At 42.5% G+C, this 72089-nt stretch overlaps 1 protein-coding gene across 1 annotated transcript; it reads left to right on the top strand.

Moving 5' to 3' along the window:
• Window positions 1–39058: 39058 nt before the first annotated feature.
• PRSS38 (serine protease 38) lies at window positions 39059–48903 on the top strand. Its single transcript, XM_040622742.1, has 5 exons — window positions 39059–39218; window positions 39713–39875; window positions 40404–40675; window positions 47990–48132; window positions 48539–48903. Exons 1-5 carry the CDS (start codon window positions 39059–39061, stop codon window positions 48791–48793), a joined length of 993 nt encoding a protein of 330 aa, XP_040478676.1. The 3' UTR covers window positions 48794–48903.
• The last annotated feature ends 23186 nt before the right edge of the window (window positions 48904–72089 follow it).

The raw sequence follows: 72089 nt of genomic DNA, 5'->3' as shown, positions 1-72089 counted from the left end.
GTCCCTGTCCCCAGCCATGTCCTAGATGCCCCTGTCCGCAAGATCTGTCCTAGATCTCCCTGTCCCCAACCATGTCCTAGATCTCCCTGTCCCCAGCCATGTCTGAGATGTCCCTGCCCCCGAAATCTGTCCTAGATCTCCCTGTCCCCCGGCCTGTCCTAGATCTCCCTATCCTCCTGGCCTGTCCTGGATCTCCCTGTCTTCCCAGCCCTGTCCTAGAGACTCCTGCCTCTCCTTACTCTTCCATAATGCCCTGCTGATCTCATGGGCCCAGGCCATGTAGGTGCAATGTTTTGTTCTGTATATCAGACACAGGAGGAGGCTGTCTCATTGCAGTCACTGATCTCCATTAGTGTGGTCGGGTTTGACAGCAGGACCCTGCTCTGACGACCGATGGAGAGTGGTTGATGGCACCCTTGGTCACTACTGATAGACCCTTGCACAGCTGTGGGCCTTGGACAGCTGGTTTGTCTCCGTACCTTGTGGTGGGAGCTGAAGGTTCCCTTTGTTTTTTTTTTTTTTTTTAAAGATTTTTATTTATTTATGTGACAGAGAGACAGCCAGCGAGAGAGGGAACACAGCAGGGGGAGTGGGAGAGGAAGAAGCAGGCTCATAGCGGAGGAGCCCGATGTGGGACTCGATCCCGGTACGCCGGGATCACGCCCTGAGCCGAAGGCAGACGCTTTAACGACTGCGCTACCCAGGCGCCCCCTGAAGGTTCCCTTTGAATTCAAAGGCTATGCAATTCTTCCAGACTCTAGATTCTGAGATTTGAAGCTGGTTTCTGTCCCCAGAATTTGTGCTCAAGGGTTTGCTGCTCTTTGAGGTCCTGTGGTCCTGTGCTTGGACTGCCTGGAGTCTGCGGGCGGCCCAGGAGGGGAGACTCGCTGATATGAGCTGGTGATCGTGTGGAGGGGCTGCAGCTCGAGCTGAGGGCTGTTTCCAAGTCAGAGTCGGAGATTGTGGCCAATTCTCCAGAGGTTGCAGACAAAAGGCTACGTGCGCCTACCTTTCTGGAAGCCTTTTAAGGTGACTTGCCATGGTCAAGACAGGGCATTGTGGAAGGGCTTGTCCCTTTTTGGCTCAGCTGCAGGCCACCCGCCCATTCCGTACACAAGGCTAGTTGTGCCACGTGGGCTGTGCAGGCAGTGAGGCAGGGCACAGGGTAGAGCCCCGCAGAGCACCTGAGACTCAGCCAGGGTCCCCGTCCACAGCGCAAGGCTCAGTCGCAAACATGAAGCACCCCTGGGACTGCAGAGGCCCCTGCAGCTGATGTGCATGCTTGTACCTGAAACATGGGGGCAGCAAAGGGCAGACCTGGATGGGGACCTGATGGGAAAGGGTCTGAGTCTCTGAGTGAGACCCAGAGTCCCTCAGGGGCGGCATAGCCCAGAGGGGGATGGGAGAGACAAGAGGCCACTTCAGAGAACGTGGTTCGGCCACATGAGGAGAGGGGAGGTGAAGCTGCAGTGGTGCGGGCATTGCCTGGAGCAGATCGGAGTCAGGCCCCGGTGTGGGCTGGGGAGGGGAGGCCAGGGCCAGGAGGCCAGGGTCAGGCTGCAGCGGGAACCTGGTGAGTGGGTGGTAATGCCACTTGCTGAAGATTCCAGAATATCATTTGCAGGGTTTCGTCAGAATTAGGGACTTTGTGCATCAAAGGGCACTATCAAAATTGTGAGAAAACAACCTACACAATAGGAGAAAATATTGTAGGCCACATATCGGATTAGGGATTAATACCCAGAATATAATGAAACTTCTAAAATGCAACAACAAAATACAACAACCTGGTTCAGAAACAGGCAAAGGGCCTGAACAGACATTTCTGCAAAGAAGGCACAGAGGTGGCCAGTAGGCACACGGAGAGACCCGCTCTGCCAAGGACGGTCAGGGATAAGATCTGAAGCAGAACGAGAGGCAGCTCACACCCAGAGCATGGCTTTCGTAAAACATAGAAACAGAAACCGACAAGTGTGGGCAAGGATGCTGGGAACCTGGAGCCCCGTGCGCTGCTGGCGGGAGCGTCCGGTGGCGCCGTTGCTGTGAAAACGTCTGGTGGCTCCCAAAACAGCACGCTTGGAATTATGAGCCCGGCGATTGTACTTCTCGGTACGTACCCAGCAAGCCTGAAAGCAGGCAAACAGACAGGTGCATCCACTCGCGTGTGGCCGCACTACTCCCCCAGCGAAAGCGTGGACGCGCCCCAGTGAAGGCCCACGGCATAGTAAGTACACACAGTAGTGTTACCGAGCCTGAAAGGAGGGAGATCCCCTGTTGGAAACAAATCAGACACAAAGGGACAAACGTTGTCGCGTCCCACCTCCGGCCGCGGTTAGAAGAGCTGGCGCAGAAGAGAGGTTGCTGGGGGCCGGGCAGGGTGGCGGGCACTGGGTGGCGGGCACTGGGTAGCGGGCACATGGTTTCTCTCTGGGCGGGGAAGCAGCTCTGGACACGGGCGGTGGTGACGGACGGTTGCACAGCCCCGCGATGCCGTGCACTCACAAGTGGCTAACATGACACATTCATGTCATGTCTTTTTTACCACAGTGTGCACTTGACCACTAGGCCTAGGACCACAAAATTCACTAAGACATTACCTGCAATAGCGGGATGTTAAAATATCTGTGTCTATCTCCAACTGATATATCAAGCGGCAGGAAAACTCACAATGCCATACGGAATGTTACAGAGGAGGAAGGAGCAGTAAAAGCATCTTTTGCCATTTCTAGATGGCATTTATGGTTTCACATTCTTTTTTTTTTTTTAATTTTATTTATTTATGTGACAGAGAGATAGCCAGCGAGAGAGGGAACACAGCAGGGGGAGTGAGAGAGGAAGAAGCAGGCTCATAGCGGAGGAGCCCGATGTGGGACTCGATCCCGGTACGCCGGGATCACGCCCTGAGCCGAAGGCAGACGCTTTAACGACTGCACTACCCAGGCGCCCCTATGGTTTCACATTCTTTATAAAGATTTCATGGTTTCTGTTCTTACTCGTACCTCATTTTTAATAGTAAGGGTTTTCTAATTTCATGGGATTACTTTAAATTCTTGAAATTAAACACAAGTTTTTATATAATTCAGGTTAACCTCCCCCACTTAGCAATTAGCCTCTATGCTTATGATCCACAGGGGAAAAACCCAAAATCAGAATAAAAACTTCTTATTTTATGTATTTTATGCACACATGTTGGTAACATGAGAGATCATTTTTTTGCTCTGAATTTAACCAAATCTTCTTTTAATCCCACAAATAGCATGCACTTAAACTGATGCCACTTTTTGAACTTTAAATATCTTGCAAATTAAAAAATATTCTCCTTGTTCACTTTTTTACTTTGTTTTCTAACACAGGCATTTTAAAAAAAGGTATGTTCACCTGCTTTGTTTTTTAAATTCTACATAATGAGTGAAGTCATACGGTGTTTGTCTTTCTCTGAATGAATTATTTCTTTTAGCATAATAGCCTCTAGTTCCACCCACGTTCTTGCAAATGGCAAGATTTCATGGTTTTGATCACTGAGTAGTGTTCCATTGTATATATATGCCACATATTCTTTATCCACTCATCTGTCGATGGACATCTGGGCTCTTTCCATATCTTGGCTATTGTAGACCTTGCTACTATAAGCATCAGGGTGCATGTATCCCTTCGAATTAGTAAATACGTAATAGTGCAATTGCTAGATTGTAGGGTAGCGCTATTTTTAACTTTTTGAGGAACCTCTGTACTGTTTTCCACAGTGGCTACACCAGTTTGCATCCAAGGAACATTTAATAAAGAGAAACATGAAAAGGATTATATACCATGGTGAAGTGGGATTTATATCATATCTAAGAAAACATTGCCTAATCTCAAATCATAAAGATTTACCCTTATATTTTCTTCTAAGAGTTTTATAGTTTTAGCTCTTACATTTGGGTTTATGATCCACTTTTTAAAGTTTATTTAAGTAATCTGTACACCCAATGTGGGGCTTGAACTCACGACCCTGAGATCAAGAGTCGCTCGCTCTACCAACTGAGCCAGCCAGGCACCCCTATGATCCATGAATTAATTTTTAAGCATGGAATGAGGTAGGGGTCCAATTCATCTTTTCCAGGTGGATTCAGTGTCCCAGGACCATTTATTGAAAAGATTATTCTGTTCCCACTGAACTGTCTTGACCACAAATAATTGGGTTTGTTTCTGGTTTCTTAATTGTTATCCATCGATCTTTATGTATATCCTTAAGCCAACACCACACTGTCATGGTGTAATTTAGTAGCTTTGAAATCAGGAATACAAGTCTTCCTTGTTCTTTCTCAAGATTGGTTTGGCAGTTCTGGATTCCTTGAATTTCCATATGAATTTTAGGGTCAGTTTGTTTATTTCTGCAAAGAGGGGCAGCTTGCATTTTTATAGGGATTTCATTGACTCTGCAGATCAACTTGCCATCTTAACAATATTAAGTCTCTGATCCATGCACATTGAACGTCTTTCTATTTTTTAGATATTCTTTAATTCTTTCCACAATGCTTTATAGTTCTTAGTGTACAAAGCTTCCACATCTTCTGTTTGATTTATTCCTAAATATCTTATTCTTTTTGGTATTATTGTAAATGGAATTGTTTATTAATTTTATTTTCAAATTGTTCATTGCTAGTAGACAGAAATTTATTAATTTCTACATATCGATGTTGTATCCCACAACTATTACAAATTCTAACCATTTTTAGTGGAATTCCTGAGGGTTTTCTGTACACAAGATCACGTCATCTGCGGGTAGAGATAATCTGACTTCTTACTTTTCAGTCTGGATGCCTTTTATTTATTCTCTCATCTAATTTCTCTGGCTGGAGTCTCCAGCACAATGTTGAGTAGAATAGACCTGGTGAGGTCACGCATCCTTGTCTTGTTCCTCATCTTACAGAAAAAGCACAGTCTTTCACCATTGAGTATGATATTAGCTGTGGGGTTTTTGTAGATCCTCTTTATCGGGTCAAGGAAGTTCCTCCCATTCCTAGTCCATTGAGTATTTTATTGTAAAAGGGTGTTGATTTTTTCAGATGCTTTTTCTGCACATATTGAGATGATCATGTGGATTTTGTCCTTAGTCTATTTAATAAAGTTTATTACACTGATGTTTGCATCTTAACCCAACCTTCCATTCTTAGCACAAATACCGTTTGTTCATGGTGTATAATGCTTTTATTCTATCGCTGGATTCAGTTGGATAGCATCTTATTGAGGACTTTTGTTTCTATATCATAAGAGATAGTGGTCTGTAGGTCTCTGTTCTGTGGTGTCTTTGTGTGGTCTCGGAAATACTAGCCTTAAGGAATGAATTGAAAGCACTCCCTTTTTTTCTATCTTTGGACGAATTTGTGAATGAGTATTACTTCTTTAAATGTTTTGTAGAATTCACCCCCCAAAGCATCTGGTCTTAGGTTTTTCTTTCTGAACGTCTTAAAATTACTAATTCAATCTCTTATAATAGATCAATTCAGACATTCTATTTCTACTGGGGTCAGTTTAGATAGTTCGCACCTTTCTAGGAATCTGTCCATTTCATCTCAATTTCTCATTCATTGGCAACATTTGTCAATAGTATTCCTTCACAAACTTTTTTTTTTGTAAATTACTACCGAGTCTTCTTTTTTTCTTTGTCAGTCTAGCTAAAGTTTTGTCAGTTTTGTTGATCTTGTCAAAGAGCTTTGGCTTTGTTGACTTTTCTCTATTTTATTTTGCATTTCATTGATTTGCTCTCATCTTTATTATCCCCTTACATTTGTTTGCTGTGGGGTTTTTTTCTGCTTCTTCTTGTTACTTAGGGTGGAAGGTTAGGTATTGGTTTGAGAACTCTCTTGTTTTTCATGTGGGCATTTAAAGCTAGACTTATTTTTAAGAGGTGTTTGAGCTACATCTCTCTTTTTTAATATACTTTATGTTTTTTTAAAAATTATTGTGATACGTTAGTCACCATCAGTACATCATCAGTTTTTGAGGTAGTGTTCCTTGATTCGTTGTTTGCATGTAACACCCAGTGCTCCATGCAATATGTACCCCCCTTAATACCCTTCGCCAGGCTAGCCCATTCCCCCACCCCCTCCCCTCTAAAGCCCTCAGTTTGTTTCCCGGAGTCCATAGTCTCTCATGGTTCGCCTCACCCTCTGTTTTCCCCCTTCATTTTTCCCTCCCTTCTCCTAATGATCTCTCTGCTATTCCTTGTGTTCCACAAATAACTGAAACCATATGATAATTGTCTTTCTCTGCTTGACTTATTTTACTTAGCATGATGTCCTCCGGTTCCATCCATGTTGATGCAAATGGTGGGTATTCATCCTTTCTGATGGCTGAGTAATATTCCATTGTATATATGGACCACATCTTCTTAATCCAGTCATCCGTTGAAGGACATCTCGGCTCCTTCCACAGTTTGGCTATTGTGGACATTGCTGCTATGAACATTGGGGTGCATGTGGCCCTTCTTTTCACTACATCTGTATATTCAGGGTAAATACCCAGTAGGACAATTGCTGGGTCATAGGGTAGCTCTATTTCTAACTTTTTGAGGAACCTCCACACTGTTTTCCAACGTGCTGTACCAATCTGCATTCCCACCAGCAGTGTAAGAGTGTTCCCCTTTCTCCACATCCTCTCCAACATTTGTTGTTTCTTGCCTTGTCCATTTTTGCCATTCTAACTGGTGTAAGGTGGTATCTCAATGTGCTTTTGATTTGAATTTCCCTGATGGCTAATGATGTTGAATACTTTTTCATGTGTCTGTTAGCCATTTGTATGTCATCATTGGAAAAGTGTCTGTTCATATCTTCTGCCCCTTTTTTGATGTGATTATTTGTTTCTCGCGTATTGAGTTTGAGAAGTACTTTATGGATCTTGGATACCAGTCTTTTATCTGTAGTGTCATTTGCAAAGATCTTCTCCCATTCTGTGGGTTGTCTCTTTGTTTTGCTGACTGTTTCCTTTGCTGTGCAGAAGCTTTCTATCTTGATGAACCCCCAAAAGTTCATTTTTGCATTTGTTTCTCTTGCCTTTGGAGATGTGTCATGAAAGAAGTTGCTGTGGCTGATGTCAACGAGGTTACAGCCTATGTGCTCCTCTATGATTTTGATGGATTCCTGTCTCACATCGAGGTTTTTCATCCATTTGGAGTTTATCTTTGTGTCTGGTGTGAGAGAGTGGTCAAGTTTCATTCTTCTGTATATAGCTGTCCATATTCCCAGCACCATTTATTGAAGAGACTGTCTTTTTTCCACTGGATGCTTTTTCCTGCTTTGGCAAAGATTAGTTGACTATAGAGTTGAGGGTCTATTTCTGGGTTCTCTGTTCTGTTCCATTGGTCTATGTGTCTGTTTTTGTGCCAGTACCATGCTGTGTTTGTGATCACAGCTTTGTAGTACAGCTTGAAATCTGGCAACGTGATGCCCCCAGCTTTGTTATTCTTTTTCAACATTTCCTTGGTGATTCGGGGTCTTTTCTGATTCCACATGAATTTTAGGATTGTTTGTTCCAGCTCTTTGAATCATGTCATTGGTATTTTGATCGGGATGGCATTGAAAGTATAGATTGCTCTGGGTAGCATGGACATTTTAACTATGTTTATTCTTCTGATCCATGAGCATGGAATGTTTTTTCATCTTTTTGTCTCTTCTTCAATGTTTGCATCAGTGTTCTGTAGTTTCTAGAGTATAGACCCTTTACTTCTCTGGTTAAGTTTATTCTGATATATCTTACGATTTTTGATGCTATTGTAAATGGAATCAATTCCCTAATTTCTCTTTCTTCAGTCTCATTGTTAGTGTAAAGAAATGCAACCAGGAGAGAGAGTTAAGATGGCGGAGGAGTAGGGGACCCCTTTTTCAGCCGGTCCCCTGAGTCGAGCTGGATAGGTACCAGACCAGCCTAAATAACCACGGAATCAGCCTGAGACGCAGGAAGATGCATCTGGATCTCTACAAATGAACATCTCCAGCGCTGAGTAGGGAGGTACGAAGAGGGGAGCCGTGAAACCGCGCACAGATATCAGAAGATAAACGGAAGGGGGAGGGAGCCACTGCGTTCGGGCGCCGGGAAGCAGCAGCCACCTGCACGGGGAAGCGGGCGGACTCACGGACGGCACCCGTGAGAGAGTGGACTGAGACTGGTGAGCCGGGAGCGTGCACCACCAGGCATCTCGCGGAACTCCGGAATCCCGGTGTGCTCACCGGGCATAGACTGAGACCGGGAGATCCGGGAGCGCGCGGGGTGGCTGGCGGCTGGCGGCGTTAGAAACACAAAGGACAGAAAAGTGTCGGCCCTGGAAGTGAGGGCAGGGACGCCGGGTGTGCGGCGCACATCCCGGGACACTGCAGGGTTGAGCAGCACCAACAGTAACGGAGTTAAAGTGGCCAGAACATCAATGGAGAACGGGCCGCAATCCCTCTGTTCTGTGACAATTCAGCCTCTGCTGCTCTGACTCTCAGAGAGGCATAACAGACCGCCAGGGAAAGCCGCCAGAGAACAAAAGCCTGGAAATACCGGCTCACAGGGTGCCCATCCCCATCCCCCCTCGCAGGGGACACGGAGACTCTACCCAAACAGGGCTGCCTGAGTATCGGCGCGGCAGGCCCCTCCCCCAGAACACAGAAGGCAGGCTGAAAAATCAAGAAGCCCACAACCCGGGGCGCCTGGGTGGCGCAGCCATTGAGCGCCTGTATCCGGCTTAGGGCATGATCCCGGCATTCCGGAAAGGAGTCCCTCATCGGGCTCCTCCGCTGGGAGCCTGCTTCTTCCTCTCCCACTCCCCTGCTTCTGTTCCCTCTCTTGCTGGTTGGCTGCCACATAAATAAATAAATAAAATCTTTAAGGAAGAAGCCCACATCCCTAAGATCCCTATAAAACAAGGGGCACGGCCTGGGACCCAGTCAATAATTTGGGCTCTGGACAACCCCGCAACCTCTCCTCACCAGAATGACAAGAAGGAGAATCCCCCCGCCCCCAGCAAAGAAAAGACAGTGAGTCTGTGGCCTCTGCCACAGAACTAATGGATATGGATGTAACCAAGTTATCAGAAATGGAATTCAGAGTAACGACGGTCAAAATGATGAGTAGAATTGAAAAAAGTATTAACGAAAAGGTTACTGAGAATATAGAATCCCTAAGGACAGAACTGAGAGCGAATCTGACAGAAATTAAAAATTCTATGAGCCAAATGCAGGCAAAACTAGAGGCTCTGATGGCCAGGGTCACAGAAGCAGAGGAACGGGTTAGTGAATTGGAGGATGGGTTAATAGAGGAAAAAACCAAAATAGAAGCTGCTCAAAAAAATCCACGCCCACGAATGTGGGTTACGGGATACGATCCAATGTCAGAATCATCGGCATCCCCAAGGGGGTGGAGAAAAACAGAGGTCTAGAAGAGATATGTGAACAAATTGTAGCTGAAAACTTCCCTAATCTAGCGAGGGAAACAAACATTCGTGTCGCCAGTCACTAACCAATTTTGTAACCACGAAACCAGCCCTACAGGAGATATTACGGGGGGTTCTATAAAAGTAAAAAGGCCCCAAGAGTGATACAGAACAGAAAGTCACAGCCAATACAAACAAAGACTTTACTGGCAACAAGGCATCATTAAAATCATATCTCTCAGTAATCAGTCTTAATGTAAATGGTTTGAACCATCCCATAAAACGCCACAGGGTTGCAGATTGGATAAAAAGAAATGACCCATCCATTTGCTGTCTACAAGAGACTCATTTCGAACCCAAAGATGCATTCAGACTGAGAGTAAGGGGATGGAGTACCATCTTTCACGCAAATGGACCTCAAAAGAAAGGTGGGGTAGCAATTCTCATATCAGATAAATTGGATTTTAAACTACAGACTATAGTTAGAGATGCAGAAGGGCACTATATTATTCTTAAGGGAAGTATTCAACAAGTGGATATGACAATTATAAATATATATGCCCCCAACAGGGGAGCAGCAAGATACACAAGCCAACTCTTAACCAGAATAAAGAGACATATAAATAAAAATACATTAATAGTAGGGGACCTCAACACTCCACTCTCAGAAATAGACAGAACACCCTGGCAAAAACTAAGCAAAGAATCAAAGGCTTTGAATGCCATACTCGACGAGTTGGACCTCATAGATATATATAGAACACTACACCCCAGAACCAAAGAATACTCATTCTATTCTAATGCCCATGGAACATTCTCAAGAATAGACCATGTTCTGGGACACAAAACAGGTCTCAACCGATACCAAAAGATTGAAATTATCCCCTGCATATTCTCAGACCACAACGCTCTGAAATTGGAACTCAACCACAAGGAAAAATTTGGAAGAAACTCAAACACTTGGAGACTAAGAACCATCCTGCTCAGGAATGACTCGATAAACCAGGAAATCAAAAATCAAATTAAACAATTTATGGAGACCAATGAGAATGAAAATACAACAGTCCAAAACCTATGGGATACTGCAAAGGCAGTCCTAAGGGGGAAATACATAGCCATCCAAGCCTCACTCAAAAGAATAGAAAAATCTAAAATGCAGTTTTTATATTCTCACCTCAAGAAGCTGGAACAGCAACAGAGGGACAGGCCTAATCCACGCACGAGGAAGCAGTTGACCAAAATTAGAGCTGAAATCAATCAAGCAGAAACCAGAAGTACAGTAGAGCAGATCAACAGGACTAGAAGCTGGTTCTTTGAGAGAATCAATAAAATTGACAGACCACTGGCAAGACTTATCCAAAAGAAAAGAGAAAGGACCCAGATTATTAAAATTATGAATGAAAAAGGAGAGGTCACGACGAGCACCATTGAAATTGGAAGGATTATTAGAAATTTTTATCAACAGCTATATGCCAATAAACTAAGCAATCTGGAAGAGATGGAATCCTTCCTGGAAACCTATAAACTACCAAGATTGAAAAAGGAAGAAATTGATTTCTTAAACAGGCCAATTAATTATGAAGAAATTGAGTCAGTGATAAACAACCTTCCAAATAACAAAACTCCAGGCCCGGACGGTTTTCCTGGGGAATTCTACCAAACATTCAAAGAAGAAATAATACCTATTCTCCTAAAGCTATTTCAAAAAATAGAAACAGAAGGAAAGCTACCAAACTCATTCTACGAGGCCAATATTACCTTGATCCCCAAACCAGGCAAAGACCCCCTAAAAAAGGAGAATTACAGACCGATTACCCTAATGAATATGAATGCCAAAATACTCAACAAGATACTTGCTAATAGAATCGAACAGTACATTAAAAGGATTATCCATCACAATCAAGTGGGATTCATATCTGAGATGCAAGCGTGGTTCAATATTCACAAATCAATCAGCGTGATACATCATATCAACAAGAAAGGTTCAGGAACCATATCATCCTCTCAATCGATGCCGAAAAAGCATTTGACAAAATACAGCATCCTTTCCTGATTAAAACCCTTCAGAGTGTCGGAATAGAAGGTACATTTCTCAATCTCATAAAAACATCTATGAAAAGCCTACTGCAAATATTATTCTCAATGGGGAAAAGCTGGAAGCCTTTCCCTGAAGATCAGGAACTCGACAAGGATGCCCACTCTCGCCACTATTATTCAACATAGTACTAGAAGTCCTTGCAACAGCAATCAGACAACAAAAAGGGATCAAAGGTATTCAAATCGGCAAAGAAGAATTCAAAATGTCTCTCTTCACAGATGACATGATACTCTATATGGAAAACCCAAAAGAATCCACTCCCAAACTATTAGAAGTTATAGAGCAATTCAGTAGTGTGGCAGGATACAAAATCAATGCTCAGAAATCAGTTGCATTTCTATACACGAATAACGAGACCAAAGAAAGAGAAACTAGGGAATCCATCCCATTTACAAGAGCACCAAAAACCATACGTTACCTTGGAATTAACTTAACGAGAGATGTAAAGAACCTATATTCTAGAAACTATAAATCACTCTTGAAAGACATTGAGGAAGACACAAAAAGATGGAAAGATATTCCATGCTCATGGATCAGAAGAATTAACATAGTTAAAATGTCCATGCTACCCAGAGCAATCTACACTTTCAATGCTATCCTGATCAAAATACCAATGACATTTTTCAAAGAACTGGAACAAATAGTCCTTAAATTTGTATGGAAACAGATAAGGCCCTGAATCTCCAAGGAGCTGTTGAAAAGGAAAAACAGAGCTGGGGGCATCACAATGCCGGATTTCGAGCTGTACTACAAAGCTGTGATCACAAAGACAGCATGGTACTGGCACAAAAACAGACACATAGACCAATGGAACAGAATAGAGAGCCCAGAAATGGACCCTCGGCTCTTTGGGCAACTAATATTTGATAAAGCAGGAAAAAACATCCGGTGGGAAAAAGACAGTCTCTTCAATAAATGGTGCTGGGAAAATTGGACAGCTACATGCAAAAGCATGAAACTTGACCACTCTCTCACACCATACACAAAAATAAACTCCAAATGGATGAAAGACCTCGATGTGAGACAGGAATCCATCAAAATTCTAGAGGAGAACATAGGCAGCAACCTCTACGACATCGGCCAATGCAACCTTTTTCATGACACATCCCCAAAGGCAAGAGAAACAAAAGACAAAATGAATTTATGGGACTTCATCAAGATTAAAAGTTTCTGCACAGCCAAGGAAACAGTCAGAAAAACTAAGAGGCAGCCCACGAAATGGGAGAATATATTTGCAAATGACACTACAGATAAAGGACTGGTATCCAAGATCTACAAAGAACTTCTCAAACTCAATACATGAGAAACAAATAAACAAATCAAAAAATGGGCAGAAGATATGAACAGACACTTTTCCAATGAAGACATACAAATGGCTAACAGACACATGAAAAAATGTTCAAAATCATTAGCCATCAAGGAAATTCAAATCAAAACCACACTGAGATACCACCTTACGCCAGTTAGAATGGCAAAAATAGACAAGGCAAGAAACAACAATTGTTGGAGAGGATGTGGAGAAAGGGGATCCCTCCTACATTGTTGGTGGGAATGCAGGTTGGTGCAGCCACTCCGGAAAACAGTGTGGAGGTCCCTTAGAAAGTTAAAAATTGAGCTACCCTATGATCCAGCCATTGCACTACCGGGTGTTTACCCCAAAGATACAGACGTAGTAAAGAGAAGGGCCATATGCACCCCAATGTTCATAGCAGCAATGTCCACAATAGCTAAATCGTGGAAGGAGCCGAGATGCCCTTCAACAGATGACTGGATTAAGAAGATGTGGTCCATATATACAATGGAATATTACTCAACCATCAGAAAGAACGATTATCCAACGTTTGCAGCAACATGGACGGGACTGAAGGAGATAATGCTAAGTGAAATAAGTCAAGCAGAGAAAGACAATTATCATATGGTTTCACTCATTTATGGAACATAAGAAATACCAGGAAGATTGGTAGGAGAAGGAAGGGAAGAATGAAGGGGGGGTAAACAGAAGGGGGAATGAACCACAAGAGACTATGGACTCTGGGAAACAAACTGAGGGCTTCAGAGGGGAGGGCGGTGGGGGAATGGGATAGGCTGGTGATGGGTAGTAAGGAGGGCACATGTTGCATGGTGCACTGGGTGTCATACGCAAGTAATGAATCATGGAACTTTACATCAAAAACTAGGTATGTACTGTATGGTGACTAACATAATATAATAAAAAATTATTATAAAAAAAGAAAATATTTTGAATAAATTAAAATGAAAGCCCAACATCACAGCATGTGAAAGCATAAGAGATGAACTCTCTCTCTTCGCAGATGACATGGCTTATTGGCTTATGGCATTGTTCCAGGCTTGTTCATCATGGCTGATCTTCAGCTTAGTCATTTTATCCACTATTGAAGGTGGGCTGTTAAAGTATCCAGCTTGTTATTGTTTGTTTGTTTCTCCCTTCAGTTCTGTCAGTTCTTGCACCATGAATTTTGGGACTCTGTTGTTAAATGTTTATATATTTATAATTTTTGCATCTTTATGATACATGACAAAATTCATGATGAATTGACCCTTTTAAACTGAAAATGTCATTTTTTACGTCTAGTAATATCTTTTGTTTTGAAGCTCTTGTGATGCCCTGAGCAGGAAATCCAGCCACACCATTCTAGACTTCTGACCTACAGAAGCGTGAGATGATAAATACCTGTTTTTATGCAAGCTGATAGGTTTGTGATCATCTGTTATGCACCAATAGTAAATGAATAAGGATTTTAGTACCAAGTGTGAGCTGTTGCCTTAACATATGCCTAAGTGTGTGGTGGCTTTGGAATCAGGCAGAGGGTGGTGGCTGAAAGGACTCTGGGGATGTGATAGGGAAAGCCTAGATTGGGGTGATGGGAGTGCAGTGGGAATGTGGATGCTGGAGATGCTACAGATGAGGGTGCTGTTGGGAACTGGGGGAAGGAGGCTCCTAGGGGTATAGTGGGAGAAGGCTTAGCAAAGCTTGTTTCACAGGGAGGTTGGATTTCTTCTTGCTCTTACAGGGAAAATGAAAGAGGAAACATAACCAGAGGGAAGATCTGTTGAACAAAAACTCCCAGAGCATGATGATTTGGGAAATTACCCTCCATGCTGCTGTTTTATCAGCAGTGTCCCCTTTACACTACAGTAGTACTCAGTCACATCAATGTGGTGGTTTGTGCACCTCTTCCTGTGTGATTTCCTTACCCACCACATCCTCTGTGCTGTTATCATCAGAAATATTACATTCCTTTGTTACTGACCCCAAATACAAGTAGGTATGTATTGCCTTATGCAACTGATTTTTAAACAAATTAAAGGGACATAAGGGAAGATATAAGCATTATATACTCTCTCCCCCAACAAAGATTTATTTATTTATTTATTTGAGAAAGAGAAAGAGAATGCTAGCAGGAGAGGCAGAGGAAGAGGGAGAGAGAATCTCATGCAGACTCCGTGCTGAGCACAGAGCCTGACATGGGGCTCAATCTCACAACCCTGAGATCTCAACCTGAGCTGAAACCAAGAATCAGACCCTTAACTGCACCACCCAGGCACCCCCATTATGTGGTATTTTATGGTGAGCTATATAAGTACCTGTCCCAGAGTGCTTCATTTCTTCATGGGCACCCTAATTGCCATCTCTTGTCACATGCTTTCAACACAAAGAATTTTCCTTAATAAATCTTGTGAAGCAGGTCTGCTAACACCAAATTCTCTCAGCTCTAGTTTATCTGGGAATGTTTTTATTACACCTTCATTTTTTAAAGGTAGTTTTTCTGGATATAAAATTCTTGGTTGATAGTTTTTTTTCCTCACCAGCACCTTGAATATATTATTTCCTGCCTTCTGGCTACCATTGTTGCATTGTGAATACTGTTTAAAAATATCTGTGGTGATGAAATGCCTCGATTGGTTTTGTCTGAGGCAATCTTCACTTCTTCTTCTTCTTTTTTTTTTTTTAAGATTTTGGGTTTTTTTTTAAAGCAATCTCTACACCCAATGTGGGGCTTGAACTCACGACCCCAAGATCAAGAATTGCATGCTCCACCGGCCAAGCCATCCAGGTGCCTCCTGAGGAAATATTTACTTCCATTTCACTTTTGAAGTATAATTTCACTAAATACAGAATTCTAGGTCCATGGGGATTTTCCCTTCTCAACATTTTAAATATCCCACCGCAGTCTCTTCTTGCATGCATAGTTTCTGAGGTAGAGTCAGATGTTGTTCTTGACATTGCTCCTCTACCAGCAAGAAATTTCCCTCTGATGTCTTTCAAGATTTCCTCTGTCTTTAATTTTCTGTTGCATTGAATATGATATGTCTAGGTGTATATTTTTTGGTATTCATCCTATTTGATGTTCTTTGAGGTTCCTGGATCTGTGGTTTGGTGTCTATCATTAGTTTGGAGAAATTCTTAGTCATTATGGCTTTGAATATTTTTCCTATTCTTTTCTTTCTTTCTTCCCCTCCTGATATTCCCATTATGTGTGTGTCACATTTGTTGTGATTGTCCCATAGTTTGGGGGCATTCTGTTCTTTTTCATTTTTTTTCTCTTTGCCTGTTGGTTTGGACACATCTTTAGCATCTGTGACTGTCCCCTTGGCTGTGTCCAGTCTGCTGATAAGCCCAGCAAAAGCAGTCTTCATTTCTGTGACAGTATTTTGATTTCTAACATTTCCTTTTAATCCCCCTCCTTAGCACTCCCTTCTCCCTGAGCACATTGACCATCGGTTTCTGATGCTGTCTGCTTTATCCCCCAGAGCCCTTGGTGTATGAGTCATAGTTTACATTCCTGGTCTGGTAACTCCAGCACCTTTGTCACCTCCAGGTCTGTTTCTGTTGCTGCTTTTTCTCTTCAAACTGTGTTTGGTCCCTCAGCATGCCTTGTCAAAGCTGACATGATGTGCGGATAAGGGCCTTTAGTGTGAGGCTTCATTTGCCTGGCTGTGTTCACTATTTGCTACAACTATGGGCCTGAGGACAGAATTCTTATGGCATCCCTAATTATTTTATTATAGTAAAATACATATAACATAAAATTTACCACCCTAACCATTTTAAAGTGTACAGTTCAGTGGCATTAATTCCATTCTCATTATTGTGCAACCATCACCACCATGAAACTTGTCATCTTGCAAAATTAAGACTTTTTACCCATTAAATAATACCTTCCCATCCTCCCATCCCCAGCCCCTAGCAACCACCACTGCACTTTTTGTGTCGATTTGACTGCTCTGAGGTCCTCATGTAAGTGGAATCCTACAGTATTTGTCATTTTGTGACTGGCTTATTTCACATAGCACAATGTCTACAAGGTTCATCTAGGTTGTACCATGTGTCAGAAGTACTTTCCTTTTTGATACAGACGTAGTGAAGAGAAGGGCCATATGCACCCTAATGTTCATAGCCGCTCTGTCCATAATAGCTAAATCGTGGAAGGAGCCGAGATGCCCTTCAACAGATGACTGGATTAAGAAGATGTGGTCCATATATACAATGGAATATTACTCAGCTATCAAAAAGAACGATTTCTCAACATTTGCTGCAACACGGACGGCACTGGAGGAGATAATGCTAAGTGAAATAAGTCAAGCAGAGAAAGACAATTATCATATGGTTTCTCTCATCTATGGAACATAAGAACTAGGAAGATCAGTAGGAGAAGAAAGGGATAAAGAAAGGGCGGGTAGTCAGAAGGGGGAATGAAGCATGAGAGACTATGGACTCTGAGAAACAAACTGAGGGCTTCAGGGGGAGAGGGGTGGGGGAATGGGATAGGCTGGTGATGGGTATTAAGGAGGGCACGTATTGCATGGTACACTGGGTGTTATACGCAACTAATGAATCATCGAACTTTACATCAAAAACCAGGGATGTACCGTATGGTGACTAACATAATATAATAAAAAATATTATAATAATAATAAATAAATATTCCAAAAAAAGAAGTACTTTCCTTTTTAAGGCAGAATAACTTTCCATTCTATGTATAGACCATGTTTTGGTAGTCTGTTCATCCACTGATGGACACCTGTGTTGCTTCCATATTTTAACTATTGTGAATAACACTGCTATGAATATAGGTGTACAAACATCTCTTCAGTATCGTGCTTTCAGTTCTTTGGGGTATGTACCTAGCAGTGGTAATTCTATGCGTCATTTTTTAAGAAAAAAATGGCTGCAGCATTTTATATTCCCACTGACAGTTATAAGGGTTCCAATCTTTCCACATCTGCACCAACACTTCTTAGTTTCTGCTTTGATTTTTTTCAAATTCTCCTCATTGTGAGTTGTGTTTTCTCACTTCTTTGCATGCCCAGTGTTCTTTGAGTGGATGCCAGTTACTGTGATTTTTACCTTGTTGGTGCAGGATGTTTTTGTGTTCCCACACAACTTTCTCAGCTCTGATCTGGGATGCACTGAAGTTACTTGAATAGACAGGTCTTTCAGGTCTTGCTTTGGGGATTGTTAGGTGGGTCTGTGTGGTGCTCAGTCTGGGGCTAATTATTCCACATTTCTGCAGTGAGAACTCAAGGAGCACTCTATCCTGTGCTTTGTGATTTATGAACTCTTCATGGCAGGCCAGTAGGACCATTATTCCCAGCCCTATGTGAGCACTGGGTACTGTTCCCTCTCATTCTTCTGGGATTCTTTACCTGGCTTCAGGCAGTTTTTGCATGCATTTGTGCTGATCAGCTCTCAGCTGAGCACCCACAGGGAGTCCTCTTCAATTGTCCACACTTCACCTCTGTGCAGCTCTCATACCTCTGGTTCTCTGTGCGGAGACCTTGGGCCACCATGGCGCACTGTAACTCAGGGAGGTTCTTTTCAGGCCTCATCCAGGATCCTTCTTCCTGTGCTGTTGCCTGGAAGCTGAGACAATCCCAGGGCTACTTCCAATTTTTTCCCATCTCTCAGGGATTACAATCATGCACTGCCTGATGTCCACGTCCTGAAAAATCAGTTTCCTATATTTATTCTTTTTGTAGTTCTTGGTGGTTTCGGATGGAAGGTAAGTCTGTCCCAGTTACTCCATCTTGGCCAGAATCAGAATTTATTATTTTATTCGAACCAAAATCAAAACAAAAATCACACATTTTCCTTAAAAAATATACACACCAATAGCTCTGAAATACATTCATGCTTCTTTTCTGAATTTCCCTTTTCCCTTCCCATTCTGGGTGGTTTCTTCCAACTCACATTCTGGTCCACAGAGTCCCTCTTCACCTGGGTCTAAGCTGTTATTAATTCCATTCAATGAGTTCTGAATCTTGATTTTTGTGGTTTTCATTTCTGGAAGTTCTATTTGGTTCCTTTTCAAACCTACTCTGTCAAATTTATAGTTTCCAGTTGTTACAGAAGTTTACAGGCCTGGTTTTATCCCCTTGAATATAGTAAGCACATTTGTTTTACAGTTTCTGGCTTATAACTCAAGTATCTGGGTTTCTTCAGATCTGTTTTTCTGCTGGTTCTCAGTCATGGCATATCATCTCATGTTTCTTTTCATCTTTGTTTGTATGCTGAAATGATATTTAAATGTCATTTTTAGAAATAATCTCAGGCCCAGGGTGATGTGACTGTTATCCTAAGAAGATTTCTGCTTGCTTCTCTGGGGGCAGGGTGCACCCTTATACCAAGCTCAGGTTTGAGATTTTCCAAGACACCCATGTGATTCAAGGCTGGGCTGCAGTGCATGGGAGAGTTGGCTCACTTACCACTCCCTCCTAGGAGGTATCCCGTCTTGTCTACAGCCCAGGGCAGGTGTGGTTTACCGTGGTCCACACCCTTGGCAAACCCTGGCCTCCTACTGTAGTTTCCCTAACCCGAAAGACTGCCAAAAGTGACACAGCCACAAAGCTGCTGTTTCTGAAAAAGCAGGAGCAGCCTTGACTGCTTGAATCACTTCCTTTACCTCTTTGCTCCCCTGGGTCTGGTGATTCATCACCATGATTTAGATGTTTCCTGCCTCCATGAGGATGACGTCTATGTGTTGTCATCATGGGAAGGCCCTTAAACATCATTTGCCATGATCAGAAAACTGTCCGTGTAGTAAACTAAACGTTTTAAAGTGTTCTCATTGTTTACTTTTGTATAGTGTGAGGTGGCATTCTTAGTTCCTTCCCCCCCCCCCCGGTGGTAGCTACTTTTACAAGAACCTTTTACCAAATACCTCCTCCTCTCCCATTGAACTTCCATGCCACTCGGTTACGTGTCAAACTTCACACAAAGAAGGATCCAATCCTGCACTCGATTCCACCACCAGTTGTCCAACACCAGCCAGCTCCTATGCCTGTATCAGCACCATGGGTTTTAATTACTACGCATCATAATAAGATTTGGTATTTGAAGGGAAAATTTATGTCTTATTCTTATTGGATCTCACCCTTCCACATGAATTATAACTTTTTTATTTATTTATTTTTATTATATTATGTTAGTCACCATACATACACTGGGTGTTATAAGCAACTAATGAATCATCGAACTTTACATCAAAAACCAGGGATGTACTGTATGGTGAATTATAACTTTTAAGACCAGTCTTTAGTGTACATTTAAAAACTACCCCAGACTTGCATATGCGTGTGTGTGTCTGTGTCTTAAAACAACACATGTTTATTCTTTGACAGTTCTGGGGTCAGGGGTCTGAAGTGAGTCTGATGAGGTCATAATCAGCAATTGTGTCTGCAGGGCTGGTTCTTTTTGAAAGCGAACCCCTTCCTTGCTGCTTACAACTTCCAGAGGCTGCCAAATGCCTTGGATGATGACCACATCACTCAACCTCTACTTCATGGTTACATTGCTTTCTCTTACTTGAACCCTCCTGCCTATCTTGTATAAGCACCCTTGCGTTTTCACATAGCATCAATATGGATAATACAGGAAAATCTCCCCATCTCAATGCTTAATCACACCTGCAAAGTCCCTTTTACCATTGGAGGTACATTTTCACAGGACATGGGGATGACGATGTTGACAACTTTGGGGACCCATTTCTGTCTGCCATGCCACTCAAGTAATTGCTATGTCATATTTTGACTAGATTCACATTAGGCTTATAGATTGATTTAGAGACAGGTACATTTATGACATGAACATTGGCTATCTCTCTATTCATTTGACTTTAACACCTCAATAAGCATTTATATTTTTTCTGATCCTTTGTTAGATAATCCTAAATACATAAACATTTGGTTGTATGTAAATGTTGTCAATTTTTAAGCATGTATTCCAGATTTTGTTGCTTACATATACACATATGATGGCTTGTATTTGATCTAAAAACTAAGAAACTTGCTAAATTCTCCTACTACTAGATTAATTTGTAAATTCTTCTGAATTATCCATGTAGACAACCAGATCATTTGTACGACATATTCATTTCCACTCTTCCACTACCAGCATTTGATTTTCTTTTTTCATAATGCAGGAATGTAATGAATCAATAATATTAACACATATGGATAAAATTTACATTAACACAATTAAAAAAGACAAGCTCATTTCAAGAGAGTAGGAAGGCATTTAATAATGGCCATTAAAAATACATGATTAAAATATTACTAAGGCTAAAAGACAAAACTTCCCTTACTTGAAGAAGAGATGCTTGAAAAACTGACAACAGGGGTGCATATTCTCAGACCACAACGCTTTGAAATTGGAACTCAACCACAAGGAAAAATTTGGAAGAAACTCAAACACTTGGAGACTAAGAACCATCCTGCTCAAGAATGATTCAATAAACCAGGAAATCAAAAATCAATTTAAACAATTTATGGAGACCAATGAGAATGAAAACATAACGGGTCAAAACCTAGGGGATACTGCAAAGGCAGACCTAAGGGGCAATACATAGCCATCCAAGCCTCACTCAAAAGAATAGAAAAATCTAAAATGCACTTTTTATATTCTCACCTCAAGAAGCTGGAACAGCAACAGAGGAAAAGGCCTAATCCACGCACGAGAAAGCAGTTGACCAAGATTGGAGCAGAAATCAATGAATTGGAAACCAGGAGCACAGTAGAGCAGATCAACAGAACTAGAAGCTGGTTCTTTGAAAGATTAAATAAGATCGATAAGCCCCTGGGAAGACTTATTCAAAAGAATAGAGAAAGGACCCAAATTAATAAAATTATGAATAAAAAAGGAGAGGTTCCTGGGGAATTCTACCAAACATTCAAAGAAGAAATAATACCTATTCTTCTAAAGCTATTTCAAAAAATAGAAACAGAAGGAAAGCCACGAAACTCATTCTATGAGGCCAATATTACCTCGATCCCCAAACCAGGCAAAGACCCCAGCAAAAAGGAGAATTACAGACAGATTTCCCTGATGAATATGGGCACCAAAATTCTCAACAAGATCCTTGCTAATAGGATCCAACAGTACATTAAAAGGATTATCCATCGTGACCAAGTGGGATTCTTCCCTGGGATGCAAGGGTGGGTCAACATTCGCAAATCTATCAGTATCGTAGATTTTATCGGCAAGGAAAAAGCCAAAAATCAAATGATTCTCTCAATAGATGCAGAAAAAGCATTTGCAGGCCAATTAATTATGAAGAGATTGAGTCTGTGATAAACAAATTTCCAAATAACAAAACTCCAGGACCGGATGGTTTTCCCAGGGAATTCTGCCAAACATTCAAAGAAGAAATAATACCTATTCTTCTAAAGCTATTTCAAAAAATAGAAACAGAAGGAAAGCCACGAAACTCATTCTATGAGGCCAATATTACCTCGATCCCCAAACCAGGCAAAGCCAGCGCAAGATCTGATTCTTTAGCACACACACCCACTAGCTGTAGATCCAATGCCGTGGGCAGAGGTCAGTTCTCCATCTCAAACCCCCGAATCACAGGACTGGCCTGCTGTTTTATGGAATGGGAAGCAGGTGTGTTTGGGGAAGGAATAGCATGCCCACAACCCCTGAGAGGGGTCCACCCCCTTGCCACCCATCATCTCATCCAGGAAGGCTCTCAACCACCTCCTTTCCCCAGTCACTGCAGTCTACCAAGACATTCTGATCTCTGCTCCTCCCAGCCACAGCCCAGTCCCTGGGCATCTCCCTGAGGCAAGCTCCTGATGCGATTTGCTCTAATTCCCTGCCTGTTACAGTCTGTGGATTCTAGATTCTTGACCTTGTCAGTCCTTTAAATAAACATATCCATTCCCCACAAGTCCTAGTGATAGTGTGATTCTTTCCTTCCTACTTCTGTTAATCTCCCACTTCTGTCCTCTCCCTAGAGTGCACCCTCCTTTGCACTTCCTGAGTCCCACCAGGGTATCCAGTAACCCTCTCCTCCATGCAACACGGTGTGCTCAGCACCCATTGAATGCACCACATGAGGATCTGGAGCCCAGGAAAGAACACAGCATGGCACCTGCCCAGAGGCGACCAGGACTGTGGTTCCTGGAGGACAACAAAGGTCCAGGCAGCCACCAGGGCACCTGGACACTGCAGGGGGATAGAGACCAGCCAAGGCAGAGAGAGTGGGGACCAGCCAACACTCTTGAGTAGTTTGGGGGCGGAATTTTAGACTGGGAAATAGACGGGAAGATAAGGCTGCCCCCCTTGTTTCTGAGTCAGGGAACCCAAAGTGACCTTCTCCATTGGTCTTAGATATAATTTTGCTTAAACAACATGGCCCCAAATTGCCAAGGAATTGTTGAAAAGGAAAAACAAAGCTGGGGGCATCACAATGCCGGATTTCGAGCTGCACTACAAAGCTGTGATCACCAAGACAGCATGGTACTGGCACAAAAACAGACACATAGACCAATGGAACAGAATAGAGAACCCAGAAATGGACCCTCAGCTCTTTGGGCAACTAGTTTTTGACAGAGCAGGAAAAAGCATCCAGTGGAAAAAAGGCAGTCTCTTCAATAAATGGAGCTGGGAAAATTGGACAGCTACATGCAAAAGCATGAAACGTGACCACTCTCTCACACCACACACAAAGATAAACTCTAAATGGATTAAAGACCTCCATGTGAGACAGGAGTCCATCAAAATCCTAGAGGAGAGCATAGGTGGCAACCTCTACGACATCGGCCACAGCAACTTTTTCATGACACATCTCTAAAGGCAAGAGAAACAAAAGATAAAATGAATTTGTGGGGCTTCATCAACATAAAAAGCTTCTGCACAGCCAAGGAAACAGTCAAAAAAACTAAAAGGCAGCCCACAGAATGGGAGAAGATATTTGCAAATGATACTACTGATAAAAGACTGGTATCCAAGATCTACAAAGAACTTCTCAAACTCAATACACGAGAAACAAATAAACAAATCATAAAATGGGCAGAAGATATGAACAGACACTTTTCCAATGATGACATACAAATGGCTAACAGACACATGAAAAAGTGTTCAAAATCATTAGCCATCAGGGAAATTCAAATCAAAACCACACTGAGATACCACCTTACGCCAGTTAGAATGGCAAAAATTGACAAGGCAAGAAACAACAATTGTTGGAGAGGATGTGGAGAAAGGGGATCCCTCCTACATTGTTGGTGGGAATGCCAGTTGGTACAATCACTCTGGAAAACAGTGTGGAGGTCCCTTTAAAAGTTAAAAATTGAGCTACCCTATGACCCAGCCATTGCACTACTGGGTATTTACCCCAAAGATACAGACGTAGTGAGGAGAAGGGCCATATGCACCCCAATGTTCATAGCAGCAATGTCCACAATAGCTAAATCGTGGAAGGAGCCGAGATGCCCTTCAACAGATGACTAGATTAAGAAGTTGTGGTCCATTTATACAATGGAATATTACTCATCTATCAAAAAGAATGATTTCTCAACATTTGCTGCCACGTGGACGACACTGGAGGATATAATGGTAAGTGAAATAAGTCAAGCAGAGAAAGACAATTATCATATGGTTTCTCTCATCTATGGAACATAAGAACTAGGAAGATCGGTGGGGGAAGAAAGGGATAAAGAAAGGGGGGTAATCAGAAGGGAGAATGAAGCATGAGAGACTATGGGCTCTGAGAAACAAACTGAGGGTTTCAGAGGGGAGGTGGGTGGGGGAATGGGATAGACTGGTGATGGGTATTAAGGAGGGCACGTATTGCATGGTGCACTGGTGTTATACGCAAGTAATGAATCACAGAACTTTACATCAAAAACCAGGGATGTGCTGTATGGTGACTAATATAATAAAATTTAAAAAACATTTAAAAAACTGAAAACAGGGGTACTTGGGTGGCTCAGTTGGTTAAGCATCTGCCTTTGGCTTGGGTCGTGATCTCAGGGTCCTGGGATTAAGCCGTATGTCGGGCTCTCTTCTCAGTAGAAAGCCTGCTTTTCCCTCTCCCTCTGTCTGCTGCTCCACCTGCTTGTGCTCCCTCCCTCTCTCTCTCTCTCTCTCTGTCAAATAAATTGAAAAAAATCCTGAAAAGAAAGACATGGAAAACATTACCATAAGTGAAGAAAACCTAGGGGTATTCACTGTATAATCAGTACTAAAAGGGGTGTCATAACTGTTCTACATGACCCTGGTGAGAGCCTAGGGTCAATCACTGTACACTCAGGACCAGGACAGCTGCTATCACTGTTCTGTATGACCCTGGGGAGGGAGAATCTAGGGCCAATCACTGTTCACTCAGGACTAGGACAGGTGTTATCACTGTTCTGTATGATCCTGGGGAGAACCTAGGGGCATTCCTATACAACCTGGACTAGGAAAAGTTGCTTAATTGTTCTTGTTGATCCTGTTCTATTGATATGTGTTTCCAGCTTTCTGGGTGAGCACTGTTCCCTGTCTACCTCAGCCCTGACCATTTCCATGCATCCTGGTGCCCTCATATGCAGAAGTGAGAAGGCAAGCTCCTTGAGTTTCTCCACGAAGAGCAGGTGCATGACAAAGCCCTGCTCCATGCTGCATGCTGCCATAGCAGGCTTTACATCCTTTCCCTGTCCATAAGTCATTTTCCTGGCTTGTTGTTCACACCTGATAGTTTCCTTGGGTCTTGATGAGAGAACAGAGGTGCTCCTTTAGCTGTTAGCCCTAAGCTCTTCCTCCAGCAGGCTTAAAGTCAGAGTTTCCACAGGAGACTGATATGCACGTGTGTTCTGGTGCTCATTTTATAGTCTTCCTCTGGAAGAGTTCAAGATGACACTCCATGTGCGAAGAAGACAGAACAAAGGTGTCTGGTGAAGCAGTGCTGCCATGAGTGTGGGTGTTGTGGCAGAAATGAGAAGGGAAAGCTAATGGGTCTGAAATGCTTTAGCTTTTAGGAGACTGTTTTCTCCAACAGGTGTCTGCACTGGAGTCCAAGTATGGAACACTGCACACTCTGGCCTGGATGATGAGGACACAGAGACTCACCCAGAGCAAGGAAAGGCAGGCAGGAAAGGCAGCAACCCCTCTCAGCCAGGGGTGCCCAACGGTGCTGAGAGCAGCCCAGGACCACAAGTTTGTTAGATCAGGATGGCATAAAGGAAGAGGGAATGCGGCCATGGGCACCCATGGCCTGCTGGGGCGTAGGCAGGTGGGAATCCATGTGTCCTCTCTTATCAACTCTCCTTTGTCCTTTGGAGCTTCTGGCTCTGCAGGACAGTGCTGGTGACCCCTGCAGCATTACCTCTGGACTGTGAGCATTCTGTGAGCAGGGCCAGGACCTGTCTCCAGGGCAGAGGGTCTGGGAGTGGCAAGCACAGTGCAACCACACCTGCAGAAGCTGTACAGACCCAGACTTTGGTTGTGTCTAGCATAGCCACTGCACACCTGGGGACCAAGTTGTGACTATAGGAGACAGGAAAATCCAGCTCTTTGCCAACTCAGAGCAAACTTCTTTCCTCCCAGGGTTCTGTACTTACATCCACAAATTGGAATGATGATCTGTCCTAAACTGCCTCAGAATAAATGAAAACATGCTGTTGGTATGTTTCATCAGTGTTGCTAGCCACACGGAATGGGTCAGTGTGCCTCTGGAGAGCTGTTGCCCACCCACTTCTTGCAGCCAACACAAGAGGAATGCAGGCTTCTGCCCTATGGGCACATCCCACACCTGACCACCATGACCTTCCCTTCACCGTGAGCTGAAAGGCTCATCCCCTTCCTCAAGACCTTCCTCCCAGGCCACTTCCCTATCCCCCACCCATGTTTTGCCTTTTCAAATTGGGTGGCTTTCTCCTCCAAGTGCTCTTAACCTTCTGCCAACTGCATAGAAGGTCCAAGGGGCAGGGCTCCAGTCTGAGGTGTGGGGTGAGCTGAGGGAGAGTTAAGGGTGTCAGACCCCCTGAAGGAAGGGTACTGATGTGAAGGGCCTTGAAGGACAGTGGTCCTAAAGGACAACGAATGGGAAGATTTCCAGGGATCAGATGCAAGAGAACGTCTTCACTGAATGGTAATTACCTCTGAGATATTGACAGATTCCTTGGAAGCTTAGGAGATGAGACGATCCATGTGAGGGTTTCTGCATGTGGCCTTGTGCCACCAGGACTCTGGTTCCTTTGCACGAGTAAACAGAGTCTGTACTAGCAGCCCCAGGAACCCCGTGAGAATGGAAACATGGAACTTAAGAGTGAGGAACTATGCATAAGGCTTTTAGATGAGGCCACGATTGTCACAGAATGGTAGCACAGACATCCCTCCTGGTTTGACAAGGGGAACCAGGGAAGCTGTGAAAGAAGAAACACCAACCAAAATTGCATCAGTGTGGGAGTAAGGGCAACAGAGACCCATGTTACACACTCAGTGCATCACACTGGCATTTCTCATAGAAATCCTCAAAAATAAGAGTTTATGCATACATAATATTCATGATGAATAGATATACACATGCTGCAGCCACAGATCACAATTCTTCCCAGATGCATTGCCCATGAAGCAACTAAGCCACTGTGCTCAGTATTGAAATTATTCGACAGAAGAACATAACCTGAGGAATTGACAAAGGCTGGTTTAAAACTGTCCCTTCTTGTATGGTGACTAACATAATGTAATAAAAAAAATTTTTAAAAATTATAAATAAATAAATAAATAAATAAATAAATAAATAAAATAAAACTGTCCCTTCTTGATAATTTATTTTTTAAATAATTTTTATTTTGTTATATTAGTCACCATACAGTACATCCCCAGTTTTTGATGCAATGTTCCATGAGTCATTATTTGCCATGATACATGGCATGATACATGGCATGATACATGATACATTATTTCCATGATACATTATTCATGTATTGGTATAACACCAAATACATGGTCAACCCTAAAGAATCAGTGTAATTTAGCTAAACTGACCAAGGCAAGCAAACTCAGGAAAGAAAGTGGAGCCATCATTAGCAACCCTAACAAAATAAAAAGGAGTATGAGTAAAACCAAGAACAACTACACCAAAGGGAAACCAACTGCTTGTCCACAATGGAGGTAAGGAAGAGTGTGTCTGGAATACAGGAGGCTTCTCAGGGTATCTCTAGCATGACCATGCCCTGTGATTAAATCAATGGAAAACAAAAAACACAATTCAGGTGGGACTAATGGCACAGGTCCCGCAGGAAGGAACACTTGGGCCATCCCACCAGGGCAAGAGCCACAGGTGCTTACTGAGGGCAAAGGGGATATGGAATGAGGAGTGGAGAAGAGTACTGTAGATACCAGCAAGGACCACATGACCATTTACAGAAACTACTTGTTACGAGTATTTTTTCCTCATTTTATTAAGGATGTGTATGTGTGTGTGGGGGGGGTTATAGGGTGTTATGGAGAAGAGCGAGCATTACCCATAGACGTTTCATCCTCTCCTGAGAAAAGGGTTAGTGCATTTTCAATTATGGATTCAAATCCATTTCAAAATGGATTAAAAAGATGTGTATGGGTGTGAAATTGACAAGGAAAGGATTGTCATAGTGAATTTTATGTGTCAACTGGGCTAGGCTATGGTGTCCAGTTGTTTGCTCAGATGTTCTCTAGATGTTGCAGTAAAGGTATTTTGGAAATGTGATCAATATTTACAGTCTAAGTAAAGGAGATTACCCTTGATATGTGAGTGGGCATCATCCAGTCACTTGATGGACTTCACAGCAAAACCTCGAGGTATCCTGGAGGAGTTCTGACTTAGGACTGCCACACACATGAGGCATCCAGGTGGCTCAGTCGGCTAGGCTTCTGCCTTCACCTCAGCTCATGATCTCTGGGTCCCAGGATCAAGTCCCACATCGGGCTCCCTGTTAAGTGGGGAGTCTGCTCTTCTCTCTCTCTCTCCCTCTGACCCTCCCACTGCTTGTTCTCTTTCTCTAAAATAAATAAATAAATAAATAAATAAATAAATAAATAAATAAATAAATAAATAAAATCTTAAAAAAAAAAAAAAACTCCCACATACAAATCCCGCCTGCATTTCCAGCCTGAAAACCTGCCCTGCAGATTTCAGACTCAGGACCTTAACATCAACACTTGCTCGAGTCTTGAGGCTTTCGAACTTGTCAGACCCCAGTCCTGGTACCAAAATCTGTATTAGTTTCCTGGGGCTGCCATAACCAAATAGCATATGTCTGACTTAAAACAATAGAAATTTATTCTTTCACAGTTTTGGAGCCCAGAAGTCCAAAATCAAGGTGTCGGTGGGGCGCATTGTGTCTGAGGGTTCTGAGGGAGTACAGCTCCATGTCCTGGTTTCTTGTGGCTGCTACCAATCTTTGGCATTCCTTTGGTTGTACATGCATCACCCTCTCCAATCTGTGCCTCCAGAGATTGTGTCTCAGCACCTTTGCATGGCCACCTGCTCCCTGTATGCCTCTCTCGCTTCTTCTTATAAGACACCAGTTATTTTGTGTTTTTTTAAATATTTTTTATTATTTTATGTTAGTCACCATACAGTACATCCCTGGTTTTTGATGTAAAGTTCGATGATTCATTAGTTGCATATAACACCCAGTGCATCATGCAATACGTGCCCTCCTTACTACCCATCACCAGCCTATCCCATTCCCCCACCACCCTCCCCTCCGAAGCCCTCAGTTTGCTTCCCAGGTCCATAGTCTCTCATGCTTCATTCCCCCCTCTGACTACCCTGTTCTTTATCCCTTTCCTCTCCTACCGATCTTCCTAGTTCTTATGTTCCATAGATGAGAGAAATCATATGATAATTGTCTTTCTCTGCTTGACTTATTTCACTTAGCATTATATCCTCCAGTGCCGTCCACGTGGCAGCAAATGTTGAGAAATCATTCTTTTTGATAGATGAGTAATATTCCATTGTATATATGGACCACAACTTCTTAATCCAGTCATCTGTTGAAGGGCATCTCGGTTCCTTCCATGATTTACCTATTGTGGACTGAGCGGTTATGAACATTGGGGTGCATAGGGCCCTTCTCTTCACTACGTCTGTATCTTTGGGGTAAATACCCAGTAGTGCAATGGCTGGGTCATAGGGTAGCTCAATTTTTAACTTTTAAAGGGACCTCCACACTGTTTTCCAGAGTGGCTGTACCAACTTGCATTCCCACCAACAATGTAGGAGGGATCCCCTTTCTCCACATCCTCTCCAACAATTGTTGTTTCTTGCCTTGTCAATTTTTGCCATTCTAACTGGCGTAAGGTGGTATCTCAGTGTGGTTTTGATTTGAATTTCCCTGATGGCTAATGATTTTGAACACTTTTTCATGTGTCTGTTAGCCATTTGTATGTCTTCATTGGAAAAGTGTCTGTTCATATCTTCTGCCCATTTTATGATTTGTTTATTTGTTTCTCATGTATTGAGTTTGAGAAGTTCTTTGTAGATCTTGGATACCAGTCTTTTATCTGTAGTGTCATTTGCAAAAATATTCTCCCATTCCGTGGGCTGCCTCTTAGTTTTTCTGACTGTTTCCTTGGCTGTGCAGAAACTTTTAATCTTGATGAAGTCCCATAAATTCATTTTATCTTTTGTTTCTCTTGCCTTTGGGGATGTATCATGAAAAAGGTTGCTTTGGCCGATGTCGTAGAGGTTGCTGCCTATGTTCTCCTCTAGAATTTTGATGGATTCCTGTCTCACATCGAGGTCTTTCATCCATTTGGAGTTTATTTTTGTGTATGGTGTGAGATAGTGGTCAAGTTTCATTCTCTTGCATGTAGCTGTCCAATTTTCCCAGCACCATTTATTGAAGAGACTGTCTGATTCGGGGCCTTTTCTGGTTCCACACAAATTTAAGAGCTGTTTGTTCCAGTTCTTTGAAAAATGTCATTGGTATTTTGATCGGTTTAGCATTGAAAGTGTAAATTGCTCTGGGTAGCATGGACATTTTAACTATGTTAATTCTTACAATCCATGAGCATGGAATATTTTTCCATCTTTTTGTGTCTTCTTCAATGTCTTTCAAGGGTGATTTGTAGTTTCTAGAATATAGATCCTTTATGTCTCCGGTTAAGTTAATTCCAAGGTAACTTATGATTTTTGGTGCTCTTGTAAATAGGATGGATTCCCTAATTTCTCTTTCTTCAGTCCCATTGTTCGTGTATAGAAATGCAACTGATTTCTGAGCATTGATTTTGTATCCCACCACATTATTGAATTGCTCTATAACTTCTAGTACTTTAGGAGTGGACTCTTTTGGGTTTTCCATGTAGCGTATCATGTCATCTGTGAAGAGAGACAGTTTGACTTCTTCTTGCCTATTTGGATACCTTTTATCCCTTTTTGTTGTCTGACTCCTGTTGCAAAGACTTCTAGTACTATGTTGAATAATAATGGCGAGAGTGGGCATCCTTGTTGTGTTCCTGATCTTCAGGGAAAGGCTTCCAGCTTTTCCCCATTGAGAATGATATTTGCTGTAGGCTTTTCATAGATGGTTTTTATGAGATTGAGGAATGTACCCTCTATCCCTACAGTCTGAAGGGTTTTAATCAGGAAAGGATGCTGTATTTTGTCAAATGCTTTTTCTGCATCTATTGAGAGAATCATTTGATTTTTGGTGCTTTTTTTGCTGATAAAGTCTATGAAACTGATAGATTTGTGAATGTTGAACCACCCTTGCATCCCAGGGATGAATCCCACTTGGTCACGATGGATAATCCTTTTAATGGACTATTGTATTCTATTAGCCAGGGTCTTGTTGAGAATTTTGGCGTCCATATTCATCAGGGAAATTGGTCTGTAATTCTCCTTTTTGCTGGGGTCTTTGCTTGGTTTGGGGATCGAGATAATATTGGCCTCATAGAATGAGTTTCGTGGCTTTCCTTCTGTTTCTATTTATTGAAATAGCTTTAGGAGAATAGCTATTATTTTTTCTTTGAATGTTTGGTTGAATTCTCCGGGAAATCCATCCGGTCCTGGTGTTTTGTTTTTTGGAAGGTTGTTTATCACTGACTCAATCTCTTCATAATTAATTGGCCTGTTTAAAAAATCAATTTCTTCCTGTTTCAGTCTTGGTAGTTTATAGGTTTCCAGGAAGGCCTCCATCTCTTCCAGATTGCTTAGTTTATTGGCATAAAGCTGTTGATAAAAGTTTCTAATAATCCTTCCAATTTCATTGGTGTTGGTTGTGACCTCTCCCTTTTCATTCATAATTTTATTAATTTGGGTCCTTTCTCTATTCTTTTGGACAAGTCTTGCCAGTGGTTTGTCAGTTTTATTCACTCTTTCAAAGAACCAGCTTCTAGTTCTGTTGATCTGCTCTACTGTGCTCCTGGTTTCTAATTCATTGATCTCTGCTCCAATCTTGGTCAACTGCTTTCTCGTGCGTGGATTAGGTCTTTTCCTCTGTTGCCGTTCCAGCTTCTTGAGGTGAGAATATAAAAAGTGCATTTTAGATTTTTCTATTCTTTTGAGTGAGGCTTGGATGGCTATGTATTTCCCCTTAGGTCTGCCTTTGCAGTGTCCCATAGGTTTTGAACTGCTGTGTTTTCGTTCTCATTGGTCTCCATAAATTGTTTAAATTGATTTTTGATTTCCTGGTTTATCGAATCATTCTTAAGCAGGATGGTTCTTAGTCTCCAAGTGTTTGAGTTTCTTCCAAATTTTTCCTTGTGGTTGAGTTCCAATTTTGAAGCGTTGTAGTCTGAGAATATGCAGGGAATAATTTCAGTCTTTTGGTATCAGTTGAGACCTGTTTTGTGACCCAGAACATGGTCTATTCTTCAGGATGTTCCATGGGCATTAGAATAGAATGAGTATTCGTTGGTTCTGGGGTGTAGTGTTCTATATAGATCTATGAGGTCCAACTCGTCGAGTATGGCATTTAAAGCCCTTGTTTCTTTGCTGATTTTCCTCTTGGGTCCTCTGTCTATTTCTGATAGTGGAGTGTTGAGGTCCCCTACTATTAATGTATTTTTTATAATGATTTTTTATTATATTATTATTAACGTATTTTTATCTATATGTGTATATATATTCTGGTTAAGAGTTTGCTTGTGTATCTTGCTGCTCCCCTGTTGGGGGCACATATATTTATAATTGTCATATCTACTTGTTGGATACATCCTTTAAGAATATGATAGTGCCCTTCTGTATCTCTAACTATAGTCTTTAGTTTAAAATCCAATCTGTCTGATATTTGAATTGCTACCCCAGCTTTCTTTTGAGGTCCATTGGCATGAAAGATGGTATTCCATCCCTTTACATTCAGTCTGAATGTATCTTTAGTTTCAAAATTAGTCTCTTGTAGACAACAAATGGATGGGTCATGTCTGTTTATCCAATCTGCAAACCTGTTGCACTTTATGGGAGCATTTAGGCCATTTACATTGAGACTGATTATTGAGAGATATGATTTTAATGATGCCATGTTGCCTGTAAAGTCTTTGTTTCTATAGATTGTGACTTTCTGTTCTTTATCACTCTTGGGACTTTTTACTTTTATAGAACCCCCCTTAATATCTCCTGTAGGGCTGGTTTCGTGGTTATGAAATTGGTCAATGACTGGCGATTCTGGAAGGTCTTTATCTCTCCATCAATTCTGAATGACAGCCTTGCTGGATAAAGGATCCTTGGCTGCATGTTTTTCTTGAAAGAGCTTTAAAAAAGCCCCCCAACCCTTTCTCTCATTCCAGGTCTGTGTAGATAGGTCTGACATAATTCTGATAACTTTGCGTTGGTACGTGAGAAATTTCTTTGCCCTGGCTGCTTTCAATGCTGTATCCTTGGATCTAATATTTGCAAATGCACTATGACATGACATGGCATAGGTTTGTCATGGTTGAGCTTGGGAGGGGTCCTCTCTGCCTCTTGGACATGAAAGCTTGTTTCCCTTAGGGAAGTTTTCAGCTACAATTTGTTCAAATATCTCTTCTAGACCTCAGTTTTTCTCCACCCCCTCGGGGATGTTGATGATTCTGACATTGGAACGTTTCATTGAGTCAGTAATCTCCCATAACTTACATTCTTGAGATTGGTTTTTTTTGAGCCAAGTTTCTATTTTAGCTTTCTCTTCTACTAACCCATCCTCCAATTCGCTGATACATTCTTCTGCCTCATTCACCCTGGCTGTTAGAGCCTCTAGTTTTGACAGCATTTGATTCATAGAACTTTTAATTTCTGCCAGATTCACTCTCATTTCCACCCTTAGAGATTCTATATTCTCATTAACATTTTTGTTAATACTTTTTTCAAGTCTACACATCATCTTGACCATTGTTACTCTGAACTCCATTTCTGATAATTTGGTTATATCCATATCCATTAGTTCTGTGGCAGAGGCCACAGACTCATTGTCTTTTCTTTGCTGGGGGGGGGGTGGAGATTTCTCCTTCTCGTCATTCTGATGAGGAGAGGTTGTGAGGTTGTCCAGAGCTCAAATTATTGACCAGGACCCAGGCAGTGCGCACTTGTTTTATAGGGACCTTAGGGATGTAGGCTGCTTGATTTTTCAGCCTGCCTTCTGGGAGAGGGGCCTACCGTGCTGATACTCAGGCAACCCTGTTTGGGTAGATTTTCCGTGTCCTCTGGGAGGGGGGATGGTGATGGGCACACTGTGAGCCGGTATTTCCAGGCTTTTGCTCTCTGGCGGCTTTCCCTAGAGGTTTGCTGTGCCTCTTCTGAGAGTCAGAGCAGCAGTGGCCGAATCTCAGCCTCTGTCTCAGAACAGAGGGATCACAGACCGTTCTCCACTGATGTTCTGGCCACTTTAACTCTGCTTCTGTTGGTGCTGCTAAACCCTACAGTGTCCCGGGATGTGTGCCCCACAGCCTGCATCCCAGCCATCACTTCCAGAGCTGGTGTGTCTCTGTCCTTTGTGTTTCTAACACTGCCAGCCACCAGCCACCAGCCGCCCTGGCACTCTCCGGAGCTCCTGGTCTCAGTCTGGTTCCAGTGAGTGCACCGGAAATCCTTTTCATTCTGGTCCCGAAGATTCCCTGGCTCATGGTCTCAGTCTGCTCTGTTGCAGGTGCTGCTCCGTGAGTCTGCCCGCTCCCCCCCCCCCGTGCAGGTGGCTACCACTTCCCGGCGCCCGAATGCGGCGGCTCCCTCCCCCTTCCGTTTATCTTCTGATATCTGTGCGCTGTTTCACGGCTCCCTGCTTTGTACCTCAATACTCATCGCTGGAGATGTTCATTTGTAGAGATCCAGATGTATCTTCCTGCATCTCAGGCTGATTCCATGGATGTTTCGGATGGTCTGGTACCTATCCAGCTCGACTCAGGGGACCAGCTGAAAAAGGGGAACCCTACTCCTCCACCATCTTAACTTCTCCTCTCAAAGACACCAGTTATTTTGGATTAAGGATTCTCCAGTTTGACCTCATTTTAACTTTAATTACATCTGCAATGACCCTATTTCCAAATAAAGTCACATTCTGAGGTACTGGGAGTAGGACCTCAACATATCTGTTGGGCGGACGCAATTCAAACCACAAAGGATGGTAATACTCTCCAAGTCGATCTACAGATACATTGCAGTCTTTATCAAAATTCCAGCTGGGTCTCCTTAGAAATTTACAAGCTGACCTTAAAATTCATGTGAAAAAGGGCTCTACTGGTGTTATTGCAAATAATGAATCATGGAACACTACGTCAAAAACTAATAATGTACTGTATGGTGACTAACATAATATAATAATAAAGAAGAAAAAGGGCTCAGAATAGACAAAACAATCTTGGAAAAGAAAAACAAAGTTGGAGGGTTTAATTTTGTGAGGACAAACTTACTACAAAACTACAGTAATTGAAGCAGTGTGGAATTTGCTTAAGAATAGAAATACACATCAGTAGAATAGAATCAAGAGCCCAGTAATAAACCCTTACTTTTATGGCCAATTGCTTTTTGACAGGGTTCCAAGACAATCAATGAAAAAATTAGTCTTTTCAACAAATGGTGCTGAGAGAACTGTATACCCACAAGCAAAAGAATGAATCTGGACCCCCACCTCACACCATACTGAAATTTAACTCAAAATGGATTATAGGCCTATATATAAGAGCTAAAATTACAAAACAGTTAGAAGAAAATGTAGGAGTAACGCTTCATGACCTTGGATTAAGCAATGATCTCTTGACACCAAAAGTGCAAATGTCAAAAGCAAATAGATACATTGGGCTTCTTTAAAGTTAAAAATTTTTGTGTGTCATCGAACACATTCAAAAAGATGCAAAGACAATCTACCTACTGTGAGAAAGTATTTGCAAATCATTGATCTGATGATACCTGTATCAGGAATAAATAAAGAGCTCTTATAACTCAATTACTAAAAAAGAATCACTGTGAAACCAGCACAAATGGAAGAAAATTCAGTGAAGTAGCATACAAAGAGACAATGGCCTTCATAAATAAAACTGTAGCTAGTTAGAAGTTACCAGTATCAGAAACAGAAGAGGGTCATTACTACAGGCATTGAAATGATAAGAAGGGAATGTTTTCTTTTTTCTTTTTTTTTTAAAGATTTTATTTATTTATGTGACAGAGAGACAGCCAGAGAGAAAGGGAACACAACAGGGTAGAGGAAGAAGCAGGTTCCCAGCAGAGGAGCCCGATGTGGGACTCGATCCCGGAACTCCAGGATCACGCCCTGAGCCAAAGGCAGACGCTTAACAACTGCGCTACCCAGGCGCCCCAAGAAGGGAATGTTTTCTAACAACCTTACAGCCATAAATTCAACAACTCAAATGAAATGGACAATTTCTTTGAAAGGTACAAAGTACCAAAACTCCCTTAAAAAGAAACCAAAAGCTTAAACAGTTCCATAAGTATTACAGATCTTACATTCATAGTTTAAAACCCTCGGAACAGAAATTTTGAGGCCCAGTTTGTTTTACTGGCCATCACATGGATAGATCTCAAATGTATTATGCTAAGTAAGGGAAGTTAGACTTAAAAGACTGTATCTATGACATTCGGGGAAAGACAAAAGGTGTGGATGGAAATCTAGATTCGTTATTTCAAGGGATTATGGGCAGAAGGACTCTAAAGGGGCTCAAAGGAACTGGGAAGGCAGTGGACTCTTCTATAGCTTGATTGTGGTGGTAACATGACTGCAAGCATTTGTCAAAACTGGCATGATTGGATAAATTTACTGTGTATAAGTGATACCCTAATAAGAACAGTTTTGATCAGGTGGATGGCAGATGTATAAGTAGTAACTGACCTAACAGAATTGAGTATGCCATGGAGAAAGTGGAAAACACCCTGATCTACAAGAAGGAACCCTCAACAAGAACCAATGTATCTAGATATGACTGTGGGAAGGAATGGTCACCCAGGAATGTTGGGCAGAAACTGAGAAGCAGTCATACCCCTAAGTCATACCCACACTCCATACCTCTGGGCTAATGGACCCCGCAGAAATCTGGGGTTCTGTTTTCTTTGAGAGTAACACAGGCTATCCATAATTGAGGGCTGTGGGTGCCAAAATTAGGTTAGGAGATAGTATATATACTTAATGCAGAATGTTAAGACACAACCACCTTCTACCTGAGTTTCCAGAACGTGCAATAAGATCCCTGCCATTCAGGAAGGAGTTTGGGGTCATCTGGAGAAGCTGACAGGCTTACAGGTAGTGACATCGGTAGCTCCCCATGATTCAACCAACACTGTCCACACCCCAGAGTTTCCAATCACTTTTCATTCCAGCAGTCTTAATTTCAAATGCAAGACAAAAGAATAGCAGACATCAAAGGAAAGCCTCTAACACAGAAATCAAACACCAAATCAATCAAGTGAAAATAGCAGTTTGGAAGAAACTAACTCAACTGGGAGAAGTTCCTTCAGGTTTAGACAAGAATGATGAACACATTCCATTTGTTCCTCCGCTAGTCACAACACAAGTCACACATCAGAAGATTGTGAAGGGTAGATACTAGATAGGGGCCACAGGATTTGAAGAACAACTCCGTGGGGAGTTCCCTGGGGTTTTTCATTCCTCCCTTGTGTCCAACTTGGGTGTAGAAGCCTGCAATGCCAACACACACACACACACACACACACACACACAAATAGCCCTAACTAAAGCCACAGAAAAGGGTGGCCCAACATGATGGAAACGTTCTAACCATCCTGCCTATTAAGGCAAACATGAGAAAAGCTGCACCATTCTGTCCCCCAACAGATGGAGGTGGGTGCAGAAGCGGAGTGCATCCCTTGAAGGCCAACTTTCAGCCCCTTTCCCCACAGTAATGTGATCCCTGTGGAGCCTGTTGGCCAAGACGTCTCAACCTCAGCATTACTGACATTTGGGCCTGGAAAATTCTTTGTTCTCAGAAAGCATTCTGTGCATTACAGGATGTTTAGCCACACCCCTGAACAACCCACTAGATGCCAGTATCACAGGCCCCCAATTTTGATCATCCACAATGTATCCAGACATGACCAAGTGTCCGCGGGAATGTCACTCCTGGCTGAGAACCCAGGTGATGTCTCCCACACCCCTCCTGCAGGAAGGACCCTTGGAAAGCTGGACACATGGTGAGGCCCTTCTGTCTCCCCATCTGCAGTATGAGGCAGCACTCCTCCCCATCACAAGTCTGCACCAAGGAGGCCAAGGTGGAGTCCTGTCATCTGGGAAACATGCAAGTGGACAGATCAGAATAGCCCTGGGGAGGGAACAACAGCCCACCCAGATGACCCAGGACTTGCATTCTGAGAGACCACCAAGAGCAGGTGCTCAAGGAGGGAAGGGCGCCCAGAGAGGCTGTCGGGAGGGAAGACCACTGCCAGGGGCCAGAGGCCACCAGGAGACCCCCCAGAGCCAGCTCTTTGATGGGGAACAAGGAGCCTGCAAACTGCCAGGGGTTGGGGGGGTCCCACATAGTGGGACAGAGGGGCAGGGGGGCACTGCCACGTGTCTCAGATGTAGTTGCCCAAATATGTGGTCAGGGTTCCCTCACGTGCTCTTAGGTGCTGTCGCCATTGAGTGCCTGGGGGCTTTCACACCTTGATGCCCTCACGTGTTCCTGGTGTCGCGTGCCCTGCGCAGTCGCGCGTTGATGCCTTCACGTGTTCCTGGTGTCGCGTGCCCTGCGCAGTCGCGCGTTGATGCCCTCACGTGTTCCTGGTGTTGCGTGCCCTGCGCTGTCGCACCTTGGTGCCGTCGCGTGTTCCTGGTGCCGCACTTTGGTGCCGTCACACATTGCGTAGCCACACAGGGGCACAAGGCCAGTGGGCTCGCTCCACAGGACCTCCCACCTCATGGCCGCCCTGCTGTCTGGCCCACGCGTGGTGCTTGGAGCGCCACCGCCTGCGGCCCCCCGCCTGCTCCTGCTCCTGCTCCTCCTGCTCCCCGCCCAGGCTGCAGCCGTGGCCCACAGACGCCCCCGGAGCGAGGGCAGAGCTTTGAACTCCGACGTGGGTAGGACCCCTCAGGGCCCAGGTTGACTGTAGTCCTAGTGGCGAGTCCGGAGCTTTTTCCTGGGGTGGAGACCTGCCCTCCCCTCCCCTGCCCTGCCCTTCCCCAGCCCTCCCCTTCCCTCACCAGCTTTCATTCCCCTTCCCTTCCTTGCCCTTTCTGACCCTCCCCTTCCCTGCTTCTCCCCTCCCCTGCCCTACTTTCCTTTTCCCTCCCCTGCCCTTTCTGGCCCTCTCCTTCATTCTCCTCTCCACCCTTCCCTTCCACTCCCCCTCCATTCCCCAGCCCTCCCCAACTTTCCCCTGCTCTCCCTTCCCTTCTTCCCCTTCCCCCTTCCTATCCCTTCCCCTGGCCTCCCCTTCCCCTACCCTCCCTTCCTTTTCCCCCTCCTGCCCTTTCTGACCCTCCCCTTCCCAAGACCTCCTAACTACTCCATGTCTGCACCCAGCCCACTCTGCCACTGCTGCTACTTGTAGGCTCTGTCCCTTTCTCCTCAGCCTGTGGCCATCGTTACATACAGGGGAAGATTGTGGGGGGCATGGATGCCCTGGAGAGGAAGTGGCCATGGCAAGTCAGCGTGCAGTATAGAGGCTTCCACGTCTGTGGAGGGTCCATCATCAATGAGTACTGGATCCTGTCGGCAGCCCACTGCTTCGATAGGTGAGTGGGCAGTGCCAGAAGCCATTCCCTTGGAGGTCCAGAGCCGCTGGACTGACCAGGGGGCTGCATCCGGCTGGGAATTCTCAGGGATGGGGGAGGGTGGGGCCCAGCACACAGCTCCACCCACAGCAGCTTCTCCTTGCACGGGGCTGAGGGCTCCTTAGGGCCATTGGTTCTTTGAGATAGGTGTGGAGACATATCACAGGAAGAGAGGTGAGGAAAGAACTACCTTCACAGGCAGCTCACTGTACATCTGACAAGTCCACCGTCCTGGGCTGTTGGTGACCAGCAGGTCATGATGAGTCCCTGAATCCTCAATTAGCCTGGGTCGGGGTTTCTTTGGGGGCAATTCTGCCAGACAGCCAGGTTCTCAGTGTGCCAGAAACTTGCTTTTCCATATCCTGGCTGAGAGCCTGGAGACTGAGGCCACCATGCTCCAGGCCTCCCTGGGCCTGTGAACGGAGAGTCCCCTTGCTTCCCAGGTGCAAGATGCTCAAGTCACTGTGCCTTTGTTCTCTGTCCCCACAGGGACAAGAGCATTGAAGCTTTTGATATATATGTGGGCCTGGTGGACCTCAGGTTTGCAGGCAGTCACACCCAGTGGTTTGAGGTGAACAAGGTGATCGTGCACCCTACATATGAAGTGTACCACCCTGTTGGAGGTGACATCGCCCTGGTTCAGCTGAAATCTCGCATTGTGTTTTCTGACTCTGTGCTCCCTGTCTGCATCGCACCCCCAGATGTGAACCTTCATAATGTTACTTGCTGGTCTACAGGATGGGGACTCATCTCTCCACAAGGTAAGAGAACTAAGGGGTCAGTTCCTTTATTGGAGCTTGCATAGGACAACAGCTCTGTGTCACTACAGGAAAGAAAGAATTCTGTCAGTTATGGGGGTGCAGGTATCTGGAGGTCGGCATCCGCACCCATCAGTCACTCTGTTTCTTTGTCAGTATGCACCTGGCTGTCTTTGTTGTATACAGAGAAGCAGTTACGTCTACTCTGTGGAATTAATATTTAGTGTACTGAGAACACAAACTTCAAAAGTTTTCTTTAAGATTCTAAATCCAGGGGCGCCTGGGTGGCACAGCGGTTAAGCGTCTGCCTTCGGCTCAGGGCGTGATCCCAGCGTTATGGGATCGAGCCCCATATCAGGCTCCTCCGCTATGAGCCTGCTTCTTCCTCTCCCACTCCCCCTGCTTGTGTTCCCTCTCTCACTGCCTGTCTCTATCTCTGTCGAATAAATAAATAAAATCTTTAAAAAAAAAAAAAGATTCTAAATCCAACTGGGAAACCATCTTTTTAAGCATATCTAAAAAATCTATTAGTTATTCTGGTTTTCTCCATAATGACCTCATATTTTCTTTCTAGGTTTATACCTCGTACCTTAGAATATTTATAGCTATTGAAAACATTCTTTTTTATTGTATTTGCTGATCAGTCACAGTTGTTAATTTTTACACATTGACCTTTCCAGCCACCTTTTAATAGCTTGTCAGTGGATTACTTGATTTAAAAAATCATATTTCCTTCAAATAAAAAACTGTTTCATCACTTCTTTTCCCATATTTTATCATATATATATATATATATATATATATATATATATATATATATATATATATATATATATATAGTTGCCCAAATATGTGGTCAGGGTTCCCTCACGTGCTCTTAGGTGCTGTCACCATTGAGTGCCTGGGGGCTTTCACACCTTGATGCCCTCACGTGTTCCTGGTGTCGCGTGCCCTGCGCAGTCGCGCGTTGATGCCCTCACGTGTTCCTGGTGTCGCATGCCAGGAATATATATATATATATATTTTGATCTTATTGCAATGGTTGAACATCCAATTAGAAATGATCCTAGGTCTCCTTTTCCTGTTTTTTATTTTAATGAAAATGCTTCTCATGATTTACTATAAGCTTGTGGCCTGGCCTGGAGACTTTAGCTTGATATCTTATACCAGGTTAAGAAAGTTTAATGTCTGATTTATTTAATTAAAGAAATTTATTGAGGTTAGGGTGCTATAAATTCAAATTAGAAAGCTATAACTTTAGGATGTCCAAAGTAATCCTGTGGTAACAAAGAAAATAGCTATAGAATATACACAAAAGGAAATGAAGAAGGAATGTAAACATTTCACTACAAAAAAAAATCTTTTAAACACCAAAGAAGATAGAAATGCAGGAAATGAGGGACAAAAAGCTACAGAGCATAAAGAAAAAGAGCACCATGATGGAAGTAAGTCTCTCCTTATCAGTGATTGCTTTAAATGTAAATGGATTAAACTCTCCAATTGAAAGACAGATTGGAAGAATGGATAAAAATACATGATCCAGGGGCGCCTGGGTGGCACAGCGGTTAAGCGTCTGCCTTCGGCTCAGGGCGTGATCCCGGCGTTATGGGATCGAGCCCCACATCAGGCTCCTCCGCTATGAGCCTGCTTCTTCCTCTCCCACTCCCCCTGCTTGTGTTCCCTCTCTCGCTGGCTGTCTCTATCTCTGTCGAATAAATAAATAAAATCTTTAAAAAAAAATACATGATCCAATTCTATGCTGTCTTTTGAGACTCACTTGAGCTCCAAAGGCACAAACAAGTTGAAAATTAAAGGGCAGAAAAAGATATCCATGCGAATAGTGACCAAAAGAGAACAGAGTAGCTATACTAATAATATCAGATAAAATAGACCCTGAAACAAAAAAAGGTCTACAAGAGACAAAAAAGGACAGTACAGATTAATAAAAGGTTCAATATAGCAAGAAGATACAAAAATTATAAACACTTACACACCTAATGACAAACCATCAAAATTGTGAAGCAACAAATGGCAGAACTGAAGAGAGAAATAAGCAGGTCTACAATAGTGGTTGGGGACTTCAATATGCCTCTCTCAACAATGGACTGAACAACCAGACAGAAGATAAGTAAGGATGGTGCTGGGAAAATTGAACAGCTATATGCAAAAGCATGAAACTTGACCACTCTCTCACACCATACACAAAGATAAACTCCAAATGGTTGAAAGACCTCGATGTGAGACAGGAATCCATCAAAATCATATAGGAGAACATAGGCTGTAACTTCTTTGACATCGGCCACAGCAACCTTTTTCATGACACATCTCCAAAGGCAAGAGAAACAGAAGAAAAAATGAACTTGTGGGACTTCGTCAAGATAAAAAGCTTCTGCACAGCCAAGGAAACAGTCAAAAAAACTAAGAGGCAGCCCATGGAATGGGAGGAGATACTTGCAAATGACACTACAGATAAAAGACTGATATCCAGGATCTACAAAGAGCTTCTCAAACTCAATACACGAGAAACAAATAATCAAATCAAAAAATGGGCAGAAGATATGAACAGACACTTTTCCAATGAAGACATATGAATGGCTAACAGATGCATGAAAAAATGTTCAAAATCATTAGCCATCAGGGAAATTCAAATCAAAACCACATTGACATACCACCTCATGGCAGTTAGAATGGCAAAATTTGACAAGGCAGGAAGCAACAAATGTTGGAGATGATGTGGAGAAAGGGGAACCCTCTTACACTGTTGGTGGAAATGCAAGTTGGTACAGCCACTTTGGAAAACAGTGTGGAGGTACCTTAAAAAGTTAAAAATTGAGCTACTCTATGATCCAGCCATTGCACTACTGGGTATTTACCCCAAAGATACAAACGTAATGAAGAGAAGGGCCATATGCACCCCAATGTTCATAGCAGCAATGTCCACAATAGCTAAATAGCAGAAGATGCCGAGATGCCCTTCAACAGATGACTGGATTAAGAAGATGTGGTCCATATATACAATGGAATATTACTCAGCCATCAGAAAGAATGATTATCCAACGTTTGCAGCAACATGGACGGGACTGAAGGAGATAATGCTAAGTGAAATAAGTCAAGCAGAGAAAGACAATTATCATATGGTTTCACTCATTTATGGAACATAAGAAATACCAGGAAGATTGGTAGGAGAAGGAAGGGAAGAATGAAGGGGGGGTAAACAGAAGGGGGAATGAACCACAAGAGACTATGGACTCTGGGAAACAAACTGAGGGCTTCAGAGGGGAGGGGGATGGGGGACTGGGATAGGCTGGTGATGTGTAGTAAGGAGGGCACGTATTGCATGGAGCACTGGGTGTTATATGCAACTAATGAATCATGGAACACTACATCAAAAACTAAGGATATACTGTATGGTGACTAACATAAAATAATAAAAAATTATTATTAAAAAAGGAAATGAAATAGAAACTCTCTCTTCACAGATGACATAATCATACATATGGAAAATTCCAAGGAAGCCTAAAAACAAATACACAAAACTAACTACTACAGACAAACAATTTCAGCAAAGTTGCAGGGTACAAGATCAACACACACACAGATCAGCTGGGTTTCTGTGTACTTTCAGTGAACAATCACAAGAGGACATTAAGGAAGCTATCCTACATCATCCAAAAGAAAAGCTACCTTTGAGTAAATTAATCCAAGGAGGTGAAAGACCTGTATACCAAACACTACAAAATATTGCCGAGACAGATTTTGAAAGACCTAAATAAATATACATACAGCCCGTGTTTGTAGGCTGGGAGACTTACCAATGCTAGCAGGTCAACACCAGCCAAAGTGACCTGCATGTCCAGGGCAATCTCCATCAGAGTTCCAGCGGCTTTCTGCAGAAATGGAAAAGCTGACCCTCCAGTTACATGGAATTGGAAGGGACCCGGAATAGCCAAAAAAGAAGACCACAGCTGGACAGACTCATGCTAACCACTTTCAAAACATACTGTGAAGTTACAGTAATCAAAACAATGTGATTCTAGCACAAAGACATGTGTGAGCATGGGTGTGTGTGCGCATGGAGGGTGGGGGGTGGCTGTGACCATATGTGTGTGAGTACACAAGTACGTGTGTGCACACACATGTGGGCTGGTAGGTGTGCATGTACATATGTGTATGCACATGAGTGTTGTATGTGTGTGTATAACATGCATGTTTGTGGGGGTAAGTGTGCACACGTGTGGGGCAGGTGGTAGTGAGTGTGCACGTGTGCACATGCGTGTAGGTGGTGGGTGTGCACGCATGTGTGTGTGAGTTCAGGTGTGAGTGTGTGCATGCCTGTATGTCTTTTTTTTTTTTAATGATTTTTTATTATATTATGTTAGTCACCATACAGTACATCCCCGGTTTTCGATGTAAAGCTCGATGATTCATTAGTTGTGTATAACACCCAGTGCACCATGCAATATGTGCCCTCCTTACTACCCATCACCAGCCTATCCCATTCCCCCACCCCCCTCCCCTCTGTAGCCGTCAGTTTGTTTACCAGAGTCCATAGTCTCTCATGTTTCATTCCCCTTCTGATTACCCCCCCTTTCTTTATCCCTTTTTTCCCCTACTGATCATTCTAGTTCTTATGTTCCATAGATGAGAGAAATCATATGATAGTTGTCTTTCTCTGCTTGACTTATTTCACTTAGCATTATCTCCTCCAGTGCCATCCATGTTGTAGCAAATGTTGAGAACTCGTTCTTTCTGATAGCTGAGTAATATTCCATTGTATATATGGACCACAACTTCTTAATCCAGTCATCTGTTGAAGGGCATCTCGGCTCCTTCCACGATTTAGCTATTGTGGACAATGCTGCTATGAACATTGGGGTGCATATGGCCCTTCTCTTCACTACGTCTGTATCTTTGGGGTAAACACCCAGTAGTGCAATGGCTGGATCATAGGGTAGCTCAATTTTTAACTTTTTAAGGGACCTCCACACTGTTTTCCAGAGTGGCTGTACCAACTTGCATTCCCACCAACAATGTAGGAGGGATCCCCTTTCTCCACATCCTCTCCAACAATTGTTGTTTCTTGCCTTGTCTATTTTTGCCATTCTAACTGGCATAAGGTGGTATCTCAGTGTGGTTTTGATTTGAATTTCCTTGATGGCTAATGATTTTGAGCATTTTTTCATGTGTCTGTTAGCCATTTGTATGTTAGCCATGTGTGTGTGAGTTCAGGTGTGAGTGTGTGCATGCCTGTGTGTCTTTTACATTTTTGTTGAATGCCAGACATTACAAGAGAACATTTAGGACTGAAGTCTCTGCACCCCAAATAGACCTGGGGTGGGATGAGTCAGCCTGGTGAAAACTTGAGCTGGGTTGTGGGCCCTGCTGTTGCTGTGGCTGTGTCTGTGCACCAGAGGCTCAGGTCCCCCCGTGGGGGGCTGCTGGCTGAAGGGCTTGGGGAGTTTCTGTGTTCCTGCTACAGCTTTCCCCTCAGCATCTCTGCACACCCATGGCATATTCTTGCCTGCCCTGACACTCGTTGCTAGGCTGGTGTTGGGGGGCAGGAGCCCTGACTTCCCCTGGTCCAACCTTGGTCTCAGGGCATGCTGTAAGCCCCACTAGAAATGGGCCTCTGCACTCTGCTGCTGCATCTGGGGCAGCTACGCTCCACTCTGGGGCAGGAGTGCCTGGGGCAGGAGTATCTGTTGCCCCTAGCAACTGGTGGAAGGCTCACGCTCTGTGGGAGAAAGGAAGCAAGCTGTGTTCTTGCAGCTCTCCGGGGACAGCTGACCATCCAGTGAACACCTGCACTGAGCCCCTCAATGAGGGGCTCTCTCTCCTACCCCTGCCCTGCCTCCACTATTGCCTCGTGGGCTCCCAGTCGAGACTCAGGGGACAGACCTACCCGTGAATGCAAACCTCCATCTGGTTTCCCAGTCCGCTCCTAAGGAAGTCCTTGAAATCATGGCTGACCTCTTCCCACCCACTTGTACGCTCCACCTCGTCTTTTGTGCTCTGATGCAGGCTCATCACTCTGTTCCTCCGTCTGCCTGGCTCCATGGGACCCTGTCGGCCATGTGAGCATGATGGGTAGATCACACCTCCTGTCCTCTGACTCCACCATTGTCCTGGGTGGTCGGCAGGACTGTCCACTCGGCACTGGCTAGAACTCGGCATCCCAGGCCCCTGTGAACTCTGGGGGCTGCGGAGTCCATGCTGCCACCCTCTGCCAGCCCCGTGCTCCCTGTACCCTCTGCATGCATGGCTCAGGGCCCTCTCTGCCCCCTGGGCCACCTCCTTTCTGGAATGCCCATCTTCTGGTGTCTACCTTGTGGTTCCAGTTGTCTGTGGGCCCCGTCCTGTTGCAGCCTGGGAAGTGCTTCTGCGGGGGAATGGGGTCCCCCAGATCTCACGTCACGTGTTGTGCGTTCCTGGGCCCACAGCCCCACCTGCCTGGTGCCCAGTAAGAAAACAGTAGCCCCTTGTGCACCCATGTCAGCAGTACTTCTGGCAGGAGGGAAGCACACTCTCCGTTACGCTGGGTGGCCACGGTGGAGGCCCCGGGCAGGTGGGCCACAGGATTTCCTGAAGCACTTTACCCAGCAGCCTCTTCCAGCACCGCAGACCCTGGGTTTGTAAACTCTGTTGCTCTGAGTTTCCGTCTGCACTGTCTGCCTGTTGCATGGCATGTCTCTGGACACTACCCTGCCAGTGCAGCCAGCAGTAGCCACAAACACACCTAACTTGTGCTTTCTGTCGTCTTCCCTCCAGATACACATTAGTTAGCTCCAAAACTGACTCCCCAGGTACTCCTTGCCTTTCCCCAAACAAGCACCCCACACCCCTTTGACACCAGGGTCATGTGGGTCTGCAACCGGTGCAAACAGCTCCTCTCCAGCTGAAGCAAGACCAGAACCATGAGACCACTCGCACACTGGCCAGGAGAGCACAGGTTTCTGGGACCAATTACTGTGCCCATCAGGGTAGACCTGGGCACACGGGGTGACATGCAAAACCCAGGCCCAGACTCTTTCTTGCATGCACTGTCAGCCCCTCATTCAGGGACGAGGCTCACAGAGGCTTCTCTCCCCAGACCTGCTGCAGTGGGAGGGAATGGCTCCTCCAGCTCCTTTGGGGAGAGTCACATGACATTCGTGTCATGTGTCACACTGACACCCGCTGAGAGTCACACTGACACCCACTGACCAAAGTCTGAGGTCCCCCTGCAGAGAGGGAGCCAGGTGGGGGGCAGGGACAAGAGAAGGAGCCTCAGGGTGAGCCTGCTGGGCCTCTCACTGGGCCTGCACTCCTTTCCAACAGGCCACATCCCAGACAAGCTGCAGGAGGCACAAATACCTCTGATCTCATTACCCCTGTGCCAGCTGCTCTACGGACACCTGTCATACATTATGCTGGACATGCTGTGTGCCGGGGACATCAGGAACATGAGGACCGTGTGCGAGGTGCATCCCACTGAGGGGCAGTGGCCAAGCCTAGGCCTTTCAGATGTTTATTTGCGTTAAGCCAGGGGGCACTTCTGGGTGGGTGGTAGTCCTGGATGGCCATCCCCTGCAGGCCTCGGAAGCACATCACCATGTGGCCTTCAGCTGGGTGGGAGAGCCTGGGGTGGCTTATGCGACCACAGTCCATGCCCAGAGCACCATGGACCCCAGTGCTGCTGGAACAGCCCAGGATTCCACGTCTGCCCGAGGGCCTTGCCTGCTGCTGTCACCCTGTGCCACCCACCGGGTGCAGAGCCTCAGCACTGGCGAGGTGGGGCCGGATGTGAGGCGGTGCCCAGGGCCCCTCTTGTGCAGGAGGCTGAGGCTCTGAACTCCCCACTCATGGGAAACCCCTCTTCTCTTCCAGGGTGACTCTGGGGGTCCGCTCGTCTGTGAATTCAACCATACCTGGTTGCAGGTTGGAGTAGTGAGCTGGGGCCGTGGTTGCACATACCCTTTGTATCCTGCAGTTTATGCACGGGTCTCCTATTTCTCAAAATGGATCCATTATTACATAGAGCACACACCTCTGCCTTCTCAGCCGCTCCCTGCCCTCTCCCTCGTGCTGGGGACCACCATCAGCATCCCTGTGACCATACTGGCTGTCCTGTCAATGTGGTGAGGGCTGAGGCCCCCATCTTGGCCTCCTCATGCTGCATGCGTCTGTCCCTGTCTGCCTCAGCCCCTCAGGTCTCCTCATATCTGAGCAAGGTGAGGGCCACCAGCCAGGCCCAGATGTGGGGCCAAGTCTCACCACAGAAGTGCAGACCACCTTGGCTCAGTGCTCTGGGCTGAGATTTGGTAAGATATTAAATGTTTACCAAGTGAGCATCCCAGAAGTCCTGCGTCATCTGTCCACCCAGAGCACAGGCTCCCTCACGAAGACGGAGTGTGTCCACTAGCTGGTGCTCAGTGGCCTTGTCAGGGTGACGGGCGGCAGGGTGAGAAGCACAGACCCAGCCATCTAGAAAGGACAGCCACACAAGCATCAGGGTCCAGGTGCAACCAAAGCCAGGCAGAGGGAGGGTCATTGATTTACATGCTCAGACCCGTCAATATCAGAGTTTTTAAATACCTAAAATTCCAGTATGAAAATTGGAAGATGTGAGCTGAGAGTAGGCACACAGAAGGAGCAAAAATATAAAAGCAGAAATCAGTGGGCCAAACACAGGAAGAGACTAACATTCTAAAAGTCTGGTTTTTTTTTTAATTAAAAACTAAGAAATCACTAACCTAATAAAGATATAAGATGAGACCAAAAACACACAAAACAAGAGATGGCAAGGGAAAAATATTTATTAAACACAGGCAATTTCAGAAATCATAAGAGATATTGTATAATCCTATGTAAATAAATGTAAAATGAGAAGTTGCACTTTTTAGGAAAACAGTAACTTATCAAAGCTAACCCGCATAGAGATGGAAGGTGTATATAGGCCAGAGTCCAGAGGAGAAATGGAGATATTTCAGAAAGAACCTCCCCTCCCAGTAGAAGCCCTCGGTTCAGATGGTTTCCCTGGGAACCCGTCAAACCTTCAGCTGCAGGGCCATCCCTGTGCTTCCCATGCAGCCCACACACAGCCGAGGGAGGGCCTTCCAGACTCACACTAGCGCCGTGTGCAGGAACACATCTGACCACACACAAGCAGCTTATAGCTCAGAAACCCTGGTGAAGGACTAGCAGACAGAATCCAACTCTGTTTTAGGATGGCACGCCGTAAGCAAGTAGGCACTATTCCAGTAACGTGAGGAAACCCATGGATACAATTCACACAGTAGTTAATTCACTAAGGAGAGTAATATTAATGAAGAGGCTTTTAACAAATTCAAAACGCACTTTCAAAAAAAAAAGAGAAAAGATCGCAATCACTGGAGAGTAAGATACACTCCTGCCTCAGCCTAAACGCATTCCTGCTAAGGCTGGGTCGCCGGACATAGTTCCTGTGTCACAGCTGTCAGAAAAGTAGCTGTCCCAGCCGCACAAGAGAACCACCCAGGGAAGCAGGACAGAGCCCTCGAAGCCATCTTGGAAAACAAGACAACAGTGAGAAACTCCCAGAAGTGGTAAGAACATCCAGCAAAGCCACTTGACAAAACATGACAAAAGCAGAGCATATTCCTGCTAGAAGGCATATAGCAGAAGAGAAGACACCTATTATGATAGCAGCAAAGGAGAGAAGATGCCTATGGCCTTAACTAGAAATGTGAAAATCCATATCAAGAAACCTTTAAAATGCTCCTGGGGGAAAAAAAGAAAAAGTAGATTTGAACGAATGTTAACATAGTCTATTTCTTGGGCAGATCAACCCAAGTGTGTGCTCGTGCGTGTGTGCATGTGTCCCTGAGTGTGCATGTGTGTGATGCATGTGTGTGTGCACGTGTGCATGAATTCAGCATGGCCAAATCGAGTTTGTCATGGATGCAGTACACACCCAGACCAAGTAGACTTCATCCCAGGGACTTAAGAATGACTGAACGCTAGAATTCCTTCACTGGTTCAAAACATAATCTCATTCATCCCACGTAGCATGCGAGAAATGTTTGCTGCATGCCACTGCATCCCCAGCCTTGCTAGGGCGCAGGAGTGACAAGAGGAAGCAAAGTAGTCTGCCACCAGTGGTGCCACGTTCTGGCGAGATGGGACTGCAGACGGGCCAGAGCATCGCTGTGCCCCATTCCCACCCTGCTCCCGCACTACGCCCTTTCACATGCCCTCGACCCCTTGCAAAGAGCTACAGGCTAGCCATCTGGGCAACTGGGGCCTGCACGGTGCTCGGAGGCGCCGGCCAGAAGCCAGGCTGCAAGAGCGGGGTTTAGGTCAAGGTGGGCGCTCCCCGCGGCCTGGAATGCACCTGATGTTGCAGTGTATATGCCATGAACACACCATGCACACACCTGTCCCCATTTAGACAGAATTGCATAAAACAACCTCACCCGAGTGCCTGTGTTAATTGGGCAGAAGACTCAAAGTCTGGAACAGGGTGTCAGTCAGCCTTCCCACCTCAGCTCCTCATCTCCCCAGTCTTGGTGAAGCCACTGGTTCCCGCTTGGTGCAGCCACGCTGCCTGGGGAATTGAGTGAGCCAGGGACACAGCTCCCACACCCAGACCTCACAGAGTAAGTCAGAGAGCACCACACAGGAGAGTCCAACCTCAATGCCTTGTTTTCAGGTTAATCTGTGCATTTTCCCTGTATTCCTGATCCCACTAAAATTCAAATAATGATGCACAGGGAGTAACCTAGTCAAAACAACCACCAAGAAAAAACAAGCCAAAAATGCAAACTGGAAAAAAATACAAAAAGTCTTCAAAAAGACTAAACTTCAGGTGACATCACAATGGAAACGAAACACTGTGACGGTGGAAATCAGGAGCAATTGGGAGAGATGGAAGTGACAACAGAAGAGCCCAGCGGCTGGCGAGATTCTCCAGTCAAGGGTGGAAGACTGAGAGTGGAGGTGACTATGGGTCAGCAGGGTGGCCGCAGCAGGGCCCCTCCCCTGTGCCGGGGCACCTGTCTTCCAGGCACCATCCAGTCACATCCTTGGAGAATCCAACAGAACACACACGGAGTAGCTTCTCCAGCCAGCACTTTAAAGAATTTTCAGTGGCCCAGGTTTTTAAAAAATTATTATTATGTTCCATTAGCTAGCATACAGTACATCATAAGTTTTTGATGTAATGTTCCAAGATTCGTTAGTTACGTATAACACCCAGTGCTCATCACATCACGTGCCCTCCTTAACGCCCATCACCCAGTTACCCCATCTTTCCCCACCTCCCTCCCTTCTGCAACCTTCAGTTTGTTTCCCAGAGTCCATGGTCTCTCATGGTTTGTCTCCCTCTCTGATTTCTTCTCATTCAGTTTTCCCTTCCTTCCCCTGTGGTTCTCTGTGCTATTCCTTATGTTCCACATATGAGTGAAACCATATGATAATCATCTTTCTCTGCTTGACTTTTTTCACTTAACATAATCCCCTCCAGTTCCATCCATGTTGATGCAAATGGTGGGTATTCATCCTTTCTGATGGCTGAGTAATATTCCATTGTATATATGGACCACGTCTTCTTAATCCAGTCATCCGTTGAAGGGCATCTTGGCTCCTTCCACAATTTAGCTATTGTGGACAATGCTGCTATGAACATTGGGGTGCATATGGGGTACATTCTTTTCACTACATCTGTATCTTCAGGGTACATACCTAGTAGTGCAATTGCTGGGTCATAGAGTAGCTCTTTTTTTTTTAACTTCCTGAAGAACCTCCATACTGTTTTCCAAAGTGGCTGTACCAGCTTGCATTCCCACCAACAGTGTAAGAGGGTTCCCCTTTTCCCCACAACTGCACCAACATTTGTTGTTTCCTGTTTTGTTAACTTTAGCCATTCTAACTGGTGTAAGGTGGTATGTCATTGTGGTTTTGATTTGCATGTCCCTGATGACTAGTGATGTGGAGCATTTTTTCATGTGTCTGTTAGCCATTTGGAGAAGTGTCTGCTCATGTCTTCTGCCCATTTCTTGACTGGATTATTTGATTTTTTGGGTGTTGAGTTTGAGAAGTTCTTTATAGATCTTGGATACCAGCCCTTTATCTGAAGTGTCATTTGCAGATATCTTCAATTCTGTAGGTTGCCTTTTCGTTTTGTTGATTGTTTCCCTTGTTGTGCAGACGCTTTATATTTTGGTGAAGTCCCAATAGTTCATTTTTGCTTTTGTTTCCCTTGACTTTTATTTATTTATTGAATTTATTTTTTATCTTTTTTTATTATGTTCAGTTAGTCAACATATTATTATCATTAGTTTTTGATGTAGTGTTCAACAATTCATTAGTGGCGTATAACACCCAGTGCTCATCACAACACATGCTCTCCTTAATATCTATCACCCAATTATGCCATCCCCCCACCCCCTTTGCTTCTGTTACCCTCTGTTTGTCTTTAGAGACATGTCTTGCAAGAAGTTGCTGTGTCCAAGGTCAAAGAGGTTGCTGTCTGTATTCTCCTCTAGGATTTTGATGGATTCCTGTCTCACATTGAGGTCTTTCATCCATTTTGAGTTTATCTTTGTGTATCATGTAAGAGAATGGTCCAGTTTCATTCTTCTGCACGTGGCTGTCTAATTTTCCCAGCACCATTTATTGAGGAGACTATCTTTTTTCCATTGGATATCCTTTCCTGCTTTATTGAAGAGTAGTGGACCATAGAGTTGAGGGTCCGTTTCTGGGGTCTTTATTCTGTTCCATTGGTCTATGTGTTTGTTTTTGTGCAGTACCATGCTATCTGATCACTGCTCTGTAATATAGCTTGAAGTCAGGCATTGTGATGCCCTGCTTTGATTGTTGTTGTTGTTTTTTTTTTTTTCAGCATTACCCTGGCAATTTGGGGTCTTTTCTGGTTCCATACAAATTTTAGGATTGTTTGTTCCAGCTCTGTGAAAAATGTCGACGGTATTTTGATAGGGATAGCATTGAATGTGTGGATTGCTCTGGGCCAATAGGATCCAACAGTACATTAAAAGGATTATTCGCCATGACCAGGTAGGATTTATTCCTGGGATGCAAGGATGGTTCAACATTCACAAATCAATAGAGCACATTAGTAAAAGAACAAGAACCATATAATCTTCTCACTGGATGCAGAAAAAGCATTTGACAAAATACAGAATCCTTTATTGATTAAAACCCTTCAGACTGTAGGGATAGAGGGAACATACCTCAGTATCATAAAAGCCATCTATGAAAAGCCTACAGTGAATATCATTCTCAATGGGGAAAAGCTGAGAGCCTTTCCCTTAAGATCAGGATCACGACAAGGATGCCCGCTCTCACCATTATTGTTCAACATAGTACTAGAAGTCCTTGCAACAGCAATCAGACGACAAAAAAGGGATAAAAGGCATTCAAATTGACAAAGAAGAAGTCAAACTCTCTGTCTTCACAGATGACACGATACTTTATGTGGAAAGCCCTAAAGACTCCACCCCAAAATTGCTAAAACTCATGTAGCCATTCAGCAAAGATTAATGTTTTCACTTACTGTTTTGTCTTAAACTGTTTTGTGTTTTTTTTTTTTTGTCATGGTAAATATACATTACATAACCTTTACCATTTTAACCCTCTCTAAGCACATGGTTAGTTCAGTGGCATTAAGTACATTTACATTTTTGTGCTGTTCATGTCCAGGGTGGTTTCCCCTTCCCACACTGAAACCCTTATCCACTAAACAAGGACTCATGTTGGGTGCTCCCCCAGCCCCTGGCAACCACTACTCCAGTCCTGTGTCCATGAATGGGCCTGTCCTACCCACCTCCTCTAAGTCAGATGATTCTGTGTCTGTCCTTTTGTGTCAGGCTGATTTCACCCAGCAGAATGTGTCCAAGGTTCATGGATGTAATGTCTGTCAGAATCTAATTCCTTTTCAAGAGAAAATAATATTCCAGGATACATACATGCCACACCTCATTTGTCTGTTCATCTGCTGATGGATTTGGTTTGTTGCCAAATGTGGCTACTATGGGTCCTGCTGCTGTTCACATTCATGTTCAGATACCTGTCTGAGTCCTGCTTTTGGTTCTTTTGTGTATACGGCCACAAGAACAATTACTGGGTCACATGATAATTCTGTATTTAATTTTGGGGGGAACCACCAAACTGTTTTCCCGGGCAGCTGGACCATTTCACATTCTCAGCAACAGTACCCAAAGGGTCCAATTTCTCCACACACTTGCTGGAACTTGTTTTTCTGATTATTTTATAAAACCGCTCTAATGTGTGTAGTGGTATCTCATGTTTTGCATTTCTCTGATGATTAGTGATGTTGACATCTTTTCATGTGCTTAACGGCCATGTCTTTGGGAAAATGTCTACTCAAGCCCCATGCCCATTTTTTATTTGGTCACTTAGTTTTTGGTGTAGAGTTGAAGGAGTTTATTATGTATTCTGGATATTAATCCATTGTAAGACATGTAATTTTCAAACATTTTTTCCCATTCTGTAGCCTATCTTTTTTATTATTCTTTTTGCTGTGGAAAAATACATATAACATAAAACTTAACATTTTAACCATGTTTAGTGTACATTTATTTCAGTGGCATTAAGTATATTCACACTCTTATGCAGCCATCACCTCCATCCACCTCCAGAACTCTTTTCATCTTACAAAACTGAAACTCTGTGCCAATTAAACAGTAATTCCTCATTCCCGTCTTCCCCAACTAGAAATACCCATTCTATTGTTCGTTCCTATGAATATGACTGCTCTGTGTTCGTTTAAGTGGAATCCTACAGTATTTGTCCTTTTGTGGCAAGCTTCTTTCACTGAGCATAGTGTCCTCAAGATTCATCCATGTTGTAGTGTGTGTCAGGATTTCCTTCCTTTTCAAGGCTGAATACCATTCCATTGAATGGTTATACTGCACTCTGTTCATTCATCCACTGATGGACATTCGTGTTGCTTCCACCTCTCCAATACTGTGGATATTGCTGCTACAAATGTGAGTGTGCTGACATCGCCTCAGGACTCTGCTTTCAATTGGGGGGGGGGAGTATATACACTGAAGTGGAATTACTGGATCTTCAGGTAGTTCTACTTCTGATTTTTTGAGGAGCCTCTATACTGTTCTCCACAGCAGCTGCACCATTTTACATTCCCACCAACAGTGCACGAGAGTTTCAGTTTCTCCACATCACGGCCAACATTTATTATTTTCTGTTTTTTGATAGTAGCTGTTCTAATGGGTGTGAGGTGACATCTCATTGTCTTTAATTTGTGTTTCTCTAATAACTAATGATGTCGAGTGTTTTTCCATGTCCTTGTTGCTAACTCTGTTGATTATGTCCTTTGATGCAGTTTTTAAGTTTGGTGTAGACCCTCCTTGTCTATTTTTGCTTTTGTTACATGTACTTTTAGTGTAATATCCAAGAAAGCATTGCCAAATGCAATATCACAGCAGATTTTCTCCTATGTGTTCCTCCAGGACTTTAATAATTTTAGGTCTTATGTTTAGGTCTTTATTCCATTTTGAGTTAATTTTTACATATGGTGTAAGATAATGGTCTACCTTCCTTCTTCTGCATGCAGATATGCAATTCTCCCAGCACCATTTGTTGAAGAGACTATCCTTTCCCCATTGAGGGGTCTTGGCTCCCTTTTTGAAGACTACTTGACCAAATACACAAGTGTTAGTTTCTGGACTCTATTTTATTCCATTGGTCTGTTTGTCTATCTTTGCAGTAGTACCAAACCCTTTTGATTATTGTAGCTTTATAATATGTCTTGAACTTAGGAAGTGTGAGACCTCCATCTTTATTATTGTTTTTCAGGATTGTTTTTGGCTTTTCACGGTCACTTGAGATTCAATATGAATTTGGGGATGAATTTTTAATTTCTGTAACAAACATCATTGGGATTTTTATAGGGATTGCATTGAGTCAGCAGATTGCTTTGGGTCATATTGGCAAATTAACCCTATTATGTCATCCAGTGCATGAGCATGGGATGCCTTTTCATTTATTGGTACTTAATTTCTGCCATCAATGTTATGTGCTTCTCAGTGTACAAGTTTTTCGCCCCTTATATCAGTTAATTTGAGGTGGTCTTTTTTTAGCCGTGCCCATGTATCCTTTAATTTCTAATTAATCACCAGAATATACATACATATATTTGAACAATAGCTAAAACAGGGCCCAACCACCAGTCTAAGAAGTATTTTATTCTTGTTGATGCTACTGTAAATGGAATTCTTTTGTTAACTTCCTTTTTGATTATTCATTATTAGTGTATATAAGCATGAATGGTTTTTGTATGTTGGTTTAGTCTCTTGCAACTTTCCTGATTCACTTATTAGTTCTAACAAGTTTTTTTGTGGAATCTTTCCAGTCTAATTTCCCTAGGGCTTCCAGCACAAGGTTAGAAGAGAAGTGGCAAAAGTGGATATCTTTCTCTTGTTCCTGATCTTAGATGAACAGCTTTCAGTCTTTCACCATTAAGTATGATGTTTGTTTGGGTTTATGACATGGCCTTTATTGATGCAGTTCCCTTCTATTCCTAGCTTTTCCATGCCAATTGAGATAATCATGTGGCTTTTGTCCAACATTCTGTTAATGTCATTATTACTTTGATTTATTTTTGTATGCTGAACTATTTTTGCATTCCATGAATAAATTCCTCTTGGTCATGTTATATAACCCTTTTAATATGCTATTGAATTCAGTTTGCTACTATTTTGTTCATGGGGGTATTATTCTGTAGTTTTGAGGGGGAAAAAAACTTTGGGACTGGAATCAGGGTGATGCTGGCCTCAAGAATGATTTGGGAGTGTTCCCTCCTCTTCAATTTTTGGGAAGAGTTTGAGGAGGATTGGTGTTGGTTCTTCTTTAATTGTTTGGTAGAATTCTCCAGTGAAGCCATCTGGTCCTGGGTTTTCTGTGTTGCAAGGTTTTTGATTACTGATTTAATTTCCTTACTAGTAATTGGTCTCTTCTATTCCTTTACTGTCTATTATTCATATGTATGTATGTATCTATCTATCTATCTATCTATCTATCTATCTATCTATCATCTATCTATCATCTATCATCTATCATCTATATATCATCTATCATTGATCTATCCTTTATATATTATATCTGTCTATCTCTATCAATCTATCCTTTCCATCTGTGTCTTTATATTGAAAGAGAACATCCCATAGGCAGTCTATAATTGGGTCCTGGTTTCTAATCCAATCCAATAGTCCCTGTGTCTTAAATGGTATATTTGGACCATACACATTTAAGGTGATTATTCATATAGTTTGATTAATATCTATCATATTTGTAACTGTTTTCTATTCATTGCCCTGTTCTTTACATTTTGTTTGTTTTCTACTTGTCCTCCACTCTTCTGCCTTCTCTGGTTTTAAACAAGCATTTTATATGGTGCCATTTTTCCTCCTCTCTTACTATATCAAGTACAGGATTTTTTAAATGATTTTTAAAGTAGTTGTGCTAGAGTTTGCTATACACCTTTACAGCTAATCTAAGTACACTTTCAAATAACACAATCTTCTTCACAGGTAGTACAGATCTCTTACAACAGAAGATTCTCAATTCCTTTCTCCCATCAAACTTATTACATTTTGGCTCTCCATTTAATTCATCCATAAGCTATAATCACCCAGTACATTTTTGCTATTATTGTGAACAAACTTTTATCTCTTAGATCAATTTAGAACAAGAGAAATAAAAGATCTTATTTTACCTTCATCTATTTTTCCTCTAATGTTCTTCCTTTATTTATGTATATCTGAGTTGCTGACCTATATAATTTTCCTTCTCTCTGAAGAACTTATAAACTTCTTGCAAGGTGGGTGTGATGGCAATGGTTACTTCAATTATTGTTTATATGAGAAAGTCCTTATTGATCCCTTATTTAAAAGGATAATTTTGCTGCAAGCAAAATTCCAGGTTGGTGAATTCTTTTTATTTCATCGCTTTAATGGAATATTACTCAGTCGTAAAAAAGAATGAAATCTTGCCTTTTGTAATGATGTGGATGGAGCTAGAGAGGATTATGCTAAGCAAAAAACGTCTGTCAGAGAAAGACAAACACCATATGATTTCACTCGTATGTGGAATTTAAGGAACACAAAAAATCAGTATAGGAGGAAAAGAGAGAGAGAGAAACAAACCAAGAAACAGACTCTTAACTCTAGAGAACAAACTGATGGTTACCAGAGGGGAGATGGTGGAGGGATGGGTTAAATAGGAGATGGGAATTAAGGAGTGCACTTGTTTTGATGAGTACCCAGTGTTAAATCACTATATTGCACACCTGAAACTAATAGTACATTGTATGTTAATTAACAGGAATTAAAATTTAAACATAAAAAAAGATGCAAGTGTTTGTATACTTATGTACCACATCTTTTTTATCCATTCATCCGTCAGTGGACACAGTCTGTTTCCATAATTTGGCTCTTGTAGATAATTCTGCTATAAACATCAGGGTTCATGTATCCCTTTGAATTCATGTTTTTGTATCATTTGGGTAAATACCTAGTAGTGTAGTTGCTGGATGGTAGGATAGTTCTGTTTTTAACCTCTTGAAGAACCTCCATACTGTTTTCCAGAGTGGCTGCACCAGGTGCATTCCCACCAACAGTGTAACAGTCCACATGCTCACCAATGGTTGTCTCCTGTGTTATTAATTTTAGCCATTCTGACTGGTGTGAGATGGTATCTCATTGTAGTTTTGATTTGTATTTCCCTGATGCCAAGTGATGTTGAGCATCTTTTCATGTGTCTGTTGGCCATCTGTGTGTCTTATTTGAAATATGTCTATTGATGTTTTCTGCCCATTTTTAAATTGGATTATTCATTCTTTGGATGTTGAGTTTGTTAAGTTCTTTGTAGATCTTGGATAGCAGCCCTTTATCATAAATGTCATTTGCAAATATCATCTCCCATGCCATAGGCTTTTTAGTTTGGCTGACTGTTTCCTTCACTGTGCAGAAGCATTTTACTTTGATGAAGTCCCAATAGCTTATTTTTGCTTTTGTTTCCGCTGCCTCAGGACACATATCTAGAAAGAAGTTGCTATGGCCAATGTCAAAGAGGTTACTGCCTGAGTTCTCTACTAGGATTTTCATGGTTTCAGGTCTCACATCTAGGTCTTTAGTCCCTTTTGAATTTATTTTTGAGTGTGGTGTAAAAATGAGGTCCAGTTTCATTCTTTGCATGTAGCTGTCCAATTTTCCCAGCACCATTTATTGAAGATACTGTCTTTTTTCCACTGGATATTCTTTCCTGCTTTGCCAAAGATTAGTTGACTATAGAGTTGTGGGTTCATTTCTGGGTTTTCTATTGTGTTGCATTGATCTATGTGCCTATATTTTTACTAGTACCATACTGTTTTGATCATTACAGCTTTGAAATACAATTTGATGTCTGGAATTACGATACCTCCAGCTTTGCTTTTCTTTTTCAAGATTGCTTTGGCTGTTCAGGTTCTTTTGTGGTTTCATGCAAATTTTAGGATTGTTTGTTCTATTTCTGTGAAAAATGCTGTTGGAATTTTGATAAGGATTGCATTAAACATGTAGATTACTTTGGGTAGTATAGACATTTTAACAATATTTGTTCTTCCAATCTATGAGCATGGAATGTCTTTCCATTTCTTTGTGTCCTTTTCAATTTCTTTCATCAGTGTTTTATAGTTCTCAGAGTACAGATCTTTTATCTCTTTGGTTAGGTTTATTCCTAGCTATCTTATGGTGTTGTGTAATTGCAAATGGGATTGAGTCCTTAATTTCTCTTTCTGCTGCTTCATTATTGGTGTATAGAAATGCTACAGATTGATTTTGTATCCTGTGACTTCACTGAATTCATTTGTCAGTTCTAGCAGTTTTTTGGTGGAGTGTTTGGGTTTTCTATATATAGTATCATGTCATTTGCAAATAGTGAAAGTTTTACTTCTTACTTGTTGATTTGGATGAGTTTTATTTCTTTTTTGTAGTCTGCTGTGGCTAGAAGTTCCAGTACTATGTTACATAAATGGTGAGAGCGGACATTCCTGTCTCATTCCTGACTATAGAGGGAAAGTTTTTGCCCATTTAAGATAATATTAGCTCTGGGTTTTTCATAGATGGCCTTTATTATGTTGAGGTATGTCCCCTCTAACCCTACTTTGTGGGAGGTTTTATCATGAGTGAATGTTGTACTTTGTCAAATGCTTTTTCTTCATCTGTTGAAAGGATCATGTGGCTCTTATCCTTTCTTTTGTTAATATGATGTATCTTGTTGATTGATTTGCACAGGTTGAGCCACCTTTATGACCCAGGAATAGATCTCACTTGATCATGGTGAATGATTCTTTTGATGTACTGTTGGATTTGGTTTGTTAATATTTTATGAAGAACTTTTGTATCTGTGTTCATCAGGGATATTGGCTGGTAGTTCTCTTTATTTATTGGAGTCTGTCTGATTTTGGTATCAGGATAATGCTGGCCTCAGAATGAATTTGGAAGTTTTCCTTCCTTTTCTATGTTTTGGATTAGTTTGAGGAGACTAGGTATTAACTCTTCTTTAAATGTCTGGTAGAATTCGCTTGTGAAGCCATCTGGCCCTGGACTTTTGTTTGTTGGGATTTTTTGATTACCAATTCAATTTCTTTACCAGTTATTGGTCTGTTCAAATTTTCTGTTTCTTCTTGTTTCAGTTTTGGTAATATATATGTTTCTAGGAATTTATCCATTTCTTCCAGATTGTCCAAATCCTTGGCATATAATTTTTCATAATATTCTCTGATAATCATGTTTCTGTAGTGTTGGTTGTGATCTCTTCTCTCTTATTAGGTCTTTTCTCTTTTCTTTTTGATGTGTCTGTCTAGAGGTTTATTAATACTATCGATTTTTTTCAAAGAACCATCTTCTGGTTTCATTGATCTGTTCGATTGCTCTTGTTTTTAGTTTCTGTACCATTTATTTCTGCTCTCATCTTTATTATTTCCCTCCTTCTGCTTGCGTTAGGCTTTGTTTGTTGTTCTTTCTCCAGCTCCTTTAGGTGTCAAGTTAGGTTGTTTGAGATTTTTCTCAATTCTTGAGGTAAGCCTGTATTGATATATATATCCCTCTTAGGACTGCTTTTGCTGCATCCCAAAGGTATTGGACCACTGTGTTTTCATGTTCTTTGTTTCCATGTGGTTTTTTTTATTTCTTTTTTATTATTATTTCTGGTTAGCCCATTCATTGTTTAGTAGCATGTTGTTTAATCTCCATGTACTTGTGGCCTTTCCAGATTTTTTCTTGTGGTTGACTTCAAGTTTCATTGTGTTATGGTCTGAAGATATGCATGGTATGATCTCAATCTTTTTGTATTTGTTGAGGCCTGACTGGTGACCCAGTTTATGATCTACTCTGGAGAATATTCCATGTGCACTTGAAAAGAATGTGTATTCTGCTGCTTTAGGATGGAATGTTCTGAATATAACCATGGAGTCCATCTGGTCCTGTGTATCATTCAAAGCCCTTTTTTCCTTTTGATCTTCTGTTTAAATGATCTATCCATTGCTGTGAGTGGGATGTTAATGTCCCCTACTGTTTTTATATTTTTATCAATGAGTTCCTTTATGTTTGTTATTGTTTTATATATGTGGGTGGTTCCAAGTTGGGAGCATAAATATTTACAATTGTTAGATATTCTTGTTGTATGGTCCCCTTTATTATTATATAATGTCCTTCTTTGCCTTTTGTTGCTGTCTTTATTTTGTCCAATATAAGTATTGTTACCCCAGTTTTCTTTTAACATTCATTTGCATGATAAGTGTTTCTCCATCCCCTCACTTTCAATCTGCAGGTCTCTTTAGGTCTCAAATGAGTCTCTTGTAGGCAGCATATAGATAGGTCATGTTTCTTTTATCCATTCTGATATCCTGTGTCTTTTGATTAGAGCATTTAGTCCATTTACATTCCAAGTACTTATTGATAAATATGTATTTATTACTATTTTATTTCTTGTTTTGTGATTGTTTCTGAAGATTTTCCCTAATCTTGTCTTCCTCTTTCACAATTTGCTGGTTTTCTTTAGAAATATATTTGGATTTCTTTCTCTTTATTCTTCACATATTTATTAGTGGTTTTTTAATTATGGTTATCATTAGGTTTGTGTATAACATCTGCATATAGCAGTCTATATTAAGTTGACAGTCATTTATGTTTGAACCCATTCTTTACTCCTCCACTCCCCATGTTTTAGTTATATGTTATTATATTTTATATCCTTTTTTGTGAGTTCCTTGATTGATTTACAGAAATATATATTTTTACTGCTTTTGTGTTTCCTGCCTTTATATTGTCACTTTTGGTCTCTCCTTTCCACTCAAAGAATACTCTTTAATATTTATTGCAGGGCTGTTTCATGGGAATGAATTCTTTTAGTTTTTTGTGAAACTCTTTATCTCTCCTTGTATTCTGAATGATAGCCTTGCTGGACAGAATATCCTTGGCTTCAGATTTTTACCATTCAGCATGTTGAATAGATAATACCACTCCATTCTGACTTGTCAAGTTTCTGTTGAGAAATTGCCTGATAGTCTTATGGGTTTTCCCTTGTATGTAACTGTCTTCCTTTGTCTTGTTACTTTTTTTATCACTATATTTTGCTAATTTAATTACAATATGTCTTGGTGTGGGTCTGCTTTTGGTGATTTTGCTATGGGTTCTCTATGCCTCCTAGGTCAGGACCTCTGTTTCCCTCCTCAGATTAGGGAAGTTTTCAGCTGTTATTTCTTCAAATAAAATTTCTTCCCCCTTTTCTCTCTTCTTCTTCTGGGACTGCTATAATACAAATGTTACTATGTTTGATGGAGTCACTGAATTCCCTAAGTTTTCCTCATTTTACATAATTCTTTTGCTCTCTTTTGTTCAGCTTGATGACTTTCCATTATTCTGTCTTCTAGGTCTCTAATTTCTTCCTCTGCATTTTCCAGCCTGCTGTTCATTCCATCAAGCATGTTTCTCATTTTATTTATAGAGCCCTTTATCTCTACTATGCTACTTCTTGCTTGTGTTAAGGGTCTCATGGATGTCTTCCACTCTTTTCTCAAGTCCAGCAAGCATCTGTGTGATCACTACTTTAAATTTTCTGTCAGGCATGTTATTTATATCTGGTTCTCTTAGATCTCTGGCAATGGTCTTGTTCTGTTCTTTCATTGGGATAAATTCCTGTCTTCTCATTTTGTCTAAGTCTCTGTGCCTGTTTCTCTGTGTTATACAAGTCACCCATGTCTCCTGTTCTTGAAGGTAATGGCCTCATGAAGAAGAAGTCCTGTAGTGCCCTGCTGTGTAGTGTCCCATTTCCCAGGGCCTGGCACTTCTAGGAGTGTCTCCAGTGTGTGCTGTGTGTGCTCTGTTTTGTCTTGGCTGCTTTATACTTCATTTCAGTCATCAGTAGAGGCTGTCTTTGCCTGTTGTGGGCAGTGTTTCATCCCTGGCCTGAATGTGGTGTGTTTAAACTAGGCGTACTCTGGTCTGTTTGTGAAATGAGACCTGTCAACACCACCATTCAATTAAGGCTCTGCAAAACTTGCCAGGTTAGATGTGGTGTGAGCAGGGGTTTGGGCTGGTCTTCTGGGGGTAGTGGCTGCATGCTGGGACTGAGGCAAGGGAGATTGGGTATGGGGGTTCCACCAGAGTGCTGGGAGCTGGAGCTTGGTGTAAGCAATGTAGGTAGTATGTGTCAGTGCTGTACTCATTCCTACAGGTGGCCTTATGCTTATGCTGGGGGTGAAGGGGGTGGCACTGACCAGTTCCTTTGTTCCTGGAAGGGTCTTTCTGTAAACACTGTCTCTCTGAGACATGCTCCAGGATAAGAAAATAACCTCCCCACTTAGTGCCCCATATGCTCTTCAGATCACTGGTTCCACACTGTCTGCCCCTGGGTTGTTTGCCTGCCTTCTCTCCAGAAGCAGGGCAATGCCCTCCAGCCTCCATTTCAGCCAAGCCTACTGACCTTTAAAACTCTAGGCTTTAAGCCCCACTATTGAAAAAACACAAAATTTGGGCCCTGTCTTTCCAAGCCAGTTGCTATGGGGATTCAATTTCCCCATCTGTTCTTGTGTGTTAGTCTGCCTCTCACCCTTCTCCATGACCATGGCTCTCTCTCCACCACAGTAGCCATGATCATATCTCTCCCAAACCCTATCTCCACAATTCTTACCTTCTTCAATATGGCCTCTTCTCTCCCTTTTGTTGTAGAGTTTGTTTGGCCAGTCTTCAGGTCAATTTCTAGGGTATTTTGGATGATTTGATAGTTTTCTAGTTGTGTTCATGGGGTCCTACTACTCACTGCCATCTTACCCTTCCCCCAATCATATTTTTTTTACATTGGTCCTTTTATTCCAAAATCTCTCCCATATCTGAGTCTGTTCTCATGTTTGTTTTATCTTTTAGACTGTGTTTTTAGACTTTAGTGTTCCTTGTAATTTTTGTTGAAAGCTGAACATGATATATCAACAAAGCTGAGCTGAGGTCAGTTGGCCTTTAGTGTAAGATTTGGGGTTATTTGACTGGCGATCAGGTCAGAGTCTAACCTAAGTTGCATCATAGATGGGCTCCTTCCCCTTGCTCTGCCACAAGGATTGGAATCTTCTCTAATCTTCACCCTGAAATCGTGGTGAACTCCCAGAAGTAAACACAGGCTCTTGACAGCTTCATCTACCACATTAGACTTGCCCAGTGGCCAGCAGAATGTCAGCTAGTGGGGCTGGCCCCAGTGTGTCTTCCAATGCAGGGAGCCAGGTCTCTGGGTTCACCTCAAGTTCAGGGTTGGGGCAGCAGTGTTCCCTGTGACCTCAGGTCTCTGAAGACCTAGGAAAAGCTGTTGATTTTCAGTTTGTTCATCTCTTTCTTGCTCTAAGGATGCAGTGATGACATCCAACTCTTTATGTGTTGAACCAGAAACCAGAGTCACTAAAATTCATTTTAAAGGGTCAGACCCCTCATCTATTATCTGCCTGCCTGTGCAATGCTCTAACACAGAAAAGACAATGTTTGCTGTATTTCTGTAGAAGTTTTGGGATAATGAGATGGTTCCCTCTCACCATCCAATAAGAGCCAAGTAGTTTTAAAATATTACTTTTAAGCCATTGCTTTAAACATATTTAGTAAACTTCACTCCATTGAATTTATGATCATCACTGAAGTTCACAATCACACATATTTGTGTCATGGTTGCTACTACAGGTGGTCCTGGTATCCTGAACACACACTAGCTCTTGGCTAGCTTCCTTTTATATGGCAGAGCATGAGTTTAGGCTCATCATACACTTCCTGCCCATGACCTGGAATCAGGATTTATCCTGAAGGCCTGGTTTCCCTACTCAAAAGTTGTATTTCAAGACCAGAACCTGAGAGCCAGGGATAAAAAATTGGCTGTAGCCAGGATGAAATTCCAGTTCAGATCAGGGTGCAAAGTTTTGCATTCCCTTCTCTTTATTTTAATCTCTATAATTAATGAAAACTGAGAATGTTATTTCTCAAGGACAAGAAAAGTGATTACCCATAAGGATTTTAGAGCATTGTCATGAACACAAACAACATTATGAAAATAAAATAGCTCATTATCCCACTCAGTATGTTTACTGCCAATGGTTTGGTAGCTCTATCAGCTTCATCACATCTTAAAGTATTTGTACCTGCATTCATGTGGTTAAGGCATAGAACCTCCACGTTCTGTGCTCTTATCTCTCACTCATATGGTTAGAACAGAGATCCTCCAAGTTCTATCCTTTTACCTCTCACTGGGTTGAAGCCCAGACCATCCAAATTCTGTCTTGTTATTTCTCCTGGTTGGTTTGACAAGTAAGTGACTTAATACCCACAACTTGTTTTTCTTAAACTATTTCCCCCCCCAAATCTCTGTGTCCTGTTTAGACATCCTCTCTCTATATATATTTGTATAGAGAACATTGTTTTGGGCTAAGTCCTTTGCTTTTTTCCCCCCCCCCCATCTGACTATATCACCTACTGTCCTTCTTTTTCTCATAGCCCAAGCCTTTGGTGTCTGGTAAGAACTGATTTTTTTCTCCTTATGCATCAGTCTTTTGCTGGTATGTTGACATGGCTGAGTAGATATATGGTGTTATTTTTACATGAAAATTGAAACTTTTCTTAATTTAGGAAAATTTTATTAATAAATGATTGTTTTAATTCTTTTTAAAAAATATTTTATTTATTTATTTGACAGATAGAGAGAGACAGCTAGCGAGAGAGGGAACACAAGCAGGGGGAGTGGGAGAGGAAGAAGCAGGCTCCTAGCAGAGCAGGGAGCCCGATGTGGGGCTCGATCCCAGGACCCTGGGATCACACCCGGAGCCGAAGGCAGACGCTTAGCAACTGAGACTCCCAGGCGCCCCTGCTTGTTTTAATTCTTTGTCTTTTTTTCTTGTTAGGGATTCCTGTTGTTTTTAATTTTTAACTGCTTTGTGTACCTTTAATATTTGTCAAAATTCCTTGATCCTTTAATCCCTTTCTTAATTTATTTTCTTCTAACTACAAGCTTGTCCCCTTTGGTGAACATCTCCCCATTCTCCCACTGTTGCCCCTGCCTCTGGTACCACTGTTCTGGTCCCTGTTTTCATGGGCTCGGGGTATTTCAATTCCACCTTCAGATGAGATTGCACAGTAGTTAGCCTTTGTGACATCTCACTCTACATAATGCCCTTCAGGTCTATCCATGTTGTTGCAAGTGGCAGGATTTTTTTTTCTTATGGCTGCAATATTTCCCTAAGCATGTAGACCACATCTTCTTTACCCATTCATCCACTTTTCAAGGTTCCCCCATGTCCTTTTTGCAGCCTAGTGCTCATATCTGGGACCCTCACATGCAGGGCCTCTCTCCATAGAGTGGAGAGGCAAGTGGGCGCCCCCAAGTATGAGCTGGGAAGGAGCAGGAGAGCTTCCAGCCTCTGAGAAGGTTCTGGGTTTACCCTGGATGGTTGTTACAAGAAGGCATCCATATGTACAGCTCCATCAGGCTACTCCTTATGAGGATTCACTTTACAAATACAGATGAACACTGATGGTAACAATGATATTAATAGCATTTGGCGGTGTTTAAGAAAAGATGGAATTAAAGTACTACATAACAAAGTATATAGTTAGGAATGGAAGAAGTGACGTCCAGGACAGGATGACTAACAGTTCTGGTTAACTTAATTCTTTATTTAGTTAAGATCATAAACTACAATTTCAAGAATAAAAATGAAAAGAATAGAAACAGAATGTATAATTCTAAATAATAAAGTTGGAAGTGGAGAACTTAAAAAAAAATCAGTCAATCCAAAAAAAGCAGGAAAGGAGAGCAAATGAGCAAAATAAAGAGAAAGAAAATGGACCGCAGGAAATAAGATAATATATTTACAGCCAGACACATTGGCAGCTACATTAAATGTAAATGCACCAGATATTCCAATTAACATCAAGCTGGTCAGGCAGGTAAAAATAAACAGATCAAACAGCCACAAAAACCATGGCTGTTACAGGAGACATACCTAAAACAAAAAAAGGTAATTAATTAGAAATTAACTAAATAGAAGCTAATGTATGATAAAAAGTATCATTTACATGTATAGTAGGCACTTTGAAGTCTGTTCCCTTTTTCAAGTCTTGAAATGCTAGTTGCTATGTTTTGTCTGAAATTACATTGTTATGCAGGAAGGTTGGTCTGATGGGAGCTACTTAACCATTTACTGAAGCAGAAAACACATTAATTGGTTAACAGAGAAAATCCAGGGAGGGAAAAAATGGCAGAGTAGGGGATCTTTCTTCAGCTGCTCCCCTGTTGGGGCATATATATTTATAATTGTCATATCCACTTGTTGAATACTTCCTTTAAGAATAATACAGTGCCATCCAAGCCTCACTTAAAAGAATAGAAAAATCTAAAATGCAGTTTTTATATTCTCACCTCAAGAAGCTGAAACAGCAACAGAGGAACAGGCCTAATCCAAACAGGAGAAAGCAGTTGATCAAGATTAGAGCAGAGGGGGCACCTGGGTGGCACAGCGGTTGAGCGTCTGCCTTCGGCTCAGGGCGTGATCCCGGTGTTGTGGGATCGAGCCCCACATCAGGCTCTTCCGCTATGAGCCTGCTTCTTCCTCTCCCACTCCCCCTGCTTGTGTTCCCTCTCTCACTGGCTGTCTCTATCTCTGTTGAATAAATAAAATCTTTAAAAAAAAAAAGATTAGAGCAGAGATCAATGAAAAAGAATGATGTCTCAACATTTGCTGCAACATGGACGGCACTGGAGGAGATAATGCTAAGTGAAATAAGTCAAGCAGAGAAAGACAATTATCATATGATTTCTCTCATCTATGGAAGGTAAGAACTAGGAAGATTGGTAGGAGAAGGAAGGGATAAAGAAAGGGGGGTAATCAGAAGGGGGAATGAAGCACAAGGGACTATGGACTCTGAGAATCAAACTCAGGGCTTCAGAGGGGAGGAGCGTGGGGGAATGGGATAGGCTGGTGATGGGTAGTAAAGATGGCACGTATTGTATGGTGCACTGGGTGTTATACGCAACTAATTAATCATCGAACTTTACTTCAAAATAAATAAATAAATAAAAATTAAAAAAAGAAAAAACCAGGAGCACAGTAGAGCAGATCAACAGAACTAGAAGCTGGTTCTTTGAAAGAATAAATAAAATTGACAAGCCACTGGCAAGACTTATCCAAAACAATAGAGAGAGGACCCAGATTAATAAAATTATGAATGAAAAGGGAGAGGTCACAACCAACACCAATGAAATAGGAAGGATTATTAGAAACTTTTATCAACAGCTTAATACCAATAAATTAAGCAATCTGGAAGAGATGGAGGCCTTCCTGGAAACCTATAAACTACCAAGACTGAAACAGGAAGAAATTGATTTTTTAAACAGACCAATTAATTATGAAGAGATTGAAACAGTGATTAAAAACCTTCCAAAAAACAAAGCAAGGACCGGATGGTTTTCCGAATCGATACTTCAAAGAAGAAATAATACCTATTCTCCAAGTTATTTAAAAATAGAAACAGAAGGAAAGCTACCAACTCATTCTATGAGGCCATATTACCTGATCCCCAAAACGGAAAGGCAAATTCATCAAGGAGAATTACAGGATTTCCTAATGAATATGGACGTAAAATCCTCAACAAGATCCTGGCTAATGAAGTCCAACAGTACAAAAAGGATTATCCATCATGACTAAGGTGAGTTAATCCTGGGATCCAAGGTGGTTAACATTTGCAAATCTATCAGTTCTTAGATTTTATCAAGAAGAAAATTCAAAAATCAAATGATTCTCTCAATGAGTGCAGAAAAGCATTTGACAAAATATAGCATCTCTCTGTTAACCCTTCAGAGTGTAGGGATAGAGGGTACATTCCTCAATCTCATAAAAATCATCTATGAAAACCTCAGCAAAACATCTTTCAATGGGGAAAAGCGGAGGCCTTTCCGGGAATCGAGGAACACGAGGATGCCCTCTATACCTCATATCAACATAGTACTTGAGTTCTATACAGCAATCAGCAACAAAAGGGATAAAGGTATCCATCAAGCAAAGAAGAAGTCAAACTGTCTCTCTTCACAGATGACATGATACTCTATATGGAAACAAAAGAAGCCACTAAACTACTAGAAGTTATAGAGCAATTCAGTAATGTGGTGGGATACAAAATCAATGCTCAGAAATCGAGTTGCATTTCTATAACAAAATAAACTGAAGAAAGAGAAATTAGGAATCCATCCATTTGCAATAGCACCAAAATCATGTGTACCTTGGAATTAACAACTGGAGGCGTAAAGGATCAATATTTAAAAACTACAAATCACTCTTGAAAGACATTGAAGAAGACACAAAAACATGGAAAAATATTCCATGCTCATGGATTGGAAGTAACATGATTAAAATGTCCATGCTACAGAACAATCTTTTTCAGTGCTATCCCAATCAAAATACCAATGACATTTTTCAAAGACGGGAACAAGCATTTAAATTTTTGTGAACCAGAAAAGGCCCAGTCGCCAAGGAATTGTTGAAAAGGAAAAACAAAGCTGGGGGCATCACAAGTCCGGATTTCAAAGCTTGCTACAAAGCTGTGATCACAAAGACAGCATGGTACTGGCACAAAAACAGACACATAGACCAATGGAACGAATAGAGAACCCAGAAATGGACCCTCGGCTCTTTGGGCACTAATATTGATAAAGCAGGAAAAAAACATCCAGTGGAAAAAAAGACAGTCTCTTCAATAAATGGTGCTGGGAAGGGACAGCTACATGCAAAAGCAGAACAGACCACTATCTCACACCATACAGAAGAGATAACTCAAATGGATGAAAGACCTCAATGTGAGACAGGAATCCATCAAAAATCCTAGAGGAGAGCATAGGTGGCAACCTCTACGACATTGGCCAAAGCAACCTTTTTCATGACACATCTCCAAAGGCAAGAGAAACAAAAGAAAAAATGAACTTGTGGGACTTCATCAAGATAAAAAACTTCTGCACAGCCAAGGAAACAGTCAAAAAAACTAAGAGGCAACCCACGGAATGGGAAAAGATATTTGCAAATGATACTACAGATAAAAGACTGGTATCCAAGATCTACAAAGAACTTCTCAAACTCAATACACAAGAAAGAAATAAACAAATAAAAAAATGGGTAGAAGATATGAACAGACACTTTTCCAATGAAGACATACGAATGGCTAGCCGACACATGAAAAAATGTTCAAAATCATTAGCCATCAGGGAAATTCAAATCAAAACCACATTGACATACCACCTCATGGCATTTAGAATGGCAAAAATTGAAAAGGCAGGAAGCAACAATTGTTGGAGAGGATGTGGAGAAAGGGGATCCCTCCTACATTATTGGTGGGAATGCAAGTTGGTATAGCCACTCTGGAAAACAGTGTGGAGGTCCCTTAAAAAGTTAAAAATATGAGCTCCCGTATGATCCAGCATTTGCACCACTGGGTATTTACCCCAAAGATACAGGTGTATTGAAGAGAAGGGCCAAAGCACCCCAATGTTCATAGCAGCTTTGTTCACAGTAGCTAAATTGTGTAAGGAGCTGAGATGCCCTTCAGCAGACGAATGGATTAAGAAGGTGTGGTCCATATGTGCAATGGAATATTACTCAGCAATGAGAAAGAACGATTATCCAACATTTGCAGCAACATGGATGGGACTGGAGGAGATTATGCTAAGTGAAATAAGTCAAGCAGAGAAAAACAATTATCATATGGTTTCACTCATTTATGGGACATACGAAATAGCAGGAAGATCTGTAGGAGAAGGAAGGGAAGAATGAAGGGGGTAAACAGAAGTGGGAATGAACCACGAGAGACTATGGACTCTGGGAAACAAACTGAGGGCTTAAGAGGGGAGGAAG

Source organism: Ursus maritimus, unplaced genomic scaffold, assembly GCF_017311325.1.
Source record: "Ursus maritimus isolate PB19 unplaced genomic scaffold, ASM1731132v1 scaffold_5, whole genome shotgun sequence".
NCBI classification, from domain to species: domain Eukaryota; kingdom Metazoa; phylum Chordata; class Mammalia; order Carnivora; family Ursidae; genus Ursus; species Ursus maritimus.
Note: the sequence above shows the minus strand (reverse complement) of the source record. Positions and strands in the feature narration are given on the sequence as shown.

Bases quoted from the DNA above. Each gene is read 5' to 3' on its own strand.
- PRSS38 (XM_040622742.1), top strand. From the start codon at position 39,059: ATGGCCGCCCTGCTGTCTGGCCCACGCGTGGTGCTTGGAGCGCCACCG. The intron at 40,676-47,989 runs GTAAGAGAACTA...CCTTTCCAACAG, and splicing joins GGGACTCATCTCTCCACAAG to GCCACATCCCAGACAAGCTG. The intron at 48,133-48,538 runs GTGCATCCCACT...CTTCTCTTCCAG, and splicing joins ACATGAGGACCGTGTGCGAG to GGTGACTCTGGGGGTCCGCT.